Genomic DNA, 72,089 nt, shown 5'->3' with positions numbered 1-72,089 from the left:
ACTGCAGGGGGACTGGAACTAAATGATCTTTAAGGTCTCCTCCAACCCAAGCCATGTAGGAGAACGGTGGGGGAATCAGATTGTTTATTCAGCTTCTCTAGTTCTACGTACAAGATGCTCTTTTTTCCACTATATTTGATAGAAAATATGTGAATTACTAAGATACACTCATTTTCTCAGCAGAACCCAGCAGGAAGTATAAGAAACGAGGTCTTTAATCCAGTAGCCTGATCCTCTGACTGGAATCAGCACTTGGTGAAAGTGAAGACAGGGCAGACAGTCACCCCCTTCTGAATTTCAATGCAGCACTGAGTGAAAAATGGTGACAGTGAAATCACTTCTATTCAGCAATCTGAAAGTTTGCTTACAAGTTGTTGCCCTTGCATCTATAAACATGCCCATGTCCCCTCCTTGACTTGGCAAGCACCACTTGCTCCTCAGTTTCTTTTATTACTGAAAAGAGCAATTCCCCTGAACTGGGGTCAGGTGAGCAGCATGGTTTCTTGCCTTCAAGGTGGCTAACCTCCTTATTTCATGGATTTGGGCTGTAAGACTGACAAGCATTTTAAGTTTAGAAATAGAATGTAGCAGATTAGGGGAAGCTCAAATCTGTCCTGATGAAAGACAGAGGAACAGCTGAAGGCAGGCGAATGGGCAACCATCACTTAGTGCCAGCTGTGAGCTCTGCTAGCAAGATGTTTCTGTGACAACAATATCTTCAGTATTTTACTTCAGAAGGTCTTTAAACAGAGGCAACTGTTTTGTCACTGGCATAACTTAGAGAAGTTCAGAAACTTCAGAAAATTACATTTCACTCTATCAGAGAAAACAAGAGGTGTATTTTCTACAGTAACTTTATGCAGCTTGTCTTTCAAGCTTTCTTTTCTTGCATTTGGCAGTATCCAGTCCCCTTCGTGCTATTTCCTGGGCATCAAAGCATACCTAATTCTCCAGAGTAGCATGCAATTCCTCATGTGCTTCAGGGAAGGAGAAGATGTTGTAATGTCATACAAGTACACTCATCTGCTTCCAGGGTATTTTTGCTTGAGCATGCCATCTTTGAAATGTCACTAAGCTGCTTACCTTTAAAGAAATAGATATGTGCTATGACTCAAAATCAGGGGTCTCATAAATACAGCTAACTAGGTTATAGCATAATTGTGCACAGCAGAGAAAGAAGCAGGATTCTATGATCTGAAAGGGCTTTTCTAGTGTGACAGTCCATGTTTCTATTGTTCAGAGAAGTCAATATTGTTGCAAACATTTTATTCTTGATACACATCTAACGATTTACCTTCTGGAATGTTCCTCTTTGCAGTCACCTCCCTTTGACATTTCTGCATAATGCATCTAAGAAAGATTTCTGCTTACCTTCAGTTTTCTTTTGCCCTTGCTCAAGGTCACAATTGCAGAAAATATACTTCAATTCACATTTTGACATCTGTGAATCTGACAGAAGCAGTGTTGCTACCTAACCCTGCTTAAATGCAAACCGTATTTCGATAAATAGTGCTTTAAATCTCCTTTAAACAGCATCTTGCTTTTTATTGATAGAACTCATGAAGACAGTCCCCAGTCAAATGAATTCTTCAGAAATAGCAAAATGGAAATGTGTTGGGTGGAAAGTGCCCTCTGGCTTCTAAAATATATTTACTTATAAATTTGCTGTGCAAATTATATTTTTGCATGTTTTCTTAATCAGAAAACCTTGAAATTCCTATCTGATAAATAAATATAACCCCTCCTATTTGAAATGCAATTTAACAACATGTTCTTTTATCCAAGTACTTAAAAAGAGAAAATAAATAAATAAATCTCAGGACATGCCATAGAATTTCACAACTATTCAAGCTATTACATATGCACACAGAAATACAAATAGAGAACTAGGAATTAAGCATCTATAGGAACAATCCCATTTGACCTTAGGAATGTGATTTACTCCAAGCAAGCTTACAGTGTTGTATGGGAACTGTCTAGTCATGGCCTGAACCACTGACTGATCATCTGGGGAAAGGATCTAGTCAGCCCAGGGCGTAAAGGCAATTGACCTGTGTGACAGGAATCAGTGGAGCCTGGCCTCACCCCTCTTAGACGTCATTTATGGGCTGACTGTCACTAAGGAAGGACCTCTTGTTGAAGACTCCTCCTTGGTGAAGCTTTCCCCCACAAACCGAGAACTTTCTGATTTGGGAGAGCAATCTCCTTCACTTCCTTTATAGCACTTTTTTATTGTGAAGATCCTTCTGTCATTGTACTTCTGGTGTAACGCCCTTCTTGTTGTATCGATCTGTCAAATTGCTACAAATGTAAACAACAACTTCATTAGAATTTGCTCCTAGAATTCCACAGGACTGTTAGTTCAACATAATTATTTCTCATTAAAATGCTCTATTAAATACTGGATACTGTGAGAGACTGTGTCAAAGGCAAATGTATATGCTTAAAAAAAGTATATGTATATGCTTAAAAAAAAAAAAAACAGCCTATGACTAACTAACAATACTCACGTACAACTGATCTTTCAAGTAGAAAAGTGTAGATTTTTCCATGCTGAGAGTTTCTTAGAGCCAGGACCAAGGCAACAGAATGAATTCCCTCATCACTGATTAGACAGTATGAATCATATTCCCAATGCAAGACTCATTCCCATTGCCATCTTCTGCAAAATGCTGACCGCAGACACATAAATCAAAATGCCTGACAAAGGAAACCAACAAACCAAAAAGTGTTATCAAAACTAGCCACTTCACTCTACTAATTTGTGATGAAAAGAAAGTAACAATAAAATGCATGGTCAAATGCAAGACCTACTACTGAAAGACCACTAAGATATTCAGTTTTCTTAGAGAATAAGGAATGCTACAGAATACAACAAGGAATAAAATAGGAACAGGAATTACAAAAATAGAAAATGGTTGAAAGATTTCCCTAAATTCTCATGCAGCACGTATACCTTGGGGAAATGATTTTCACTGTTTACTTTTGTCTTCAAGTCATTTAGGAATAATAAAAACAATTCAGTCAGAGCTAAGTCTTTGAAAGTAATTAACATTTTATACATTCCTCCAAGTCAGAGGAATCACACAGCACAATAAATATCCAACTATCTGCTTGCTTTCACAAGCTAAAACAGATGACCTATTTTTACCCAATGTAAACAAATAACATTAATTTTTCAAATAATTCAATATACTAAACCTGTAGATTTGCCATGAAAGAAAGAAAGATCAGAGAGCCTCATTTGGTTAAAAGTAGTATAAAAACAAACCATGTTCAAGGACAATAACACTCCACAAAATAGGTAACGGCATCTTTTTTATTTCAGGCCAGGCTTGTAAAAGGAAAAAAAAAAAAAAGCAGATGGAGGTTTCCCTAAGCAGATGTAGGGAAATAAAAGAAAGTGATACAGTTGGCTTCCTGCTCATGCCCTAAGTCCTTTTATATTTCTGTCACTCAGGAATAGAACCACACAGCATGTCTTCTTCTAAAATCACCAGGTGAAATTTAGTAGGATAACTTTCCTTGGACTAGCCCATGTGGAGAGCTGATTGCTAACCCCAGCATGCACTCCCCAAAGTAGGTGACAAAATTCATTAGTGTCCACTTTTCTTAACACTACCCTTCAGCAGCAAGTTCACCGGCTTGTGACTACAACTAACCCATAAATCAATTATTCATCTGTCGCTTCTGAGCTCACACTGCATTCCATCCTTAAAGCCTCATTGTTTTCAAAGACCTCCTAGGGATTACTAAATTTGTAGTGCAACAAAAAAAGAAAAAAAAAAAAAGAGGTTGTTTTGTTTCGGTTTAGCATATAAAACACAAGGACATTTTTTAAAGACAGTTCAGCAGTTAAGCACTCACTTTTCTGGAAATAGGCTAAAAGGTTACTTGGGAGTTTTTGGTTGAAACGAATTGCCTGCCTATTGAGCAAACAGTTGCAAAGTGGATAAATCATAATTGTGCAATTGCACTCAAACATTTTCATTGGCCTACAGTAACCACTTGATACGCTTGGTATCTCCAAAAACATCACAGCGGCTAAGGAAAAGCTCTAAAATATTGTGGTTTTTGTGGGATAACTTGTAGGAAAAGGTGGCCCAGAAATAGCCTGGAGAATCAGGACAAGAGATATAGAAAACAGTAAAACAGATGTCTGGGGAAACACCATAAATTACAACTAAAATGCACATATATATAACGTGTATGGGTATATGTAGAAATCATATATGGACAGATTACATACAATTTCTATACTTAGTTTGTTCATTAACAAATAAATAGCAAAATAATACCAAAAAAAAATGTATGTTTCTGTGTGTACAGAAATCGTACATAATGTATGAAGAAAACATACAGATAAATCAGAAAGACAAATGAATAAAAAGAAGAAATGCAGAAATAAAATCTGACAGAACACCATTAGATTATGGATTAGAAGAAAAACTAAATAAATAAAAAAGCACTGCTGAAAGTTAACTACCTGGAAAACTGAAAAGGTTTCCAGAAAAGAATAATTCGCCTTTGACCGGGTTTGTTATTTCTATTATTTATCATCAATTTGATTTTATGATTTTCTTCCTTTATTTCATTCACTTCTGATGCAGCAAATAATATCATTTTCTTTCCTCTTGTATTTTTATCATACTTCTAACATACAATTGGATTTTTAAAAAATCACCAATCTTCTTGTTTTTTCACTATTCTTTGTATCTACATCTTTAGGTAGAAATGGAAAGGTCACGAGTTTTACATTTTGTGAAAAGTCTGAGGCTGAATGGATAGAAAATTTTGCTTTCATTAAGCAAACATTAGCCTTCACCAATTCAACATCACTCAGAGCACTTCTGGGTCATAGAAATCCTATACATTTCATTATCCGACCTTTCTTTGTCTTCTCTGCTTTGTAGTGTAGCTATATAAATGTTAATGGTCGAGTTCTTTTTCTTGCTCTGCATTTTATCTATGTACTCTTCCTTTCTATAATCTACCACTTCTCTGTGCAGAAACTCACCAGAAATTTCCATAATCTTGACCTCCATGAGCTGTACCTTGCTACCGCTTACCATTATTGTCCTACTTCAGTGGTGCTCACATTTGAGTAGCCTGCTGGTAATGTTCAGTCAGATAACTTTTGCTTTTAAAATCAACACACAGTACAGGAACACAATATAATACCATTCATTTTTTGCATACTTTTTTTTTTTTTTTTTTTTTTTTTTTTCATTAACAAGGAGCTACTGCTCGAAGAAGTTAGTGCCTGAAATATTCCAGTGCTTTGTAATCAAAAATACTCCTGGAATCATTTGTGCCTCAGACTCCAAGTGGAAATATTCATTCAAGTTATTAATAGAGGTTGCTGGTATTTTGTAGATAGAGCTGTTTTATCCTGACTTTGAGCTTGTTATAGAGACAAAATAATAGCATATTCAAACTTACTGGAAGCTGTGATGTTTCTTTCAATAACCCGCTGCTTGTAAGAGTCAGATAAACTCTTTCAGTCTCTCCCCAGCCTGTTCCTTCCATGGTGCATACAGCAGAAATGCTTTTGGTAACTGACTGTGAGGATCTGAAAAAAGTAGCATTGAAACAGGAAAGAGAACATCACTCCTTATGAGCTGGAGGTAGGGGGGGCAAAGGGCAACCATTTGTGGAGCAAGGGAATGGTAGAATGAAGTGGGACTACCACACCATGTAGGGACATATGCCAGGAGGCAAGAGATGTGAAAGCAAGAGGCTGATGTCCTGATACAAAGGAGAAAACTTGAAACTGTGCTATGAAAAAGGTAAAGAGGAGGCAGGTATACGCGATGGATTAGGACTACTAACATTGTTTATTCATACCAATGCTATGTGGAAAAAAAAAAAAAACAACAACAACAACAAAATAACAGAAAATAAAAATAAAAAATATAAAAAATAAAAGATTGAGTTACCTGAGTTAAAGCTTACTAAATTTCAGTTTTCCTCATTTTACTTACCATGCCAACATTTTCTCCTGGTTACAAAATATATTCCAAGGCTATTAAGCTGTACAGACTCAAGCACTTGTGAGTCTAGGGCACAAGTGATCATACTCTGGTGCATTTATGGCACACTGATCCTATTTAGAATACCAAGGAAATAAATATAACCTTTGCTCACATCAAAATGAAAAACTATCAGGTCCTAAGGAGACAAACTCGTATTTTTGGTCATAGCTACTAGCAATCAGCTTTATACATAGTTGTTCCGAGTATCTGAGCAAGATACACAGTGCTTCTTGTAAAGTCAAATCATAACTATATGACTTCAATAGGATCACAAGGAACCTGAATTTAACTTTTATTTTAAAGCATGATTAAAGTCTAAGCCTTAGTAATTACTTGCTTAAGTTGGGAAGACATGAGAAAAAGTATCACTTTTGCTTTTGTTTAGGCTATAAAATAGATAATATTTACACTCAGCCTCACAGGAATCATTCAACTCTTTTAAATGCTGAGACTAGATACCTTTTTTCTAGAATGGCACAACTTCATTGTTGGCTGTTGTTTTTTAAAGTAGAAATTCTGTACTTGCAATTGTAGTAAATTTGTCATTGATGGATTGCTCTCAGTCTCATTTAATGGTAACTATAGACACAAACTTCTGTATTTATCAATTGTGAGTGTATGTTCTACCCAAATAAATAAAGATACCATCTAAGTTATGTCTCTAATTAGATCTGCATAATTAAGAGCTAATCACGGCAATTTTAAAAGGACCACTGCATTATTGAATTTTTAATCTGGTATTGATATTCAGTTTTGTATTTAACTGCAAACTGAAAATGTGTTGCAAGCAGATAATTTTGTTGCCTCTTTTTCAATAGACACAGTAAAAGCATTGCTTACTGAGAAGATGACTCTCTGATAACAACTACATTCTGGTTGGGAAACCATTCAGTTGCAGTGTGTAAAAGTTTCATCAGGATTGAAGTCCATTCCTGCTTGAGAGAGGGAAAGGAAAATCCCAGCATAGGTGGGAGCTCCGTCCTGTATTTCTTAATATAATTTTTTAATCACAAACAGAGATAAAATTCCCTTGTTGTGCATCCAACATGTTTCTTTAGAAGAACTGGACCCAGTCTGATCCCTAGGGACACCTCTCATCATTCATCTCCACCCAGATATTGAGCAATTAACCACCACTCTCCAGATATAGAAGATCAGCTCTTAATAGGATATTACTTTTATATATTAAAAAATAAAAAATAAAAAATAAAAAATAGCATCTTATTTGAGCAACTTAAATAAAAGAAGAAGAAGAAGAAAATGTTGATGTTATCTCTCTGCTAATTACTGTGTCATGTACTGAAAATAACAATCTGTGGTATATTTCAAAGATGCAGTTCAAGGCTGCATACAACCACAAATGATCCTAGCTTGGATATGAAAGAGATTGCAGTTGTGGCAGAGGAGCATTCAATGCATCCTCCACAAACACTTTCACGTAAAGTGTTCAATATCAAAACTGATCCTGAAATTAAGCTATAATTTTAAAGCTGATCCACTTCCAAATCTGTTTAAAGTATGATGTCTTTTATATGTGTCCATTGCAATAGAATACTACATAGTAAGGGAGGAAGCTACCTTAACGGATAGAGGTGCTATTAAGTCATCTTTGAACGTTTTAGCCTCTAGTAAAAAACACTGATTTGTTTTCTCACTGTGTGATATATCATGAAAGTTGGGATAACACACACAGAGGATAAGCACAGTCATTAGCAGTACTTCTTATCCATACATGCTGTTATAGAAATAATAGAGCTTTTGATCGATTTAGATTCTTTTAGTAGCAGAACACTTTGCTGCTAAGCAATGACTGTTCATGGCACCAGTGGAGAATATGGTTGAGAGGAACACATGACTAATACCTAGTGGTTGTTGACACAGCTCCTTCTTTCAGAAAGATGTGCTTTTGCTGAGAAAAGATCCCTGTGCTATCATAAATTCACTTTGCACTCTTATTGCTATTATTACCCTTGGCTAGTTGCAATTCAACCAAACAAATGACTATGAATGATAGCTAAGGAAACAATAAACCTTGTTTTTGGTCAGGTACACTTAGTCAAAAAGAAAACATGAAATCTTTACACAAGGATGAAAAATCTCTAGCTGGAACAGAATATTAAAATTTCTTCAATAAAATAATGGCCCAAATAAGCCTGTCCAGAGGACACAACAGCACGTATTGAGCCTCAATTCACTCAACTTCTAGACCACCAATACAGTCAATATCAGCCACCACTGTATTGAACACAATTTCTGCCACACCACTAATATTTCAGTTAGCATCTTTCAATGTAAATACTTCATCACAGCTAAAAACACAAGTGTGGCAGACCAAAGAAATGCTGTTCTGAAATTAATTGGTAGCTATTGCATCACTAATATCCTTCAAATCCACATATTCTCACTATAGGCCTCAACTAAAAATGTATTGTAAATTTGGTTACTGGCTCTTTGAATAAATTGCATAAGAATGTAACAGTTCAGAGTTTCATTCATAATTTTCCATCAACTTTCATTTTCAGTTCCTTGACATTCCAGTTGACATTAAAATTAAGCAATCCTCATAGCCCAAGAGATCACATAAAATAAATAAATAAAACAGAATCAAGCAGGATGTCTCTTGCACGTGTATTTATTCTTTCCTCGTTTTTTGCCATGCCTATTTTGGAATAAATTTTCATTGACCTACTTCTCACGTGCACATGGTTCAGCTTCAGAAAAAAAAATGCAGGTAGAAGAGAGACAAAGAGATCTGATGACCTATCGTCTGCTATCCTCACACACTAAGTTAACTTTCAATTTTACATCTTTTTAATGTTGTTTACTTAAAATTATGAACACTCAAAGCATTCACGTCTTCTGTGATCAGTGCTATAGATCCCTGGGAATCTCAAACATGGAACAAGAGTAGAATATGTAATAGAAACCTGCAATGCAGATAAGAGTTACACGGTGCATATCAGAGAAGTTTGCCTTGGAGAAATAATGGAAGCCCAGTGATAACATCTATATTCATTTCTACTAGCCTCATTATTCATTCTAATAGAAGTAGTATTTTTCTCTTCTGCTAAATTAATGCAATTGCCTTATAGGTAAATCTCTATTTTTTAATATTTTCAATTTAGTGCATAATTGTATTCTAACTTTCTAAATCCATCTTTTCCATATTGCATGAAAGTCTGAGAACATCTTTCATTGAAATTAGATTGCCTATTTCTGTAACATAAATTAACTTATGAACTGGAAAAAAAAAAAAAAATCAATTTAAACATTGTGTTGCACACATAAGCAGGAGGATGGAAAGTTATGGAAAGAGAACCTTGATCTTCATTATGCTTTCACTGCTTTCAATTCTAATTTAACAAAGCTTTTGAACGTTGAAAGCTTGGGGCTATTTTAGATTTAATTTTTATTTATTTGAAAGTCCACATGATTTTTCAATCAGTCAGTCACGATATCATCCTTTTCAGCCACAAGGTCTTCATGAAATTAATATCTTTTGACCTTCTCTTCTTCACCTCATCATACTAACTCATTTAATTTCATCTTAAAATATTTATAATACTACAGACTTTTTACATATGTATTGAAATTACTGTTCTGAGTATTTACATGTGTGTGTAACCCAAATGAAAGTAATACACTGTAAAATCAGAGCCTTTGAATAAGACTTGGAGGCAGCACAAATATTTGTACACTTTGGGGGCTGGATGTGTAACAATTGCTGTATATGACACCACTGTAAAGGATATGTCAGATACTTTTAAAATCATAGTAAAGGTAATACTGAGCAACACTTCTAGCTGAGGTAATTGGAGCGGAACTTTTCCTTGGTGTCACTGATACTTTGCTGAGCTTTCCAGAAAATACAAAGCTTATGATAAAAGTAAGTATTACACCTTCACTTGAAATCCAAAATTCATTTCCAGCAATAGAATCTCATAGATACAGCATATCTCATAAAAGGTTTCAGCAATAAGCAATAAAAATATAGTAAAATAGGAAAAGCTGTAGTATAAAGAAAATTAGAAGAAAATATTTAGGATTTAAATCAATAAAAGGGGGATAAAAAAATACTGGTATAGTGGTAGATTCTGGAGCTTTCTTTTCATGTACTAAAGAATAAGGGAACTTGTAATGAAAACAACTCTTGAATATCTCCAAAGATTCCTTTCATTTCTTGAAGTTTTACAGAATGAACCTTTATCAAGATCAATTATTGAATTGTATTAAGCTTTCCCTGATGTCAGGACAGCATTTTGGTCTGAAACTGCAGGTGTAACCTGTGACTTTCAAACCTGAGAGGAAGGGTAAATAGATTAATTTTACTTATTTTTTTTTATGTTTGTGGTTGGTTGTGCGGATGCTCGTTTTTTTGGTGGGGGGAGCAGGGGATATTTCTTGAATTAGATTATACTAAAATATTTGGCTGTCTTTAGTCATAGCCAACAACCTATTACAGTGACATACAGACATGTTTACCATCAACTACAGTATTGCACAGGCCAGAATATGTCTAAGAGGGCAGACTCCCCAGTGGCCAAGCAAAGACAAATTTATGAAGCATCGGGTGAGATGCCATCTGGAAGCCATACAAGAATAGTCTAGGTGCTCTTCTGATCTATCTTCCAAAGTCTTCCATCACAGTGTCCCAGACATGATGACTGGCGCACATTCCTGACAGTTTCTTGGCAAGGTAACTGACAGCTAGTGGTGCACAAGAGGATGAACATAAACACAACAAATGCGTGTGGGCCAGCAGGCAGCATCCCAGCAGAAGACATCATAGATCAAAGAAACAGAGCTTGCTTACTAGTTCCACAATGACCAAGAGTCTCATTAAATGTGCAGCTCAAGAAGATTTCTGCTGTGGAAACAGGACTCCCAAGAAGAGAATGCCAGAAAATGCACTGTTTCCTCAGTTAATTTCTCCTCCTTGAGGAAAGATGCATTTCACTAGCAAAAGCAGTTTTGCTAACCTTGTGGGTGCTACCAGAATGCCTTTGCATGGACTATGCCTGAGGTACTACCACTTAAGTGGGAGTGAAGGGGGTTCTGGGGAATTGTATCTCAGCTGTGCCAGTATGCTCACAAAAACAACAACAGATTTTTGATGCCTTTTTAAAAAAACAAAGTTTTTGGCTTGGTTCTTATGAGACTGCTGGATGAGACATCCAAGTAGTGGGAGATTTTATAGAGTTTTTATCAGTATCTAAGTCACATATATATAATGTGTTAATAACAGAAAAGGATAATTGCAGCTATTCAGTACTGAAAGGAAATGTTTGTGCAAGCAGTAGAAACCTGTTTCGGAGACCTGATTTTCAGTGCAACATCACCTGTAGTAGATAAATTCACAAGACATGGCTGAAGCATTTTTTCGGTCCTTTGAGAAACTATTAATATTTTCTTTCTCCTTATTAACCATCATTTAATTAATCAGCAATTAATTAAATAGCATACATTTTCATGGAGAATGTACACCCTTAGAATTCTCCCAGGACTGCCTAAGCCTTACGAACGTATTGAAACAAACAGGCTGAAAAACCAAGTAAACAAGCTTAGCATTTAATATAGACAATTAAGTTTTAAACTCATTTAAATATTTGTCATTCAGAAAGTTCAAAGTTTCCTGAACAGTGCTTCTCAGTGAAGAATTAAGACTTTTCCATGCCAAGAAAACAAGAAAATTGTACAGACTTTGTATGGATGATTGCAAAAACTATCATTAACAAATTTCATCTGATTAAAATAGAAAAATAGCATTTGTACTTTACTTTGTATATGCACTGTTATTTTGTTAGTGTGAAAATTCAGGTAATTGTGTTTCCATGGTTCCACATCTGTGTTTACATTTGCATCAGTAATTTACAAAAGGTGTATTTTCCAAGTCATGTGCATTAACACAACTTCAAGTACCAGTTCTTACTGAATGCTGAAAGGGGCCTACAATAACAAATAAATTGTTAACAGCAGACAAAAAGTTCCCTTAAGTCTTTCTTAAAATCCTTTTATTAGAATGTTCAGAACAACATTCTGTTATTCCAGCTGAAAGATACCACCTATTCTTAAATAAACATAGTCCACACTTATTTTGCAATGGCTCATTTTCTGAAATGTTTGCAAATAATTCAAAAAACTATTTTTCAAAAGAATAGTTCTATGTGCTTCAAAGCAATTGTCTGTATCAGAGTAGTGAAACACATTTTCATGACTATTTTTAAATAGAGGATTCTGATCCTTCGTAAAAAAAATTTACATCTATTAACTACATTAGTAAGCTAACTGGTGACTGCTGTGTATTAAATGCATTGCCAAGGCAATTATCCCTACAGATCTGTCAGTGGTTATTTTTAAATCCAGGAAATTACACAGCATCACTGTAAGCTGGGTATTTTGCAGTCCTGTAGCATTTCAGGAACAAAGTTTTCAAGGAAACCCACAAATGTTATCACTTCTTGGGACACAACCACACATTTTGGACTGGAGTTTGTGATGGCACAAACAAATAATCTTTCTTTGCCTTCTTTCTTGGAAACAAATGAAGTAATAAGTATTTTAACTACCTGCTTTTAGATTGATAAAAGAAATTAGCAAAGTAAAAATTGATAGAAGAAAGAAAAAATAGTGAGCTATGCTATTTCCTACATCATGGAAATCAGTACTAAATGTGATTTTTTCTGGGGGGATGGAGGGAAAAAAAAGAAGAAAAAAAGGAGGAAAGAAACATCACACTGTCACATACACAAGACACTCTGCCGCACTCCTCTACATGCATGCTACTATACCACACCTTAAACTTCCGTCTCTGGACTTATTTGCTTTAGCTCTATTTTATAAGATCAATTTCATAACTAAAGCTAAAATTAGAGCCCAGCCTTCAATAGACTTCTATCAATAGAAATGACTGCATGGTAACTGGGAGATGATAAGTCTGAATATTATATCATTAAAAATAATTAAACAATAACATGAATGCTAAAGCTATTACATAGCAAAAATATCAGAATATAATAAAAAGCAAATAAACTACTGAAACATGAAGACATGAGTCATGACCTTTAATTGTACTTTATGCTTAGAAAATGTATTATCTTTAGGAAAGGTACCTACATAAAAGTGCACAACACTTGCATTTCCCTTTGATTCTATGAGTTGGCTGAAATTGAGTCTTCTAGTTTTAAAAAGTTTTGAAAGAATTACGGCACCCCACTGAGAAGCAGCATGACATTACAGTCACATATCAACTGATCTACACTGCAGAAATCTATAGAAGAAACAGGGATACAGTTGACACAGTAACTAAGAGGTGTACAGTCTCAATCGTTTTTGCCTGAAGCGAGGGTGCATTCAGCCAAAGATCCAAGAATTGATAACAAGCACTTGAGGTGGCAGTGGGAGAGTCAGACTTGAAAAAAGCTTGTTAACAAAAATATAATTTTGTTTCATGACCTTGCTTACAAAACAACAACCTGAAAATGTAACGTATATTTCTTTGCACTACATAGCATTAATTCTGCTTAGCAATTGAAGACCTCCACTGAGAAATTAAATCAGTTGAACAGAAACCATAAACTCATAGTTGTAATTATGCCAGATTACACCAAAAAAAACCCAAACAAAGAACACCCACAACATTTTAACAGACATAGTGTTTCTACTAAGAAGAAACTTCTGAGGAAAATCAACATTTCATTCCAAAATACTTCCTTAATGCTACTTCAAAATAGTCTATGTAATTTATTCAAGTTGAATAAGATTTACTACACAACTTTAGACCTATTCTATAAATATAGATGAATTTCTCCTTTCTCTAATCTTTTACATTCACAACTAGTAAAATAAATAAATAAATAAAAATCTCTGTAATTCATTTTGTAATTTCAAATATTAAGCCATGAGATACATTATACAGCTTGAGACAACTCACATGCCCTCTCTCTGCATTATTTCCATTCATTTTATCACTCATTGCAAAGCATTAGAAGAAATAAAAATTTCCAAATGATTGTGCCTGAGCAGTTTTATGTGAGCTTAAATTTATTGGCATTAGTTTCTGTCAGGTATAGAGAGAACAGATAAAATAAAGCAAACTGATTATTCTAAGAAGTATAACTGCCATAACTGCTTTGATGCAGCAAATAACAATAAAACAAACGTTGTGTCTTGTTTAAATATGTACTAAATATATACTAAATATATATATATACACACACACACGCGCGCGCACACACACATCCATTGCTAAAATGTTCATTAAAATTCAGGCATAATGAATTCATAGGGTATTAATGTTGAATACTGGTGACAGAAAAGCTAACAGACTCAAGGTGCCACTGAGAATTTAGAATGACCTCCTAAATGCCCTTCTCAATATTTTATAACAGCCAAAATCATCATAAAATCTCTTCCATTAAATCTCCCCTTTTCTGGTCTTCTACTGGCCAGAAAATCAAATGGAAGCTTTTGCAAATGAAGAGGAAGCTGGTAGTAAATTTCAGAAAAATCTTTTGATATAATTTTTATCCTATGCAATTTAATGTGAGGAGTGACTAAACATTCCGCATATTAATATCATTCTTTTCTGTAAATGGAAGTTCAGAGTTCTAGTACTTTCATTCATACTAAGATTTCTTACATTCTTTTATTGCAAATAAAAAAAGCTACCTTATAGACCCTCTTATTCATCTGTTCAACACCAGCAAATTGCTGTCAGAAAGTGACAATCTGATAATTCTGCTCTTTGTTTAGAGAAAGTGTTTATTATGCAGAAACAGAAGAATAGAGTGGAAACCAAGAAGAGTTCAATGCCAAGAACTAGCCAGGGGAGAACTACATGCTATTTTGCATTGCTCAGAAGAAGAATAAGGCATAATCAGTGGCATTCATCATAGGTAATTTGTCCATTGTGGATAGTCCATTTATGTACAAAATGTTTGCCATTAAATATGATAAAACTGTTAGTCTGTTGGTGAAGCACAGGTAATAGCAAAGAAGCCAAACTTACTTCTCCATAAGCCATCTCCTTGTACTACCAATGAAACAATGCTGTAACATCAACTTGAAGACAAAATAATACCTTAAGTCAGCAGTGACTAGATTTTCAGCATCATGTATTTACAGAAGTCCAGGATTCATTTGACTAGTGTTATTTTTGCTGTTTTGAGAAGATGTATTATTGTAATTTATTCCCTCCTATCCCTAGCGCACACACACACACACACACGCGCGCAATAAATAAATAAACGAAGTGACCTGAAAAGCATTATTAACTCATTTACATTTATAGACCTGTGTGAGCTGCTATCATCCTCCCATAAAAATACTGAATATGTATGAATATTTTTCTGTAACTGCTTTAAAATGGCACAAGAAGTTACAGGTTTCTGGATGATATGGGGAGCTGGAACACAAATTACTAGTTTGTTCAGAAGCATATTAAAGCATAAGAAAATATTAGTATTTTGCATAGTGAAATTTGCATTTATAAAAAGATTACCTTCCAAGGAACATTTAGGAAAAAGAAACAAAGGAGATGGTAATTTAATTAAAGATTATTGCTCATGTCCTCTTGGGTATTTCTGATTGGTGCCTCACAACCACAGAATTTTAGTGAGAACTAGAATTTAAACGCCCTTGAGAAATGGGACTTAAGTACTTTCTTTCTTCCCTACTTGTTATGTTTAACATCCTTATTTACCTTGCAATCGCCTACACCTTTTCCAATTTTTCACTTGTAAATAAGAACAGCAGATACTTCACCTCATCCTTTTACTTTTTTTTTTTTTTTTAGAACACTATTGCCAATAACTTTTAGTTCTCCTCCATGAAGTGCAGCAAGTATTATTTCAGCACACTCCATTTGTTTAAGTTTGAATGGTGATTAACTTCCCTCCACTTGATAATCACTGGGAGTACATCTCTGAGCAGATTTTCTACTTACTAACCCAGTCTCAAGGATCCACATGCTAGATCATACACTTTGCATACTGCTCTGAATTTAGTGCTGTGATTCTTCATGAGTAACTCCAGCTCCAAGAACAGAAGGAGAGACCCTGAGAACACTTGCTGGCCAAACCCTGCCAAGAGCAGTTCCTCCCTCTCCGGGACAGGGTGGCTGCATTGTCCCATTGCCTAGGTTGAAGTGCTTTTCTTGGTATAAACCACATGTGGCTCTGATCACATTGACTGATATTACCACTGCATAATTTGAAATGTCTAGAGAAAGATTAAAATATTTAATTAGACAAAAATTCATCCTTATATGTTATGGTCAAGTAAACCTATACGGGTGTTAGACATTCCATCTTTGGGCATTGCAGCTGTTACACAGTAGCTACTGAATATACTTTCAGTATGCCTAAAGAAGTTCTATTCCAGACACTGAGAACTGCTGCCAGCAAAATGTTAGCAAGGATCCCTAACTGCTATACTTTCTTTTATCTATTCAAGTTTGATGACTTGCCTAATTGCTTTGTTATACAAGTCTATCTTCTATTTGAAATTTACCTTTGCATTCTGGGAGCTCTGGAAGAAAACTTGCATTCTATGCTCAAAGCAAAATGAAATTGAACATATCTAAATATTTTATAGCTTTGTAAGTAAACTTATTTTCTAAATTTCCTGAAGTGTGTAACTACATATGGATGCTGCTGTTAAAATTGCACCCTAGCACAAGAAAAACAGTACAGATACTTAGCATCACCAATTTAGTATTTTTTTAATGTAATTGGTATCAAAATGACAATAAAGTAAACCAGTAAAGCATGAAGGCAATTAAAAAGAAAAGCTGTTTAAAGTAATATTTGTATGCATTGGAGATGCTGTTTGCTAACAAAATAACCGTATACAAGAATGTCTAGAGAAGTAATCACCTACTGCTGTATCCTACATAAATGTAATGAATTGTATCCTGTTGATTGGGCAATAAAGGCCTTATTTCACTTCATTTCACTTGGCCTTTCAAAATGCTATTCGTACTATAACATTATGAAAAGAAAGAAAATATAAAAAGGTTAAAAAAATTCAGTCTCATGGAGAAAACTACGCCAATAGAAGAATAAAAGTATTATTTTCCCAACCTTGTTGTGGTGGTGCAATGACTTCAAAAGGTACTGGAATTTATTATATTGAAAAATGCAATATCAAATATAAATAGCATATCAGAAACTATTAGACTTAAACCACAATATAATCAATTTTAAGAAAATATATATTATGTTAGGAATGTGTGTTTCCAAATATAACTGGTGATCAAATATACAGAGAGAGTAGATTCTAAGAAATTATTTACAAAATCTCTTTAGCAAAATTTCACTTAAAAAAAAAAAAAAAGAAAAGAAAAGAAAAAGAAAAAGAAAAATTGTCATAGGATTTGCATATATAAAATTGAGTGAAGTTGTTTTTGTTAGTTTTTGAATAGGCCAGATCTGCAACAGATGTAAAAATTGAAAGCACTTCTTCCATCTCCAAAAAGAAGGAATTTCTTAGAATCACAGAGTATTGTGAGTTGAAAGGGACCCACTAGAATCAAGTCCAACTTCTGACACAGCAACTTAACAAGTTAAAGCACGTATTTAAGAGCATCACCTAAATGCTTCTTGAACACTGACATGCCTGGAGCCTTGAACACTTCCCTGGAGAACCTGTTTCAAGTGCCCAACAGCCCTCTCAGTTAAAAAATTTTCCCTAACCCCCAGCACAGCCCTTCTCTGACACAGCCGCATGCTCTTCTCTTGGGCACAAAGTCACCAGAGAGCTAAGCTCAGCACTGTCCCTTCACTCTGTGTGAGGCCACCTTCCAGTCTGCTCTCAGCCTGCTCTGCTCTTGGCTGAGAAAACCCAGGGACCTCAGCTGCAATTCATGCCTTGTGGTCCTTTCACCATATTTACTGCCCTCCTTTAGACAGACACTAGTGGTCTTATAACTGTCTTCAATCATGGAATGCAGAATTGCACACGCTACTGCAGGTGAGACTGAACCAATACAGTGTGCACCACTACAGTGAGACACACTCCCTCCAACAGATTAGCTAGACTGTGCTTAATGTGCCCCAGAATACACATTTTTAGAGCATGGACAAATAAAAATTGGCTCTGCTGGTTTTCCATTTCTATTAGCGATGGGCCAAGTAGAAGGCTACCTTAACGTATTGCTCACTGAGAAAGGACAGCCTGGCATATCAAGAACTGCTCTGTTTACTGGATATAGCCACTGTTTCATTATTTTTTTCCCCTAGACTTTTCAACACCAGTTACTATGCAACGTGATACCGGTCTTTGAATGCATCTCTTAAGTACTAGTATTCATGGCTATTTTAGATGATGTCTGTTATTTTAACATTATTCTCAGACTGAAATATGACTATTGTACCTACAAGGTTTAGAAAAAAGCAAAGCTACAAAACATGTCTTTGGAGATCTAAGAATCCAGTATCCCTTGTATACATACCTGTAAGTGCATATCCTTGCAAATCTCCCAGTTCGTAGAATAGCAATGAAAGCCAGAAGTTAAGATAGTTGCTGATAAGTGACCTACAAAGGACACACGTAAGGACATAAACTTACTGAGTAGACATTACATATGTTAGGATCAAAGTTCTTAACCATACCCAAGGAGTGGTTTAGATAATCGGTTAATGAAAAAAAAAAAAAAAAAAAAAAAAAAAAATCAGCTATTAGAATGCTAAGTAATCTAGTGTCAAATGGAACAGAAACAAATGTGTAGATCTTCATCTTTTAAGCAGCCATACAGAGTCCATTAAAGCAAGGATATCTGAATGATTTAAAATATAAATGAATCTCATGTAAGCTTCTTACAAAGCTAGGTTAATCATTTAAAAATTAATAAAAAGGGATAATATTAAAGTGATTTAAAAAGAAGGAATTTTAAGAAGGAATTAAAAAAGATAATAAAAAGGAATAATGGCAAGTATCAGAGCTTACTACCAGTCTTGGAAAGCATTTTTATGACTGAACTTTAACACCGGCCTTGGCATGATGTACTGAAAAACACAGTTGTGCTGAGACACGTTGAGGGCAGGCACTGAATTTTTCACGGGAATTTTGTACTAGATGAGTTGGGGAAGATCAGATTTAAAAATACTCCAAAAGTTAGTGTTTCTGGAATGATTTTTTCTGTTATATTAAATAAACTGTTTATTTACTGCAATCAAGAAGTACATCTTGTTCCAAAGACACAAATTTCTGTAACATTTATCCTCATTTACTTTCAGCTTCTGCCGCTGGTAGAGGAACAGAGTCAAAATTTATTATCCTGAACACAGAGCAGCAATGAATATATTCCCGTTAGGAAAAAGGATGGCTAATGGTTATTACTAAAAACAGACACTGAAAAACAAACTAATAAAATCTGTACTTCAGCTAGTAAAGAAAAATTAAATGCCACAGTCACATAAAAGACTACGTTAAGTGAAGCTAGCGCAGTTGACACAACTTTGACTCTCAGTTGTCTCTTCAGAAAATTGAGTAACTGAGTAGAGATTGTGGACTCATGTCACTCCTAGGATAAGCGTCAGCACCCACCATAAGAGAACATCAATAGTCTCCAGTGCCTTAAGAAGGGGTTGTTACAAATCTTCTGTGTCACATAATCAATTACTCATTCCCCATAAGATGAAATTTTGTCTTCCTTTAAATTTTTAACTAGCAAGTTTTCTTATTCCTTCCTTAACATACCAATTGCATTTTCATAGATGTATTCACTCCTCAACATGGCCTCTCCCCTGGAGCTGTTCATTTCAGACTCTTCAGAAAAATTCTAGTATTACAGGTTACCATCAAAGAGACATAATTTTAAGATTAAACAATTCACCTCTCATGCCCTTTATTATTCCTTGACCAGTTCATTTCCTGTATGGAAAAATCTCATAGTTCATTACTTAAGTCTTTTGAAAATCTCCTTTGAAAAATTCTATTAAAAAAGTGGTGGTTTTCTAAGGAAGCAAAGGATTATCGATGCAAAAGCCAATTGCGAAGATATTGCTTTAAGCCTGACCTCCTGAGTCTCACTGATTTCATCACTGCCTACAATTTCATAAGCACTTCACTCGAAGTATTATAGAAAATATGTGAATAAAAATGCACTTGGCTGAATGCGTTTATCCCAGGGACACAAGACATTGTGAACTCACAGATACATTAGCTGCTTCCTCTAGCAACACAAGAAAAAAGTACAAACGGCAAGAAGACATCTTTTCTTGGAAAAAAATGTGCACGCTCTAAGCTACCCAGAACATACGATCAAATTTAGCAGTCTTGTGGGGTGAGGAATCAGCAATGAAAATAAAATTAAAAACAAAACAAGCAAATAAAAACGTGAGAATTGTTGATTCCTCACTAGATGCCAAAGCCAAGATGATGATCTGAATTCAGATGCCACCGCTTGCAATTGACAGACCAGAATTACTTAAAAATCATAAGAAGTACAGGATTCTATTTATTCAGTGCTGTGTTTCGCACAGGCTTCAGCAGACCATATGAGCTAACAGAAGGGCTTGTGATTAAAGGAAAAATGGAAACTTGTCAAATTGTAGCTAAATGAAAACATTAGAACAGCAGATTCTATTTAAGGTTAATTTTCAGACTGCCTGTACTGTTCTCAGCTTAGTTATTTCCTTATTATATCCAGGATTTGAATCTTGGCTTAGATTTTGCTAGATCTGGAATTATGTGGATTTTATATAAAGCTGTTCTTCCTCTGGTAATGAGTTTCCTATGTTTAATCATTTGCATTATACCAGAACTTATGTATGAAAACTGACTATTTATGCCTGGTCAATTTGCCCAGATCTTCCCTCAGCTGGTGTCATCCTGGTACACATTTCAATAAATACATTGAAATTTGACAAATACTGAAACAAAATTACTCAGTAATCATAAAAATCTTATTTATAAAAATATGGTATTTTAGTAATGTACGAACAATACTGCTGTCCTAAACCTGGTATATTTTCTTAATATATGAACATATGTATATATACACAACAGGCAACTAAATTGCTTCTCCAGTTTCAAATACTATGGCATTCAGATTTTATTTTTACAGAATATTCAACAAGAGCAATTTGTTTTACCTGTCTATTTAATAGGTAATCCCAGAGTCAACCTACAGGATGCTTAAATTGTTTACCAGTAGCTCAGCCTCATAATTCACCTTCTTCCTTTTTCCTACACTACTTTCTGATGTGACAAGTTCTAGTCAATATCATTCAATGAACAAAATTTAACAGTTCTCACACCTCTGGATTTTCTTGGTGTTTGCTGTAGATAATATAAAGGTTATATCCAAACTCTCTCAGGGAGAAACCTAGACAACAGACCTGCAGCAGCCCATATAGTATCATTACATCTACTAGACAAAATCTGGGAGGGTTTTTAAGTCGTAACTCTTCACTGAGGATAACCCTAGGCTTAGGGAAGGAGGGCTTGGGATCATGGTAGCCTGTCTGGTCCAAAGAAGCCATGTTGTGCACTGTCTGTCTGAGACAGACCATGCAGAAAGCTATCTCGGTTTCTTTGTTTTACTTCAGAAGGAACAAGGCTGCATGGATGGACACTCATATGGACACTCATATGGACACTCATATGGACACTCATATGGACACTCATATGGACACTCACGAGATCAGGACCCAGAAATGAAAGAGCATTAGTTCTCACGGCAGTACAGACAATTATCAGGTCGGTCACTTTTAAATTTATCTCATCTTTTTCCTAAATGACTCAGGAAGATTGTCACTGATTAATTTGTGCCCTGGGAGTCTATGAGAATGACGGCTGCCACCTAAGTTTTGCCTCTAATTTCATAATCAGAACGGCAGGTTGCTAACTGAACTCCTTCTCACCTTCCTTCTTCCTCTTTTTTTTTTTTTTTTTTCTTTTTTCCTGAGATGCAAATCTTTGCAGTGGAAAATACAGCTTCAGAGCAAAATTGCACATCTAGACTATTGGGTCTGTGTTGCAGTGGAACTCTTACTGAGAATTTTACTAAACTGTTATAGCTTGTTCATACCAACACAGTCTCAACTAAGGGAAAAAGAGACTCTCCATTTTCATATCCTCTCCTATCCTATCTCCTTTCATGGGTACTCAGGCTGTCTGATTTAATTAAACTTATTTAATTTCAATTTCAAGTGACTTTCAAGTGACAATCATCAAGAATTTCACAAGCAATATCTCATTTTAAAAAAGAGACCTAACACCCTTCTGGGTGTTCTAGAAATAGTTCAAAACATCCATGTACCACCTGACTTCATAAGTCCTTTCTCCTCATAGATGAAGCACAGATGGATCTGCTTCTTTGAATAAGAAGAGACTGAAGAAGTTCTGGCCCACTGACAGTTCTTGTCGTAAGAAGACTATAACGTGTTGCTTCTGTCTTGAGATTACCACTCACCTTATGTGCATTCAGGTGCTTTGCCTACTATTGTTTTCAAGTCCTACATGTTTGGACAGAATTACACGTACCTGCCTTTCTTGAGCAGCCAAATCTTGGAAAAAGTTGTTAAAGCTTCTGTAGTAATTACTTTCTTTCCAGGTTTCCTTTTTAGAAGACAGGTACACTAGAACAATAGCAAATATAATAATTTTTTTCTTCTGCATCACTTTTTCCCTGAGAAAGCCCATTAAATTCTACTGACAATCCCTGTTACAATTCCAGCTTCAAACTGAATAATCACTTCTTTCTGCCTCACCCATTATCCCAGCTCAGCATTACATTGTAAACTCCATTCAGGTAATGCAATCATTTATTCCAATAAAGAGAGTATTGCCCCCAAAGCTGTTTGAAAATACAAATGCTATTTTCTTGTTTTAGCTACCTCTGAGTCCACTGGGAAGGTTCAGGGCTCTTGTATTGCTACATTATTTCAATCCTGTAAAGAAAAGCTTCACTGTGACCTGAGTGGTCAAAGATTTCCACAGTTTGGTCAATTATTCTCCCACCAATTTTATCTGCAGAGCCCTCAGACCCAGCACTGTATTTATTTCTGCCCCTAAGACCCTTTAAACTGAGGTGCCCATCTCTTCAGAGTCCCTGGCTGCAACTAGCAGCCTGTTCTCATAGGAGCAGGAACCTGTTTTGAGATGTGCTGAAGTGAGGCAGAACAGTATTAAGTCAAGTTGAGAGCACACTCTCTGGATTTTTCAAAGGAATTCTGTTCTAGATAAATTGAGTAATGTTAGATTTAAAAATGTCTTCTTAAATCTAAGAATTCTGTCTCTAGAAAGACTGCTAAATTATACTAACTAAACTTTTAAATATATATATATAGATATATCTTTACTTCTTGAAATAGAAGCTAGACCTTGATGTGAAATGGCATGAATTTCTATTTCCACTTACATTCAAACCTTCTTCCAAATAACTGCTCTTCTCAGCAGTACAACTCTTGCTTCCATCACTTGCCAGAAAAGCTCTCAAAGCCAGTGCCAAATTTCTATTTCAAAATTGCAATGAAGAGATTCAGCTTGTTCCAAGGACTTCTTTTTCTTTAACAGAAGCTTTTTTGCTTCTGCTTCTGGAGGAAGAACAGGGCCAAAATTTATCCTGCACTTCCTGCAGGGCTGTAATGAAAACATTCCCCTTAGGAAAAAGGAGGGCTGATGATTATTACTGGAAATGGACACTGGAAAACAAAATAATAAAATCAACTAGTAAAGGCAAAGTAAATGCTAGAATTAGATAGAAGGCTTAAGTGAAGCTGGCACAGATGACACGACCTTAACTCCTCATTGTCTTTTCAGAGAATTTAATTGAATGACTTGGTATTGAGAATGGACTTACTCCTAGGATAAGTTTCGCTCCGGATAAGCTTCTGCACCCACCACGAGAGAGCATCAGTTTTCTCCACTGCCTTAAGAAGTGGGTTGCACAAATCTTCTGTCTCTTCTATACAGGCTATCAGCCTGTCCACATATGAATAGGAACTACGTCAGGATGTGCCAAAAATAAATAAATAAAAATCTATTTCAAATTAAAAATATGGGGATCAATTAAAATACATCAATATAAAAGTAAATTAAAAATAATTAAAAAAAAAGAGTTTTCTCTTTACATAAACTAATGTACAGCCATGTATATTTTATACTTCTCAGTGAACAAAAAGAGTATCAGATCTTCAAAGTCAGCATTCTATAGTAATAAGATTATTTTTGGTTATTATTAAAATAGAGGTAACTTGAAAAAGTGTTTTGCTTGGGCAAAAGATAATCGATGTACCTTTCTAAAAACCTTTGAATGCTATCTGTAATCTTTTTTGTGTGACACTTCTACAGAACGATGTATTGAAAATTAGTCTTTAACATTTTGACTTAAACTTTCAATGACAACATGATTTTCAGTTTCACAGACTCTGATTACATCTACAGTCACCACTACTAAAATAAGAAACTGAAAGATTACTGCTGAGTTATAACTGAACTATAGGAACCGTCCAGGTGCAAAGCATGCAGCAGGAAGGCAAGATAAAAAGATTTCTGTAACTTTTCAGTATTCAGACAAACAGAACAGAGATTTATTAAGCTAAAGAAAATGTCTTGCAAGTTTCCTGCAAGTTCCTGAACTTGTCAGGCCATCGTACTTATTATACAAGTGCACTGTCTGGAAATGCTTCTCCAGAAAGCAAAGATCATATTCCCCCCAACCTACTTCAAAAAATAAGCAATCTATAACATTATTATTCATATAAAACCTTAAGATTTAAATGGTTCAACAAGTAGGCTTACCTTATCATAGTAAGAAAGCAGTGTTAATGCTGTTTGAGTTACATTGCAAGGTAAAAAATATATATATAAAAATTCACCTCAAAGTTTATCTCACTGCTCAGTGCAGCACGGCATAAACAGATTTAACATGGATGACAAACTTCATATATGTGTGTGCCCCTACAATCACTCAGGTATCCAGCTCCTTCTCCAAACTTGTCTGAATTGTACATCATCTGTATAATTAAAAAAAAAAAAAAAAAAAAAAAAAAAAAAAAAAAAAAGCATGAGAACCTTGCTGAATAGTACTGTCTGGAATTCTGCAATTTGTCAGAATGTCAGGTGTTACTTTAGGTTGTAATTAATAAGACTTTATGCACGAAATTATACAAGATGTGATATGGATGCGCATCCACATTTAACTGCAATGATAGAAATTCATTTTCTGTCTTCACTCAAGACTTGAATAAAAAGGCATTTACAGATCTGCAAATGTCCATTACTTACAGTTCCAAGACTACCTCAGTTCTACAGGGAAAATTCTAACAAAATAGGTCACACTGCATAACAAAAGTAGAAGTATAAAGCAGACTCTAATTATCAGAGCTATCAGATGCTGCCATTTTACAGTATTTCAGTTTTCCCAGCCTGATATTTTAGCAGTAGCTTAAAAGACGAAAAAAAGAAATTATTAAGATGACAGCTCAATTGTGCGGCAAAAATAAGCCATACTGCATCAAGACATCCACTGAAGAATCTCTTTTTATCATTGAGTTTCTTCCTTTGTAATCTTAACACACAAATTTCCTTGGTGCCAAGAAACAGTCAATAAAAAGTTTTTGTTCTTGAAAAGCACCTTTGTTATTCCCAAACCTTCACAATACTTAGTTCGTGGAAGTAATTACAGCAGAAGATGAGGACAAAGAGAGTGCAGAATTCTTTACTGCCAACCTGACTCCATCTTTAGTCTCATATCTGTCACTAAACCATACTGTGTAGAAAGATGAGTCCATTGGAAGTAGTTCTGCATTAATTTATAATCATAGATTGATAATCATAATTTTAGAGACCTCTGTCAACGTTAGCTTCCAATCTGCTAAACTTTACCCCTACTGACAAAGCCACTGGAAACAGTGAAAAGCATCTCCCCTTTTCTACTGTTTATTTCAGGTCATGCTGCTTGCTCGAGTTAAACACTGTCTGATGTAAGTTTTCTGCAACTGTAAAAGATACAAATTTTTAAATTGGATTCGTTGAGCTGAGCAAGCTCCGCTAAGTAGCTAGATTAAATACAGGATATTAAATTTCCTTGCCAGATTTTGTTGAGAAATTCATGATCAGACCAGAGAGCCATAATACAATTGCCACATGCAAAGCTGAGGAAGGACTAAACATTTCTCAATTCTCATCCCATAACTAAATTAAAGGAGGTAAGAATCATAGAGTCATAGAACGGCTTGGTTTAGAAAGAAACCTAGTATCATCTAGTTCCAGCAATGGATGCGGCTGCCACCCCCCAGTTCAGGTTGCACAGTGCCCCATACAACCTGGCTTCAATTGCCTCCAGGGAGGGGGCATCCACAGCTTCACTGGGCAAGCTTCTTTCAAGCACTGGAAGGCCACAATGTCATCTCCACAGAGCCTTCTCTTCTCCAGTCTGAACAAGCCCAGCTCCCTCAGCCTTTCTTTGTAGGAGAGGCACCCCAGTCCTCTGATCATCCTTGTGGCTTCTCTCCACAGCTCCCTGTCACTCACATGCTGAGGGCCATTGGTCCAGACGCCGTACTCCATATGGGGCCTGACAAGGGCAGAGCAGAGTGGGACAATCCCCTCCCCTTCCCTGAAGGCCACCCCACTTTTTGACTTGGCCCAGTGTACTACTGACCTCCCAGGCTGCAAGTGGACACTGCTGGCTCACATCCAGCTTTTTGTTCACCAGAACCCCCAGGTCCTTTATTTTCCACAGGGCTGTTTTCCTCCCAGTTTGTGCACCTCTGGGATTGCTCCAGCCCAAGTACAACACCTTTCACTTGACCTTGATAACCTCATCAGATTCCCATGGACCCTCTTAAGCATGTCCAGGTCCCTCTGCATGGCACTTCTCCCTTCTGTTACATTAACAATATATGCTCAGGCATAAATTTGATTAAAAAAACCTCAATTATCTTTCATCATCTACATGGGAAGAGAATAGCGAGAATAGTTCAAAAATCCAAGATAAGATCACAGTTATTAATTCCCTTTTCACTGATAAACAATGAACTCATGAAGACCCCAGTCCACCAATATATAAAATACTTACAAAGCCAGTTTTATTACTTACAGAAAGGGTGTCATTGTTTGGATTCAGATGAAACGTAGAGTCCCACTTTCACCCATTCTAGATTCAAAGGGACCAACATCCTCTGAAGTTTACCAGATCTTGGGAGAGATTTTTATGCTCCTCTCTGCATGTACTTTTTGCCTCTTCACTTTTCTGCTTCCTAAACATACAGATAATTATCACTTCCACACAAACAAGACTACTGACACAATCTGCAGACAAAAAAAATATTGGTCAGACGAGAAGAAATATGTTCAAGTTAACATGATACAAATAAGTGTTGAAAGTAGTGCATTCTTCTTCATTTGACGCTTTATTAATAAAAAGCAACTTTTTTTAAAAAAAAAAAACAGCCACATTATAGCTTATGGCTAAGTGAAAATTCTTTGGAAAAAAAATGTTTTTTTGTGTGATGCTGTAAATCACAGCAGAAGATAAGGATGAGCATTCTAGGTTTTAAAACACATTAATTTAACCGTGCAGACTGCAATTAAATTAGACAGATTATTTATACTGTTCTCTACAAAAATACCCACAGCTCTATAGCTATAGATACATATTTATATTCTTTTTAAATTTAACTGTGAGGACTCCAAATGAACCGTCCCAAGAAATCATTTTTCTTGCTCCTTACAGAGAAATTATTTCTGTGTCTCTTTCTTACTGGTTGAGAGTACTAATGATTTTATTCTGTGGGTAAAATGTTAGTAATAATGGACTTGTTTTATTTTTGATAACTATGAACAATAGCCCCTCAAGTTTATCAACAATCCACTAAGCTTGTAACAATAAACTTCTTAATTAGCAGAAATACTGAGGACATATATAATACATAAAATTATATATATATATTTTTTATTTTTAATTTAAACCAGCCAGGTAATGCTAAAATAATATTGTTTTAATTTACTTAAGACCTCAAATGATGAGTTAAAGCTATACTAATTGTCTTCTACACATAATAAAAGTTAGTATTTAAATTGGTTTCTTCCTTCGATTTGGGAATTTTGCAGAATCCCTGAATCGTAGGAGTTAGACACAAAGTCCAGCCACAGAATGATCAGTGACCGAAAGCTTCAGAATTAGTTTTGGTATTTCCCATGGGGTTACTTCAAATTACGCCAAACAAGTTAAGAAAACAATTGAAAACTTTCAAGGACAAAATGCTACTTACACTGATCTCCAACGTAGTCTCCAGAGGTTTAAATTAGTTCACTATGAATTTAGCTTTAGCTTCTTTTGCAAATGTGCGAAATTATGATTCTTCATAAGACTCAACTAATTTATGTTCAGACTCCAACCCAAAAGAGGCTTAAAAAGAACAAAGGTGTCTCTGCTGAACACCATTCTGACTCTAAAAGAAAACAGCAGGAAAGACATCTCTAGGGAAGGAGTCATTCTCTCAGTTTTATTACTAAAATCCCTTTCAAGTACAGAAACACAATAACTCTGCACCATTCCTGGTTCATTGTGTCATGGTTTTATGATGCTTGGTTATCAGTATTCCACATCATAACATCATTTAGTGCACTGGAAGTTAAAGAGTTAATGCCCTAGGTCCGGGTACCTGTCCCAGAAGAGAAGAACTACTGCATCCCCTGGAGGACTGCTCGCTGTTCTGTTATCATTTCTGCTCAGGGGGAAAAGATAAAAGCCCTTCATAGGTCACCTGACAGTCCCCTTTTGAATCATCTGGCTTGTCTCTGTTGCATTTGTCATCTCATCACAGCATTAGAGTAAGGACTTTGGCTTTTCAATACTCTCTCATTTAATTTATTAGTTTCAATTCTAATTATATTGTATTTGTGTGTTATCTTATATTCCAATATCTTATTTAGTAAAATAGTTCATTTCTCCTCAGATTGTTGATGCTGTTTTGTTTTTAGGCCTATCTCTGTACTCTTTTCCTTTTTCTTTCCCTTCTCCCTTTTCAGGGCATGGATCCATGTGTCCATGTGTCCCTCCACGCCTCCAGTCACAGAATTGGGCCAAACCAGCCCATATACTATTGACACTATGCCAGTGTAGCTGCCAGTAATATGCACTGCAGAGGATTTTGGAAACACTAATAGAGACAGAAGATATTGGCCTTCTACAGCAGTCAGCTTTTATGCAGTCATCCTGCAAAATGATATTTTATCACTTCTATTTGGCTTCAAAGCTCTGGACAATATATATATATATATATATATATATATATATATATATATATATATATATATATATATATGATTGGGGTTGCAATCCATAACAAATTTAGTATACGTATAAACAAGGTTTTATTTTAGATGTGCCAGCCAGAGGAATATAAACAACCCCGCAAGTAAGGTTTTTATCACTGACAGATGGGACAGAAAGGCAACAAATCCCATAGGTTATTGTAACTAGATTCTAACACCTTACATACTACATGATTTTTCTGACAGCCTTGAAGAATTTTATTGACAAGTGTTGAAGCTATATGGTGTGCTGCACAAGAAGACAAGAAGTGAAAAGACTAAAAACCAGGGAAATCACCCAAAGCAAATCCAGCAAATGAAAAAAAACAAAAAAAAAAAAACAAAAAACAAACAAACAAACAAAACAAACAAAAAAAAAAAAAAACAAAACAAAAAAACAAACAAAAAAAAAAAACCAACCTCTGGGATGGTGGTTTTACAGATTCAGAATTAAAAGATATTAGGAAGGGATCTCTGGAGGTCATCTTATCCAACCCCCTGCTCCAAAAATTACACCTAAGAGTGAACTGAACATATACTGTATTGTCTGTAGATCAACAGCTGGCAGAAGACTGTTGAAGAAACAACACTGCAGGTAGTCAATAGGTAATGGATGAATGGAAGATGTCTGCAAATAACATCACAACTCTGTATTCTTTCTAAAGGCATAGAGTCAAATCAACTAAAACAGAATAATGAGCAATACTTGGTAGGTTTCTTCAAGTCAGTTACTACTGACCTTTCCACCTTCAATACTCAAGCTACAAATCCTGAAGTAGATATACACAATTGCAAGTCTGACAAGCTAGCGTGTTTTTTTGAAACAATATTCTTGATATTCTCCTTTGAAATACCCTACTTGTCTTATTACTGTTCCACTATAATCCTGGCACACATTTCTTTATCATCACCTGGTCATGCTCTTACACACTTCCAACTCTTTCATCAAGAAATGATGAAATAATTTATTCTTAATTCCATATGGTATCTGCTTATGGTTATGTCAGCCCACCCAGAGACTACACCAGCATGACACACTTGTCCATACGTTATTTTATAGCTCAGTTATATCTTTAACACATATACACCGTATATAACAGATTTCACTCCTTGTGGTATTGGATGTTATCTTCCACGTTTCAGTCACAGTGAGGGGCAGATAGGTCACTTCCAGAGAAGTACTAGGGAACATGTACAGAGAGCTGTTCCTCATGCCTGTGCTGCAGGATGCCCTATTTTAGCTCTAGCAGCCAATCTAATCGGTACTCACTGTGCAATCTATCACAATAAAATGAATAAAACAGAAACACAGTGCAGACACGCTTGTCTGAGGTGTCAAGGGATGGATGCATCTTCTGTATCTCCGCCTTTTTCTAACCAAGCAAATCTCCCAATCTTTTGATTCTGAGGAGAGCTGCCTTCTTACGACGAGGCGCAGTTGCTGTCTGTGAGCTTTTCTAGCAAGCTTAGATATATCAGCCCTGCAAGGTATACCATATGAATTAACTGCCAATGATGAAAAACTTTCACCTTTCTTGTTTGTACACTCTGGGCACAATATGAAATGAATAGCACCTAAATAGTATATATACACTTAGTGCATACATGCATTTCAAAATTCATCCTTTCTAGTGTTACCATTATTAGTTGTTTCACCAGAATAATCAAGGATTTAAACTCAGACAGATTGAGAAGCTACAGAGTCCCAGTGGCATTACCAAGGCCAAATTGCCATCAGAGAATGAAAAACCTGTGGGTAAATATTTTTGGAAATATTTAATATTTAACATACCTTTACCCGAAAAAAAAATGTTTAGTTTCTTACACTAAACAAAACTAAAATGATTTATTTTTTTCAGGTTCTTTATCGACTTAGTCTGAACACCCAAGGGGACAAACACAGATAGTATAAATCCAGCTGGACGTTCATATTAGCTTGTTGTCCAGTTTAAGCTCATTTCTAGTGTCAGGCTGGAGACGATACAACATTCTTCTTCACTCATGTAAAAAGCAAGACTTCATAGTATGCAGCAAAACCAAAATGAGTAGCCCATCCAGTTTCTAGTAGATAATTCTCAGGTAAATGATCTACAGTGATATATCTAAGTATCTTTTATGTCATGTTGAGGGCATTCAGCTCTGGGAGAACAGCAAAGCTTTCTGATATTTTGAAGTCCAACAGAGTGATCTTCAGTCCTGCTGCTTCTCTGTTACCAGTTCCTTGCCTCAGAACACAAAATGGAACCTCAATAAAGACAACCTGTGGAATAACTATGAAAATAACCTTTGTTACATATTTTCCCTAAGGAAAATATTTTAGCTTCTACTCATTTGCTCCAAGTGCTCTTAAATTATCTGTCATTTATCTTTTAACTGAACATATTTATATTCCTCCATGTCTCACTAGAATAGTTCAACTTCCAAATACTTAGGAAGTTGGTAGCAACAGCTCTAGTTAGTACCACTTAAAGGAAGTATCCTTGGTGAATTTAGAGCCTATGAACAAGTAGAACATGAGCAACATTATTGTCACTCCTAAAAAAGATAAAATCCAATGAATCAGCTATGTGGGAACAGAAATATCACATATCAGTAGCAGGCATTTCAGAACTACATCATAAAGCCTCTTCTGTAAATATTATGGGTCAGATCTTAGTCCTATTGAAGTGAAAGCTCATTCAAAAATCAAAGAATGGAGTAGTAGTGTACTTTTGGGAAATAATTTGATCCTCTGCCTGCCAGCAGGCTGCACCTGCCTTAAATATTTCACTCACCTCTGGGCCACCAACCTATCTCTCAGGCCGAAGCTATACTTTAAATAGCAGACAGGTTATGTCTTACAATGTAATGCTTGTCAGCTTCTTCTCAGTACCCAATTGCTGCTTCCTTACAGCCTCTAGTAACAACTGCAAAATCAGTATGCCTATTTTGTCTTTAGAGAGCTGGGGATTATTGTTTGTTTTGTTGCTGCCACCCTATCAACAGTATCTTCCTTCCACTCATGAACCAGTTGATATAGAAGAGAAACTGCCTAACAAGAAGAGAAGCCATGAAAGAAGTCTCAGATCTTACTGCTAAAGTCAGGCCTCTGTGCTGTAAAAAGCAGAATGACAGCATTCTGATTTACAAAACAAAAGCAGGTTTTAAGACAACATAATGGAGGTTTGCTGCTAAAAGCTCTTCAGAACGATTTCAACATCCAAACAAGTAGCAAGTTAATCTCTATAGAACCAGGCAAGGTCACCCAAAGCTGGCAGTTCCTGCTCACATCACTGAGCACACAGTTCAGATGCTCTTAGAACAATGCTGAGTTTGTACAAGCTACCAAACCAAAAGCATTTTTACAAACAAGCACGTGCTGGAAAATGTAATTTGAAGAACATTATAAAAATCATGGCAGCAGCACCACACGGAGCAGAGCCTAGATTTTCAATAAACGTTTACCAAAGTTACCCTGCTACTACTGCTACAACTACAACATGAGGCCATTCAAACCTGTAGAAGAAAATAACTCAGAATACCCAGAAATAGAACAGAATTGCATTCCTGCATTAACATCCTTGTGAAGCTACACTGGGCTCCCTGGGGAAAAAAGAAAAAGGGACATGGTATTATAAACAAAATTTATTCATTACCCTCAATGAGGAACTAAACTTCCAGAGGATTTGCCTTTCTTTGCTGCCTATGAAGCAGTCATTGTGGAGCATTTGTCATGATAAAGTCCAACACCTTCTGCATAGTGAAGACAATTAGAATGAAAATTGAGATACATACTTTAGAATGCAAGTACTTTGTACTGTATGGTAGGGGCACAGAAGCAGATTTATATTTGGCCTAAGTGAAATGACTAGCGGCATGGGCCACAGAGAGAATAAGGTACTTTAATGATTCTCATCCATGGATGTCTGCACCTGGCCTTTCACAAATACTTCTCTCATCCTTTCACAGCATTGACATTGTTGCCCTGTGTCCTACCTACACTTCAATGCTTATATTTTCTTATTGACCACAAAAAGATTTACTGCTTTCAGCTACTCTGCTCACAGTCATAAAATATTTTCCTGAGGAAAACAAGCATTATATTTCATTCACTTCCAAAAGATGCTATTATCTATTGCATATTTCTACAGCTAAAACCTGGCAATAAAATAAAATGAATATTCACTTCTTCCTTAAAATTATGTCAGGATACAACGATAGAGGGTGATTAGTTTCTGTGACAGAGCATTAATATAAAAATTGTTGACCTTCTTGAGAGGTTACTTCCACATACATAGCAATGACATCTATTGAGACCTACGTACATAGCATAAGAGCAATAATACTCAGGATTTAGTGCATAACCTCATAGGTGAGCTTACATAGCCATAGGAAAGGACACCAAAGTCATAGATGAGCAGCTGAAATGGGGGATGGAGAAATCTCACATCACTGAACTGGGACTGGTAAATAGGGGCGAATAAAAATTAACCCAGCAGGATTAAAAACTCAATGAAAGAAAATCTACTTGTTTTATTAGTAATTTTTTCCCTGATTCCTTTGCAGGTTAAACTACCTCCAGTTATCACAACTTTGTTTTTTAAACCTGCCCATCAGAAAGCTTCCCTAAATATCCTGCATCTGCTCTAAGTCCCATGACTTGATTAGTGAGTCACTTTACAGGTATCATCCACCACAAATACTACAGGTATTTGTGTTAGTCTTTAAAATGATTTTGCTAATAATTTCTCAAGGAAAGAACTTGTTCTCTGGAAAGTAGCTGAGGGTATTACGAACAGAAATACAAGCAGTAGATAGCTGTAAAGCATCACAGAATACTTAGATGGGGGGCAGCTCTTCTTCCACAGATGCCCAGGCGCAGCTTTATTAGTCTGCCAGCTTCTCCTTTATTTTTTTTATTGTAGCATCTGTTTGTACTAGCAAGGAGCTAAAGTCATTTTTCTTATCTTTCACTCTTCTTCTATTGACTACAGTACATTATATTATGACCTTGTTTCCCCAGATAAGGCCTCTATTTTCTTCTTTTCTTCCTTAAAATATTTCATCAACACCTTCCTGCTACACTACCATTTCTTTGTTCTTTTCTTGTATTATGTCTATAGATATCTTCCCTAGAAATATCTGTACTAGGGGACCTCAGAGCTGGTTTAGCTTCACCTGATAAAGAACTTCTCTGAGATTTCTAAACTATATTTCTCATTGCTGGAAATGACACTCTTGAAAAACTGATTAAGCAAAATATTATTCCATTGCTTCCACTTCTTTACAAGGGTGAATAATTCTAAAATATGCTTCTTATTCAATAAAATTTTTCTTTGGTCACAAAGAAAATCAGCATGTATTCTGATAATTAATTTCCGTTCTCTGTCACCAAATAGTTAAGTAACATTAGGAAAGAAAGCACTGATGCTTTTTATGGTCAGGCACTGACACACATCACGCTATGGCACTGTCATAAGATAATAAGGTAGCATGAAAAAACATTCAATGTCATAGGAAAATTCAAAATATATTGAAGTTCACTAAAAGTGATAGCTTATCAATTTCTTTTATTCCTTTAAACACCAACATCCACTTCCTGGTCTAACTCCTTCCAAGAGACTTGCTTTTGTACTTAATCACTGTATACAATAGGAACCATTTTGAAACATCTATTTTTGTTTATTCTAGCTGGTCATTTCTTCTTACCTCTTAAAATTACATAATTCCCAGTCTTTTCTGTAGGGAACAGTAGAATTTATACGTTCTATACACAGTTAGTACGTTTTCCTCTATATTGCTCCCTGTGGTTCAAGCAGGAAGCTAATATGCAAACTCGGTTCCTTTGAGGTAGAAAGCAAAATTACATATCGAGTCAGACTTATTACTTAGTATAATCCTATTTCTAAACAAGATAATAAAAATAATAATATAATATTTCTTCTACACTGAGGGATAATAACAAACCATGTTTATTTCCCAGAAGGTTGCAGAGTGAACAAAGGTCGTTTCTGTATTTAGAAATCCTCAAAGCTGTCACCCCAGAGATCCAGATGCCAAGACAACAAATCTGGTCTGTTTTCTTTCTTACCTTTACACCTGGCTCTCATTGTTCTTAGTGGATCCTGCAGCTCAAACACTACATGCATTAATGCCTACCTGTTTTACTCCTTCCTCTATGCCAGGACAGCACAAGCATTCTGTCAAGTTAAAAAACAAAAAACAAAACAAAACAAAACAAACAAAGTTCCAGAAAAAATAAATAGGCTGCTGAAGTTGTTATTGTCCCCGAGAGACTACTGACCAAACTTCATCTTTAGACCAAAAACTCATTTGAAGGCACTTTTCAAGCCTAACTTCTCCCACACAGAAGCTGCTTCAGTGGTTGGCACAGTAACCTCCCTCTCCCTTATAGACAGACAGTGCTGCTGCAAAGAGACTCCACAGAGCAGGGTACACCGGGTTCTGGAGTACTTAGGAACTATTTGCTCATGAATACAAACAAGAGGTGCCTAGGACTAAGGAGAAAAGGACCATATACATTAATATGCTATCTCTTGCCACAAGAGATATCTATTGCTCCCCAGAATGGACTAATCCTCAGTCTTGCTAAGCTGTCAATTTCCAGTTGCTTATTCTTTCCTTAACAGTTTCATATTTTCTTCATGTTTGCATTCTTCCTCTTGAATTTTCACAGTAAAATTAACATAGTGCTGCTTCACAGCACCAAACTGCTGGACCTCCAGCTGGGAGTTATGATACCTTTTACATGGAATTTCATACCCTTACGTGTTCTTCCTCCACCTAGGATGAAACGGGCTTTTGTTACAAAACCTGCCCAAGTAATCATCAACCACATCAAAGCATTCAGCTCAATTTGCTCACAGCACAAGCAGCAAGTAGCTTCTGTGAGAACCACATCATGTTATCCATCTTTCTACATTGTTGTTGCCAGTTATTTTTTCATTTCCAAGAGATAGAAATATTGGAGCTTTGCCAAGATCCAAGTGTTCCTGGCAGAGCACCCAATGTAATGTTTTTAACCAAAGAAAACATGAGTGAAGGACAGAAGGAAAACAATTTTTCAGTGAATTCAACCATAGCTTTTACATTGACTATGTCACTTTTTAAAGAGCTTCTGTATTAAAGTCAGAACCACTAGAGACTCAAATAATCTGAAGCACAGCAAGTTCTTGTATCCTAAACTATATACCCAGAAATATTTAATTGGAAAAAAATGAGAAATCAATTTAGAGAGCCAGAGAATCATAATTTCTTATTTACAAAAGACTTGAAAGACAGACAAATCTGAAACTTAGAAAACCATGAGCTTAATACAAAGGCTATTAAATCTTCATGTAGACAAATGCTAACAAGTACTGAATACTAATACAAATGCATACTGAATCTTCTTTCATATTGTTATGACTGCACAATTTTTTTCCTGCATATATAATTGCAATTTCTTCTAAGATTACTACAGATTTGTTCCCCTTTCGATGTATTCCAAGTAGAACAAATATCTAACACTTCTATTTGAGACATCCAGCTTCTTTAGTTCTTGTGCACAAGAGCCATCTATAAATTGTGTTAAATCTTTTGGATAGGACGCAAGTAGAGAGCTCACTACCTTTTATGCTTATGCCTCATAGACTATTGTTTCAGAAAGTTATTTTCATAGCAGAGGTGTGAGGAAATGAGAATTTATTTTAAAGAAAAATACAAAAAAAGAAGGCTTTGTTTCTGCTGCATACAAAGCAAAACATATTGTTAAGGGAGGCAAAACATCGTTGTAAGCGGGATAAAAATAGTTTTCTTTCCATACTGAATTTTTTAAAGTGTACTTACGTGTTAGTATCTTTTTGGCTTCTGTGTAATATGAAAATACTTGTCAAGTCATGTTTCTAATCATCAAGATTACTAGATCATTGAGAAGTATTGTAACTGCATCTGGAAGATTTCAAATTGCTTCTTGAGTTTAAAAACTTAGCCCCTTACAATCGCAAGTTCAATGGAATTTGAAATGCAATAATACATGCTAACAGACTCGAGCACAAGAAGCAAGCAATGATGGGAAAACCAAGTTGATCAGTAAAATTGAAGTTCCAGATTTTCATTTTTAAATTGTGGACAGTTTGATGGGGCTGATAAATAGAAAATACATATTTATACATGCACACACGCTCCACAATGAAATTGAAGCTTGAAACACAGGTGGATGTTAAGAAATACAAGATGTTAACAACTTCCAAGATAGCACAGTAGGCTCCACTGTGACTGAGATCTCCTTGACCTTCTCCTATTGGTAGAAGTGTTCTTCAGCTGAATCATAAAACCAGCTCCACTGAAAACGAGAGAGCTCTTATACACAGAAAAAACAACAGGAATGCATGGGGAGACCACAGCCAACTTTTCAGTACATTTTTTTCCCCGATTAACCCAAAACAACAACAACAAAAAACTTACTGAAAAGGCAAGCAGACAGCTCCCATATGAGAGCAATATTATAGGTAATTGTTATATATTCATGTACACATTTCTTCATATTGATACTAATTTACTTTTTATTATTATTATTTTACCAGAAATAAGACATTAGAGGATATATAAGATGAACTCCACCAAAAAGTTCTCCCTGATTAAGATCTGTTTCTCAAGGCTACTTAGGAAAATTAGTATCTAAACAAAGCATAAAGCATAGCCTCCATGATCTTCTGCATCGCTTCTTTTATTACATTACAATTTCCTCAGAGCCAGTCGTAAGTCTTTGTTTGCTCATTTATGTTCTCTATCCTGAGACTGAAGCAAAACATCACAAGTAAACTGGATTAGTGATTAGCCACCTTTAGGAACTGAGCCACTTTTCTAAGTTTTTCCGCTTTAAAGATCAATAAAAATGCTAGAATAGGCCTAGAAATCTGACAGATAAGAAAAGAATGTTTTCCAGCTATGACTTCTAGGTTGGAAAACAGTTTGATGTTAAGACACCTGCAGCTCTGCAGGTACACATTTAGCACTGACTTTTACAGAAGTACCATGTTCAGGGTTCAGCATCTCATCACTGCCACAAAGTTTCATTCAGATGTACTCTGGTGTCTAAAACAATTTTCTTAAGCTCCAAACTCAGGTTACAGTTCTTACTGTCAAGTCTCTTGGCACCATAAAGCATCTGTAATAGTTGTATCCTTAGGCTTACTTGGTATTAATCATATTCTATGAAAAAAAGAAGCCCACTGTTAAAGAATATCATAATGAACTCTGAACAGTAAAGCAGGCTAAAATGAATGACAAGATTAAGCATGTATTTAGAGACTGACACTTCATCCACAGGATGCTAAGAAAGAAGTTCAAATAGCTTCACAATTAAAGACTCTCAAATCTTGCTTATATCACAGAAGTTAAAGATGTATCGTGGCAATATACAGTCACTGAAGCACACCACGAAATATTATCCCCAAGATGCCTGGAAACTGAATGATGAAAACAGATAAATCAGTTTAGTCTGATTTTCAAAAAGGAATTAACTCCCTGAGAAGTCAAATCAATATTCTGTATGTCAGCAAGTCCTATATTTAAGTCTCATTTGCACCTGCATTCAATGCAAGTAATATTATTTTATTGACATTATAAAACAAATAGAAAAACATCTGATTTGTCTAGTATTTTATATTATTTTTGTGTCAATCTCTCTCAAAGCAGACTATGGGACCATAGGAAGACAAGGGATTTAAATGTGTTTCCCATTAAATTTCAAGGAAAATATAAATCTAAATCCCTTATACTTTAAGTATAAGCTGACTTAATTAACTTTTCTCGGGCCTCAGATAGCGTGCATTGAAGAAGTATCAGCAGTAAGTGAGCTTTTCTATTCTCTAGTGTTTTGCCTCACACATCTCTCATGCTCAACAGCTTTCTTAATACAACAGAATAAATGACAAGTAAATGTCAAGTAATGCACAAACCAGAACCATGAATTAGCTTAGTAGAACTAATACGGAGCTTTAAAAAAGATACTGAAGTTATTTCGTTCTCTGGAGACAACGAGTTTTCGTTGTTCCTTTGTTTTTGCTTGTTGAATCTAAAAGGGTGTTACAATCAGTGTCATGGGATGTTGTGGTGTCCAAGAGGTAACTTTACCAATCAAATTATCTGCAAAAAATAACAAAAAAGGGATTACAAAGTAAAACAGATGCACAAAGATGAGCCTTTAATAGTTTACGTGGTTTAGATTCAGCAACATGGGAAAAGAGGAATCTAGTGCCTCACCGGGAGTTCTTGCCCCAGATACAAATTGAATTTCTCTCCAGATCCACCATTTAATGTTTTCCAAACATCCATTCTGCCATTTGAATGGAATCTCGAAGCCATGCACAGTGGACAAGAGACACAGACCTAATTTGTGACAATACTAGAACAATCTTCTCACTAAAGGACATTTACTCAAGTTATCTCACCTTCCACCATATTGTACATAGCTCCAAGACAGAACTTAATACAAAATATTTTGCCTATGAAACTAAAACTTGACAAATACCATAGCTTCTTACTGTTTTCCTCCCTCTTGCTTCTCTATTAGAAGGAATGGTTGATTTACCTAAGAAACTGAAGGTTACAAGTTAATGATTTAAAAACCAGTCTCTCATGCCAAGAAACACTCATTTTTGGGGGGAGGGTGGCACACTAGCCCCCTCTTCCTGCTAAGGTCACCAAGTCTTTGTTCTTTTACCAGATTGAAGCAGTGAAACAAATAGCAAACATAATTCTCTACTTACAGGCTAAAGAGCATAATGACCTACATAACTTACCCAAGGCTGTATTTTCCTCTAGAGTAGAGGAATCATTTCCACCTCACACTGTAATATCATCACTTAATAACCTTATGCTGGAAAAGGAAATCTTTACAGGCTGAGCAATTTCAGGGCCAGAAAAGTACTAATAAAAAATTAAATACACTGTAAAGAGAAAGAACATATGATTTACATACTAGATACCCTGTAAGGGAAAATACAAACAGCCAGTGCCCAAAAAGAGAATTGCAAAAACATAAGAAATATATAAATGTTGCAAATATTTAAATGTTGTGGAGAGTCAAGCAGAAAAAAAAACACACTTGCATTCTGTTTGCTTTAATGGATGTTATAACCAAGACTAAAGATTAAATACATTGCCACATGGCAAAGTAAAGTTGAAGGTTGCCAAGCATTACAAATAAACACAAAGATGTCTGGGAAATAGAGGCATCGTGACAAACATCATGACCAAAAACTAAATACTGACCATGATTTTTTAGAAAACCGGGCATTAAAAAGTCTCTTTATACTTTGGTTGGTTGGATATAAAGGGGCATACTGTTGTACAGGACAACCCAGGAATGGGAGAATTCAACAGAAATTTGTGACATACAGCCCAGATATGCTTTTCTCTTGTAAAGTGAATATTGTAGAGAGCCTATATTTGGTCAGAAGTTCAACTACAAGATTCAGTTGAAAACACAAAATGTACTCTTTTCTTTAGTTCTATCTTGAAGGAAATATTTAATCATTTCATACTGCAAATTCACACAATCCTCACAGAATAGGCCAAAAGTTGTCAAATATACATATCAAAAGCCAAATAAAGGGCAATAAATGAATTTAGGTAATGATATTTTCATTGTCTTTCAAGGAAATCTTACTTGCATCACTTCTTCCAGAAATATACCTCAGTGGAAATTTAGTCTGAAATTAAGTAGTAGATTGTTCTCAGTATCAATAGACTCCATCTTTTTCCTTTCCTACTTTTCATGGCACCTAGTAGCCAAAGGTTTTTTGCTCAGAACACTATGCAAATCACAGCATTTGAGACTTACTACACACAAATGTAGATACTCGATAATTATCATCACTCCCTATAGTAGTTTCAGCACTTGGTAAAGCCCATTACTTTATACCGGTGTAAGATGTACTCAAATTACTCCTCAGACAGGCACAGAAGAGCCAAAGATATTCTATTTCCCAGTTCAGAGGTAGAACATTTGACAGCTCCCTGCATGACTCTACATATAGGTGTCTGAATTTGTGCTAATGGCAGGTATTAAGCACTATTACACTAGATTTTAGATATCAGAAACCACACTGAAAATGCTAATGAAGTATTTTTGTTTAGCGATTACCTGGAAAACGTGTCAGATTCACAGACAAACCAACAATAATACTCTTCCACAGTTACCAAATATTTGACAGCAAATGGGTACTACTCTCCATCACCATTCAATAATGTTAAATACACTCAAGTGACTGACGAAGAAAGAGCATTATTTGTTCTTTCCAAAACCATATATTCACCACAAATGGTAAGCTGCACTGGACATGTCTGGTGCTATGCTTACAGAACTCATTTATTTGCCATGTCATCATTGGCAGGGTCTTCATTCACTTATTATGCCAGTTAAGCTCTACGACCAGCTGTTCTGTGTGTATTCAATAATCCTTGTTACTTTCAAGGCAGACTACATACATCACTAAATTTACTAGACAAAAATAACTTACTACACCTTTAACTTGCAAAGAAATAAAAAACAGAACCTGAAAATAACTAAATATTACCTACAAAAAACAAACAAACAAACAAAAAAAAACACCTGCTTATTTATAGCTCATTTATGTGACATTATGGTTCATATTGTTATGAATACCCAGAAGGATTCTAAAGGTCTTCCCTCTGGCAAACATCCTTGTATTAGAGAATACTTGTTAAAAAATAATTCTCTTTTTTGTTTAAGCTAAAACATTTTAGGTACCGCTATTCGTTACACCATTCTTCAAATAAATCACAGTACAAAATGTTTTACCCCCTAAGGGAAAATGACAGCAACTGAGACTTTCATTAGCATTAGTTCCCAAACAACTAATAAAGAAACAATTCTTCAAATCAGCTTACATCCAGTGAAATAGCAGTCATTATCTTCCACAGCAAGTCCAACTTTTAGCACAGCATGGATGTTTTAGATATAAGTATCCGCAGGATAATGAAACAGTAAAACTGTACAGATGAAAAGCCAGCCTTCCTAAACACCAGATATTCAGGTTGGACTACTCACGCCTTTTATTATCTATGGACAAAGTCTCCAGTGAGAGGACAGAATGCCAAAAGAACAACTGCAGCTAGAACAGCTTAAGTTGAAAGGGCCATCTCAGTACCCTCTGTCTCAGATCTCCACTGCAAGGGAGGCTGCCTTGAACACTTGCCCAAAGTCAACTTGTGAAGCCCTCCTGGAACGTTGACTTTTCCACCTCTCTGAGCAACCAACAGCAGCAAGAGCTCTCCCTTTGCTCTCCACCTCCAGCAAAAACCTGACCCTTTTCCACCAGCTCTTGATCAAACTGGATTTAACAACCAGCAAAACACCAATGTTGATTTCCAAGTTAAAGAGCAATGTCATCAGCTTTATGACTCCCCTTATTTTCCCATGTTACCATAGTTACAGTCATTTATACAGTACAATAATTTACCACAAAAATACCATTAATATGAGTATATTTATAAATCTCAACCTTTTGAGTAATTGCATCCAACCTTCTCCCTAAGCCTCTGCTTTTCCTTGACACTCTGCTCTCTTGCTCTTCATTCAGTCCATGCTTTAAGCCTTCACTATAAGGCGAAACCCACAAAGAAATGTTAAATCCCACAAAGGAATAACAAAAAAATGTTACAGAAGTGACACAACTCTAATGCAGCTCTCCAGGTATTAGTCATAAACAGAGAACAACAGCCCCGGTCTGCTAAAAATCATTACTTAAAGACTTGCAGTTGACCCCTCATAGCTCAATGGCCAAAAGTCATTGAGCCACTGACTAATTCCAGCACCTACTGAAACTCTGCCCAGAACTAAAAACTTCTTTGATGCTGACAATGCTACACTCACCTTTGAGAAGGAGAAGCTACAAAACACCAAAACAAACAAACAAACAAAAAAAAAAACAACAGCATTTTATCACAAACTTCCCAACCATCTTACTGAACGAAAACAAACTACAGTGAGTTTCTAATAGGCATCAGGACTGGATGCAATCATTAGCCAGAAGGAAAACATTTCGATCCTTTCTGTCTTTATGCATCTGTAATAGAAATACTAACTGTAGTAGCATACAAGTGTTAAAGTTTTACAGCAAAAAAACCAAATTTGATTTAAAAAAAAAAAAAAAGTATTTCAACATATTTCATTATATATTTCCAACTCAGCAATAGTACCTGGCTCTCAAATAATTTTATCATGAAGAACTAAAGTGAATTCCAAGCAAAGGTCCTGCAGCATGACAGAACACCCTTTAAATTTGTTTCAACAAAAAACACACATGCAAGGAAACAGTACTGCAGATGATACCCAAGCATTAAAAACTGAGCTTACATCATAACAAAACTCTATCACACTGTGTAACTTCTCTTTATACATGCATCTATTTTTGCATGCAAAATCTTTTCATGGGGAAACAGTATAAACTTCATGTAACTGAAATCTGAACAGCTTACATTATTAGTCCAGATCAAATTACTACAGAATAAAGAAATGAACAGTATTATACATTAAGAAAATCTCAATAGAAGTAATAGTTAACATTAGCACACACACTTTCTATACAGTATAGAATTGTACTGTATATAGTACAATTAAGAGTACATAAAAAAATTCATCATATCCATCCAGTCATAACAATTTGCTTTCACAGCTAAACAAAGTAAAAATAAAACTCCAACTGAGTTAATTTCAGATAAACCAAACCTGGTATTAACTGCAACTACACTGAGAACTCAACAAAAAGCTTAATACCCGTCACTCCCAATAGCAATACTTGGGTTACAGCTCAGACAGAAATTCACCTCTTTCATCCCTTGAAAAATGTATGCATTTACATTAAATGAATATTAGACAGTCTTAGTACAAAAAATACGCAAGAACCAAACTACCAAATGCTACTGTTCTGAAACAGAATTTGATGCTGCTGTATATATAGATCTCTGCTTCTTTTTACTATAATCATATCTGAGATCCATGCAGCCTTCTCAGTTGAGCACCTATGAAATAAACCTTAGAACCAATCTCAGTATACAAAAGAAACTATGAATTAGATTTTCAGATTTAACAGCCTCTTTAGATGACAGTACCTCATCTACATGTTAAAGTTCCACTTCATTTGGAATTCAAGATAAAAAACTATACCTGCAGAGCTTAATTAGCCTTTAAATATTTATCCAAAGAACCTAATGAGGCCAATGAGTGAGATTAAAAACACTTGCTGTACAAGTCTAAACACTCTGTCTGATTATACAACTATTAATGATATTTTCAATGTGAAAAAAGCCACCTTTATGATCCTGTTACCCTCCCAACCCCCCCTCACACACACACACCCCTTTATGCAAAGCTAAGTATTTTTATTCTAGTCAATCAGTCAGAGCCACATCCTCAGACGCTAAGAAATTGCAACTGCAGAATTGCATCTTTGGCCAGGAAGAGCTTGTTCCAAACTGCTTTTGGTTGACAATTCCAACCCCTCACAGAAGCAAGCTGGAAAAAACTAATCAATCCAGTGCCACATGCCTTTTGTGTCCAAAATGAATCAATGAAATTCTGAAATTAAATATCATCTCTCTAAGATCTGATGACTTCTTAGAAAGGCTGACAAAAGTCTATATGCATCCATGGACATACCAGCACTAGGCATAAAAACAACCTACAGAAGTTACCATTGCCTTTAGTTTTCCCATTCTATGCAGTTACATCCTAATATTAATCTCAAAGTATACTAGTCAATAGGTTTCAGTGTTGTCCTTCTATACCTATTGTAGGATACCAGATCTGACCAAGTAATTTAATGCCTGGTTCGAACTATGATCTATCTACTCTCACCAATTAAAACAGACAATCCAGCTCCATTCTTTCAGTTAACATGATATTAACTAAGTGTTAGAAGTTGAAAAGCAAACATTTATAACTTGTATAAACAAAGTTAAATCTAGATTAAAAATTAGGTCTGATTTTTGTTTTCCATATAAATAACTGTAAAATTTGCCAAAATAAAAAGATAGTTTAGCACAGCAGTATAACTAAGACTATTAATAACAACTACGCCAAATACCCCCAATAACCACAAAACAGTTACTTAAAATTCAATTAATGAAGAGATTTCAACCACTACATAGCAGTCTCCAAAAAATTTTTATTTGTTAGCATCCTAAACTGATAGAAGTTATAAAAATAAACCATTATTTGATAACAATTATTTTTTTTTTAACTATACAGTTTTCTTCTTTGAAACAAAAAGAACATAGGAAAAAATATTTTGTGGACATCCCACAAAGTATTAAGCTCTGCTTTTGTTTCGTTCTTGCAGGAAAAAAACCATCTCAAAAATAAGCAAACATGATCTAGGCATTCTATTCTTCCTCCCCCTAAACTGCAACATCCTATACACGTTTATGGAAACCTAATAAGGCCTGAACTGAGGATGGCTATCTGGAGGAGGTGGAGGTGGCGGCTGTGGGGGTGGCAAAAATGGATACGAGTTGTACATGTTTGGGCCTGTCCAAATCATATTTGGGTTTGAAGGCGGAAGGTGAAATTGATGCATCTCATTAACAGAACCAAAAACGGGAGGAGGAAAGGGATACTGTTGCATCATTGGATGTTCTTTTCTATGAGGCTGTGGAAACACTGGAGACTCCTGATGTATCCTGCTGTCTGAAGAGTATAGATGTGGTGGTCTAATGGGTGGTCTAGGAAATCCCGGGGGTCCTGATGGAGAAGGAAATGGATCCCCAGAGAATCTTCTGCCATGGTATCCCCTTGAATAACTTGAAGCAGGCTGTTGCACTGGCTGATGAAGTCCTTTATGCTCACCTTAAAAAGAACACAAAAACACTTTAATATTTTTTAAAGTTTACATTTAATCCTCACAAATCTTTCAAGATTCTCAAGGGCAGGCTGTATCTTTAGCCAGTTAATTTTCAGCATTTGTCTTTCAAAGAATTTTCTTCCTATTGAAAGTTTCACATATGCATTCATTCAGAGTTCATAATAAAATGCACTGCTACTTTGTATTCCTCTTCTTTCCCCTCCTAATGAAGGCTATAACACGGAGCCAATGTCAGTATACTAAGTTTTATGAAGATGCACAAAAGAAAAACTCCAGTTCTGAGATGATGCTGCAACTTGCCAGCTGTCCGTGCAGCTGAATTCCACTGCCATCAGTAAACTGCAGATAAGTTTTAAAGCACATTATTGACATAAAAACACAGCTAATCATAATCCATACTCCCTTGACACAGAGACAGTTCCTCTTACTGTATTCTCACTCATTTAAGGTAGCTCACTAACAGCCTTAAAAAGCCCTAGGAAAATGCAGCTCTGCAACAAATTCACAGAATAGGAATGGAGAAAGCCATGCCATATTCAATACAGAGAAGCAGAAACCAGGAGAGAAAATAACCATTAGCAATGAAGGGAATAAACTGCACTCTGAAGAAAGCAATTAACAAGACAGTTGCTGACCTCCCAGCTAAAGAGGAAAGGAATTTGTAGGGGTGCACTGTCTAGCAGTTGTACAAAGGAAAAAAAGCAGCATCCTGATGGCAGGAGTCAGTCTGAGAAAAGCACACCAGAAATTAAGCAATCTGAAGCAGCGAGTCCAAATACAAGCACAGTAGCAGAAAAGGAAGAGTGGAGGTGATGTGAGTCAGTAGCATTTAAAAGGAGCAGTACAGAAAATGAGACAGAAGCAGATCACTAAGACTAAAGAAAGAGCCATTTTTCAACCAAAATGAAATTCGTAAAGAAAGATGCTTTTATCATTAGAGAGGCATGAGAAATGCAATGGAATATGTGGTTACTACAAACAGAGCACAGCAGCAATTGTAGCCAACTTGTCAATAGCTGGAGAAAGAAACAGAGAAGAGTGCAATAAAGTGTAAAAAAAAGTTTTTCATAGATAACTTGTAATAGTTTCCACTACCTAATGACCGTGTCAAGTGAAAAGAGACTCTAAGGGGACAAGATAACTTCTTTTTAAAGTAATATTACTTTAAAAAAAAAAACTTCTTCAGGTAATGGAAGAAATTCCCATTCACGTTGTACATACTCCCTGAATCTTAAAAAGGTGACCATTCCTCTATATTCTCCCTACACCCAAAGACTTCAGATGAACTTGGACCACAATGATCTCTGAAAAACAATTCCCAAGCTTCAAAAGCTGGTATCTGCCCTACACGCTCTCTGTGTTAGTTGATGTTGTCTTTAAGCCTCTGCTGGCAACCCCCCTGCTCTGTACTACTTACCTTTCTCAGTTTAATATTTAAAAAAAAAAACACTATATTAAAAAAAATTAAGGAACATAACCACAAATTCATGAATACAGCAACTTTGAAAAGAATTGAAACATTGATTAGCTGCAGGAAAGGTCAATTTAAGGCAGATATCACTGTTTTTCCAAACGGCTTAAGAGATGGAAGCATTCTTCCATAGTATTTACTCACTTGATGCATTTGTGTCTGTTTTGACTTTCTTCCTTCCTTGACTTTGCGGCTTCTTCTTCTTTTGTTTTGCCTCTCTTTCTTTTTCATCATCACTGAAGTCCAAGGCCTGGTTAAAAAAAGTAAAACAAAGGTATATAAAAAAATGCAGATAATTTCAGACATACAAATAAATAATTATTTAGAAAATACTCCATTCTGCAGTCAGCTGAGAAGAATATTGCCACTGCCCTTTCATTTTCTGCATTCAAAGAGCCATCGTATTCAGCTGTCTTCTCAACACAATCAAACTCAGCACTCTACAAATTCTCAGAAGGCAGTCACACAATTTATAGCTATACTTTGCAATTTTCTTAAAGAACAGCAACAGTCATTCACTGAACACGTGTTATGATCTTGAACTTATTGATGGAAAAACAACATTAAAATTCAAACAATTTTTTCACATACGCCTTCTACAGCTTATTGCTGAAAGTGCAGTGAAGATTTTAGTAACATGCAGGTAATTTAACTGAAGTCTTCAAAAGATTCTATTTCACTCTTCAAAAGACGTTCCAGCAAGTAACAGATCTACATAGTTCTCACCAAAACTAAGGGGAAAAGGGCAGCAGCTTAGTGAAACTGAGGAAGCTGGCTAGTAATTATCACCAAAAAAAGCTTGCAAAAGTGTGCAAGTTCACCTAAGTGTGGAGTAGGTGAATTATGGATTCTTATTTTATGACAAGCAGTTATGACTCAGTTAAATTTAACTTCATTAAAACCTATACAAAAAAGATACAGATATATTGACTAATATTGTTCCTGTTAAACTTTCAAAAGCCACATTAATCCAAAAGAATTTTAAGATGAGAAGAATATCATCATTTACAACAGATTCAATCTCAGTGCAACTTTATTCCTTTTATGTCAGAGTTTACTTCCTCTAGAAGGACAAAGTCAATCATGGCAGGAAAGAACTGTGTCAGTAACTAAAGAGCTCCTTTCTGTGACTTAAGGGTTAGGGCTTGCACCCCTTGTTCCCCCTAATTCTGAAAGGGAAGAATAAGCAGCAAAATCATGCATATTTTAGTACATTCAGAGCACACATCAAAAATTGCACTGATACAGTGGTGAAAAGGAAATTTAAAAACAACAATTCTTCACATCATACTAGAAAAAAAAGCCAACATTCTGGGATGTCCTGTGATGATCTATCATATCTTCAAACATTACAAAAGCTTGAAAGGCTTGAGCCACATCTCTCCTTCAAGCCAGAAAATCTGGCCTGAGATACTGACTACAAATGCAGCATTGGTTACAATACTGAGAAAAAAATCCCACCCAAAAAAAACTAACAGAAAAATCCTTTCCTACTTAAGAGTTAAGAAGCTCATACCAAACCATTCAAGATTTCATATATTTCAGAAAAATCAGCTAGGCAGACCTTTTCACATTGCTACTCAAGACAACTAAGAATTCTAGCTATTCTGAAAACAGCAGTCTGAAAGTAGAAACTGCAGGGTAGGATGGTACAAGCTTAGAGCTTCCCATGAAGACACAGCAGTAAGTTCCTATTAAAGAAAACAGTAGTCATGAGAAGTATAGTTTTAGTGGAGTTAAGGAGCGCTGGATAGAAAGCCTGAGCGTCACTGAAATAAACTTCAAGAGATTCCACAGTAAGTGATGCCATACAATGGTCATGAAAAACTCTCACTTGTATGGAAGAAGCTCAGACCTCATGAAGCTAGCATTTTATAGTAAGAAACAGTAAGTAATGGCTCCTCATCAAGGAGCCATTCAAGTAATGCAACAGAAGAGGTGTTAAATGAAGAAATCAACATCCAATACCGCAAAGCATTAGGAAACCTTTAACTACAGACAATTGTTTATGTTAGGGCTAAAGATAAAGCTGCCGTAAAAACAGCAAGTATGAGATGCCCCTAGCAGAAAAAAAATATTAGGCTATATAGATGCATTGCTTCATAAAGGTGGTCATTCAGACTGACAAACATACTCCTGAAGAACTGGTGGAACTGAAAATAAACATACATATATTCTCAATTGCAAAAAGCAAGTTAAAGATGACAAGATCTTTCTACAGCAATTGGGGGGCCATCTCTCATAAAAGCAGACTCACTTCACAATGAAGAAAAAAACCAAGCTGCTAATTACTCTGCACAGAAAATTGCCTGTGTATTTTCTGCAATCAAAAACAATAAACAAAAAATAATAAGTTACCTCAGGTGGTGGTTCTTGGTCATTCTTCCAAGATGCATCTGACCCTTTTTCCCTAAAAGAAAAAAAACAGCATTTTATTTGTAATGAAAGATTAACTCAAGTGTTAACTTAGAACTTCACTACATACACCACTTGAAAAACCTTCCTCTTTTGAGTGGATTGAACATATTACACAGCTAATATTAACCTTTGACTAAGGTCCTCATACCATGTTTCTTAAAATGTAAATGGCTTTGTTGAATTGGGATAGTTCACTGCAACTTTGTTATGCTAGCTAAAGTCACAAGATTTCTTGCTCTTCCCTTTTACCTCTTGTGCCTTCAGACCACATCTCCAGTTCAAAAGGACACCAAATGCGTCTAGAAGAACACAGACTTAAAGTGTATCTATAAAAGTGATTTTGGAATAAAACTCTATTCAACAATTCTATTGTGACAGCATTAAGTAGACAAGTAAATTCCATCTATTTTGTTGTAAATATGAAATTAGAAAGCTAAAGAAAAGACATTTACAGAATAAAGAATTTTCTTGCCCAACAACCACCAAAACAAATTTTGTAGTAGTAGTAGATCAATAGCAACTTTGTGAGACAAGTTTAAATTATCCTGTTCAAGTCTGTAGAATACACTCCTCCCAGACTTAATATACTTTGGTCTGAAACATTAAGACAATCCTTATTTATGCAAAGTATATAAAAATCATGAAATGGTAAACATTATTACTTGCAAAAGTAATGTTATCAGCACTCTAATTGCCAAGTGTTGTTACATACTCAACAAGGTAGAAACAATCAAGCAGCAATATCAAACTACAGGGCAGCCAGCAACATCAGGCAGCCTTGGAGATACTTTGTGCCTCAACCCCTAAAACTAAAGCTCAGTCTTTATGCATCACTAGAAAACCATGAAAACAGCACTTTGATCATTATCAGTAAATCTGGGAATGCAAACTGTTTTAAAGTTCAATTAACAGAAATTGCTACAGGAAAGGAAGGACAATAAGAGATCTTTACATGATTAATTTCTCCTAGCTTGCAAAAAAAAGCACTCTACTTAGGCAATAAACACACTGCTTCTCATTAAACATAAAACTTCTTTGTTTCTCCCTCCTATCTTGTTATTTCAGGGTAATAAATGCCTTCCAGAAATACCAGAGCATGCATAAAACTCCAAAACCTGTGATCATTAGGCACTATGCAAGATTCAGTTTTTGACGTTAGTAATCCTAGACTGTCTGATGAACGGTTACACTTATCTCTAGTCTGCCGAATCATCCTTAACTATTTCAGCAAAATAAACATTTTTCATGCTTTGAGATATTTATTTAACTCTTGCAAATAACAGTAAATTTAAGAATATCTGACGTCAGGAATCTAAAGACCTGAAAGTCTAAAAGGTGGCTCAGAAAAATCATAGGAATACATGAGCCTGTTTAGAATTGTTCCATGTTTCAGGCAATACAGGCAAAAACGCAGAAACTATTTTTAGGAACATATTACTTTGCATTCAGGAAGTCTTATGCTGAATAATGACATTTCCATCCATTTTGCTGTGAAGTGTAAGCCTTATTCATATCAATGCAACGTTGTACAATGCAAGCAAATCGCAAGGCAGATTTCAAAATTGCTTCAAACATAGGGTGTATTTCAGATCTTAAACCCAATTACTTTCTTTTTCAAGGTACTACCACAGTTTTGAGTAGCATTTTTAAAACCTTATGCTCATCTGCAGAGTCAAAAAAACTAACAAAAAAACAGAAACCCAAGTCAACAAATTTGTAGTCCACTAAGGTCCGAAAGCCCTACTGTGTGGCACTGACTCTGACTGAAGCTCAATTTTCCTATTGTCTTTGTCATCTTGGTTTCCTTAGATAGATATTATAGTAGAGATAAGAAATGAAAATTGTTCATTTTCCACCTGATATGACCAACCCTACCTGCCCTGTGAAAAGGTAGCTCCAACAAAATGTACCAATTATGTCACAGAAGACTAAGAACCTTCCCTGGGAATAACCAGAAATTAAAGAAAAACAATAATCCAAAAGATACAATACTGCAGACTACAACAAACACTACTCATTTTTAATGCAAGGCAAAAAACAACGTCTGGCACACTGTCCAGTTGCCAATAAGATGTGAAAGTGCAAAAAATCTTAGCTAGTGTTCAATTTTGTACCACACATAAGAGTAAAGTTCTACTGAAAGGCAATCAGCTCCCAAAACTACTTGCAAAGCATGCAAACTAAAACACAAGTTACCCATTGCATATGCTGAGTATGTACTTCACTAATAGATGCAGAAAGCAGATGCCTGAAGTGTGTGCAGTTACTGTACTAAGCAACAAAGTCTAGCAGCACAAATCAAAGACCAGCTGGCATCCAAATGCTGAAGAAAACGCAAAGCAGCAGCACAGTGAGAAAATTATCTTGGTATTCACTAAAAAATCAAGTTTAAACACCTGTTGCTTCCAAAAGGGAAAAAATAAACAAAAGAAAAAAAGACTCCTGCAGATACTCAAGCTGCAACTAATGCAGACAACAAGCATTACTTTTCTCTTTTTATTTAATAAAAGGTCAGATGAGGAATAATACTAACAAAGACTAAGTCATGTGTGACAGATTTTCAAAGTAGAGATGTTTCAGGCAATTAACCAATAAATAATTAGTGTTCAGCAGTCCATTACTACACCTTATTTCTTAAAGCCTATATTTCACTCTTATCATTTGAATGGCAACAAGTCCTATTCTTACACAGAGTCAGTGGATATAAGAAGAGCAACTGACAACGTCTACCTGAACTTGTGCAAAGCATTTAATACTGCCCCACATGACGCCCTGGTCACCAAATCAGAGAAAAATGGATTTGATGAATGAACTGGATAAGGAATTGGTTGGACGGTTGCACTCAGTGTTGGAAGTCAATAACTGACTGTCCAACTAAAGACTGGTGATGAGTGGCATTCCTCAGGGATTGGTGTTACTTAACACCTTTGAAGGCAACATGCACAGAGGGACTGAGCACACCCTCCACAAGTTTGCGGTGGCACTAAGCCAAGTGGTACAGTTGGCACAATAGAGGGAAGGGATGCTATCCAGAGGGATCTGGACTGGCTGGAGAGGTGGGCCCATGCCAATCTCATGAAGTTCAACAAGGCGAAGTGCAAGGTCCTGCACCTAGATAAGGGCAATCACAACCACAGATATAGGTTGGACACAGAATGGCTTGAGAGACCCCTTGACATGGCTGCAATGTGTGCTTGCTAGCTAAAGGTTAACTGTATCCTCCTGGGTTACATCAAGAGAAGTGTGACTAGCAGGTCAAGGGAAGCGATTCTGCCCCTCTGCTCCACACTTGTGAAACCACACCTGGAGTATTGCATCCAGTTCAGGAGCGCCCAAACACAAGCAGGACATGGAGATGTTAGATTGGATCTAAAGCAGGGCAACAAAGATGTAAGAGGGCTGGAACACCTCCCTTACTGGGACAGGCTGAGAGGGAGAGCTGGGGGTCTTCCGTCTAGGGAAGAGAAAGCTCTGAGGAGACATTATAGTGGCCTTCCAGTATCTGAAGAGACCTTACAAGAAAGCAGAGGAGGGACATTTTATATGGGCATATACCAAAAGGATGAGGGAAAATGGCTTTGAACTGGAAGAAAATGAATTTAGACTAAATATTAGGAAGAAATTTTTACTGCAAGGGTGGTGAGACACTGGAATGTGTTAGGCTGCCCAGCAAGTTGTGGGTGCCCCCTCCCTGGAAGTACTCAGGGCCAAGCCACAAGGGGCTATATACAACATGGTCTGGCACAAGGTGCCCCTGCCCATCACAGGGCCTGGAACTAAGCAATCTTAAAGGTCCCTTCCCAACCCAAACCACTGCATAATTCTATGTGCCTCAGACAGACAAATGCTATTGAAAAATTTCTGATCATCATCCCCCCCACAAATACCAATGAGTTGAAAGCAAGCCATTTCCATACAGAACTGTTCTTCATCTACTTAAGAATTTATTTTTTTTTTAAATAATTAAGTTTCAGTTCTGGCTTTGTAATTGAAAATAGTAAATACCAGCTTTTTCAAGATTCACACAAGGTTATAGTAAGGTATTAAGTCACATTAAGCTACTAGACTTTGTAACAAAAAAACACGTGAGTTCATCTTGCTAAATCCAGGTTTGAAACTATTTTTTGTTCTTCAAATACATTCTAATTCTGGTTATGGTGTTTATACAAGAAAATAATAAAAATTAAGTATTAAACTGAATCAAAAGCTATCAAACCTCAGTAACTGTAAAGCATTGGAAGCTTGCAGTTACTCTGTACTGTGCTGAAAAGCAGAACAGTACAACCCTGTTATTACAACGCAGTTGAGAATAACTAAAAGTGTGTCAAGCAAAGTCCTATAGTTTCTCACTCAAGCCTGAACTTTAATTTATAATTTTCAGCTATATTAAGAAATACACTACAAGCAGATCAGAAAAGAAGTCAGACTCACTGTTGTAGTTTCTCTGCAAATATGTACTGGGTGAAGTCTTCCACAGATGGAGCAAAGTACATGTTGTCTTGCACATTAATACCTCTTGCTTTAATATGTTCAGAGCTGTTGAACCTTAACACATAAAAGGGATGCTGAACAGGACCAAACACTTCAAATACCTGAAACACAAAATTTATTTAAATGACCATATTAGAAGCTCATCTCACTGTACAGAACTGCAAAGCTTTCAGACACTTTGTATTTAGGAATTCAGAGATGTTTTCAAATTGCAGCAAAGTTACCTTCATGTCATACCTTTATTACTACATTTGTTCGGCAATGTATTTCCCTAGATACTGTGAGTCATAACTTGAAAGTTTTTTTAATGTTTATTTCACCTTAGCCCACCCGAATATACTGCCTTCAATGTCAGCTTCCTTAACTCTAGTCATCTTTACCTTTATTAGTCCTCCAATTTTCTCTCTCCATTTTGCTTTCAAATCTGAACACCTGAATAATCTGATTATTTCTAAGTTTCTTTCTGCAAGATGTCATTATGTTAGTTCTCATGTCCATTCTGTCACTCCATAGAGATAATTTTGATTGATATTGCATTGAACACCTTCAATTTCATGCTAGATTTTTGTGTTCCTCTCAAAGCCAGCACAGACGTTATGGTAGTGTATTCCACACAATTGCTTTCTTTCTACAGAAAACATGCAAAATTCAAACCAATGCTGCTCTCTGCAAACATTCTTCATCACAGTTGCATAAAGCACCCATGGGCCTAAGACTACAACATCAGAGCACAGCTAAGCAAACATTTCCCATATTTCCTAAAACTCAAAAATTCTCCTGGCAATAAAAGAGCACAGCTTAATAATTAATAACATCTAGTATCCGAAAGCAACCACAAGCACATCCATCAAATGTGAGAAATTCAACACACTGTAATTCATATGGATAACAATTAATTCCATGAAATTAAAAAAAATGTAAATGATGCTAAAAATCTCAAGGAAAAATGGTGTATCAAGGAAACATTTCACTTGGATGACTTGGACAGTATTTGTTGAAACATAAAATAATACCTTTAAATTTAACACCAGAACAACAAGTTACTACACTTTACACACACACACCCACCTTTCCTGCTGCTTGTCGATCTTCTTTAAAAATTATGCTTTCCTCATTTATTGGAGGTAGGCCTCTCTGTGATTCAATTATTACTAAAATGGAAAACAAAATCAAATAAAACTAAGTTGCAACAGGAGTACGTAGTTAACTGCAGGGAAATAAACCACAGTTATTTACAAAGCAAATATATAGAATCATAGGATGGCCTGGGTTGAAAAGGATCACAACGATCACCCAGTTTCAACCCCCCTGCTATGTGCAGGGTCCAACCACTAGACCAGGCTGCCCAGAGTCACATCCAGCCTGGCCTTGAATGCCTCCAGGGATGGGGCATCCACAGCCTCCTTGGGCAACCTGTTCCAGTGTGACACCACCCTCTGTGTGAAAAACATCAGCACTTATCCTAGAAATTCTTGTCTACATGCTAAAATACAATCATTAAGTCCTTCACTTGTAATTAGTGACAAAATTTGCATCAGTTCACAGAACTACTGCTCTCTGTAGATGAAGTCAGGAGACCAGATATTTCAGACTTCCTTTTTGCACCTAGCACTTATGTGAACCATCTGTTTTCCTTAAGTTGTTTCTTAAATGAATGCACAGCAGGCTTTTTTTTTCCTTAAAGCATAGATACATGTAAGTGTTTTTCTGCCCTCTTAACATTCCAAAATAAATTATTCCAAGAAAAGTTGAATAGAGATAGCAATTTATCCTCCTAGTAACTGACAGAAAGCAGACAAGAACACAAAAGTTGCCTAGCAGACCAGTTAAAATAGCATTATTTATGTGAGCAGATACAGTTTGAAAACACTGCACTTTTGGGTCGTATAATAGATCCATACTACATTTGGGACAATTCATGATAAATGATGGTATGAGCAGCCAGAGTGTGCAAGCTGTTTCAGTACCTTGAAAAATGAAATATCTATGAGACTTAAACACTTAGAAAGAGACACAGAAGTACACTTTTCCTGTACTAGATAAAGAATTTGATACATAGGCTATGAATGTATTTCATTTTTCTATTTTCCAGACTCAAAGGGCTTATTCTTTACAGAAACTTCTAGAATCGTTTACTCTCACCTTTGTTTCCTGCTTATATCTACTGCAGCAAGCAACAGAAATATTCTGTCTTGACTTTCAGCAGGAATTAAACTTAAAGATGTCAAGAGATACAGCAGCATTAAACAAATCTGATTATGAACGTAATCTTTCCCACCCTAAAACAGAATGCTCAATTAAGCACTCTCGACGCCAATCAAAGTCATTCAAGCACTTAGTGTCAACATATAACTTCACCAAAAGCTAACAAAATTCTCTCTTCGAAGCTTACATAACAGAAGAAGTAAATGCTTCCCCAAGCTAAAACTCTTCAAGTTCTGCTGCAATTTAAACCTGCAGACATCTTGTGACATGCCGAGCAAGCCCAAAACAATGCTAGACACTTAATAGTTCACTGAATTTAGGCAGCGAGGGAAATACACAGTGAAAGAACTGAGTGCATTGCTTAATCCCCACTGGAAATATCCCTGAGCAACAGTCCAGCAACACCAACGCATAGAACAGTTTCAGAGGACCCTTTAAGATCACTAGTTCCCCCTACTTCCCCCCCACTGTGGGAAGGGACACCTCCCCCTAGACCAGGCTGTTCACAGTCCCATCCAACCTGGCCTTGAATACTCCCAAGGAGGAAACATCCTCAGCATCACTGGGCAACCTGTTCCAGTGTCTCACACCAACCCCACAGTAAAGAATTTCTTCCTAATATCTAGTTTAAGTCTTCCTCCAGTTCAAAGCCACCTCCCCTCATCCTGTTGCTATCTGTCCTTATAAGAAGTCTCTCCCTACCTTTCCTAACTATTGTTTCAGCAGAAAGCCATCTTCTTTACTATGAATAAGAAAGGACAAGTAGAAAAACAGAACAATCATTGAAGAAACCACCACCTTCAGCAAGCTTCTAGAGATTAATCCTGAACCAATGCAGCAGAAAATTGTTAAGGAATTGCTTGTATTACCCAGAGTCTTTTACGGTAAAAGGAATTTTAACAGCAAATGTCATTCAATTCATTTGTTTCCTACTCAACATAACTGCACTGTTTTTAAACTCACTTCATAAGCTTAAAAGTAATTTAAGCAGCACAAAGCACTTCAAATAAGTTTAACAAAAAATACAGTATAGAAGTTTTAACAATAACAACTTCCGCAAAACTTTTATTTCACATACCACATAAAGGCCATCAAACTAAAGGAGAATTCAACACAAGTGCTTTAGATCTGTTCCCATTCAGAAATCTGCTGCCCCTTTCCTGAATAAGGGCAGAGAATCAACAGAAAGGCTTAGCAGCACTGTGAAACAGAATGCAGCTGTACTGAAACTTTGGTGGAAGAGTTCACAAACAACTAATGTAAAGATACACAAAAAATATTAAAGAAAAAAAAACCTTTTAGTTCAACTTATCTTGCCTACCTAGCTGCTCAATGATACTGGAAACTGTCCCAAAAAGCTTCAGTTCAACATTATCAGGCAGAATTACAGTTAGATCTTCAACAGGAGGCAGTTCCTGAAAATAATAAAGTCACACATTCACCACTGAAATAGAGAAAGAGAACACATTTTAAACTATTAACCATGCTATGTACCTGAACTAGTGCAAAAAGTGTACATTTAATCACTGTTTCCCTGACAATTTAAAAATATATAAATTACTTCAGGTTGAGTCACTAGAAAAACATTTAAAAAGACACTACTTTTTACTTACATTGAGGGGCAACTCATCTTTTGTTCTAATGCACTGTGTTCTGTTATCCTTCTCATTTGGATGATCATCATCATCAGATACTACCGAAGGAGAAGATGAAGAGGATGATGTAGTTGATGAACTACCTGAATCTGTATCACTGAACAGAAAAAAAAGATGGAGTTAAAATATGGACTCCTATATTAAAATTACTAAAAACTGCTACATTACACCTTGTGCAGCACATTTTCTTTAATACATTTGTATATAAAAGAAATCTTTCCTGATCCTAACAAAGCCACTAGACAAGACCACAAAGAAGCTGAGAAGAGCGATGGTTTCAGCAGTTCAGAACAAGTGCTAAACACAGCTCAGCAAAAGTAGTTTCGAAAAATAACATACTAAGCTACCTACGTACCACAGCCAATCTTGCTATAGCTTCAAGCTGGTGTTAGCGTTCTGAGTCAAGAAAATACTAATTCCAAGGAATGCATCTTGCATTACGAAGAATTCATTTTCACAGATATAAGTAAGAATTCCATAAGCGTTACTTGTGTTGACATATTTCTTGCAGCAAAAGGCTACGTTATTCAGGAGCTTGCAGGCGAAACAAGCACTATGAAGGAATCAGTCCTGGCAACTTAAAACACCTCACAAATCTTAAACAGTGATACAAGCAAACGTTCACAAACCAGCACCGAGCCTTTATTATACTATCTGGCAGTTAACAACACAGAATTTCGAAAGAGCAATAAATAAAACACAGAAAGTGCTCTCTTCTAGATTCTTGATATCACATTGTTCCCCTCACAATCAAACTGATTGCTTTCAGCTATCTGTGGCTGTAATTCTAACAAAGAGGATAAAAAATAAGTCAACAAGTAAGTACACCACCACGAACAGATCCTCTGAAAAAGCCAACTAAGAACTTCTTCCCAGAAAAATCAAAATAGAAAGGCAAAATAACATTTGGCTATTAAAAAACAAGCTGTGGAGGGCTGAGGAAAAAGAAACAAAAACAAAGGAACTTTATGATGCTGTCAGCTATATGCGGTAGTTTAAAGATTCCAAAGAACTTTTAGAAATTACTGAAACAGATATTGGAAGCAAAACTATAGATGTCTGAGCCATGAACCAGGAAACTCTCCCTCCATCATTCATCATGTCTAACGAAAACTTGAAATGAGCCAATACAATGTTTGATTGTGGAAACTTTACAGCATTAGAGCATTACACTTTAGAGAAACTCGAGAGGAGACCTTTAAGACTTCCCAGAAACCACTGATGGTTTGAACGGGCATACACCAACCTGGCATTATCAAACCAAAACGGCACAGAAGGAAGACGCAGATCTCACTGAAGCTGGGAAGAGACGTGCAGGTTTCAGAGGCCCTTAAGTTAACTTTCATCAACTACACTGAATACCAAAACACTGATGAGCGTGTAAGGTAAGTGTTTTCGTAAGAACACACGGGTTGGGGGGGCAGAGCAAGTCCTAGCCCCGCAAAGCGCCCACCGGCCCCCCCACGCCGGCCCAAGCCCACCTCTCCGAGTCCGAAGCAGCGTGTTCGCCGGGAGCCTCCGTGGGCGGCGTGCAAGGGCGCGTTCCCTCAGCGAAGGGCGGCTGGTCCGGGCCGCCCTTTTCACTATCCGGGGGACCCGGAGAGTTCGCCGACCTCCGCTCCCCCTCCTCCACGCCCGGCGCCTCGCCGGCAGAGTTGGGCTCCACCGTGAGGGTCAGCAGCCGCTCCACCACCTCCTGCTGAGCCGCCATCACCGCGTCCCGCGTGGCTTCCGGCCGGTGACGGGCAGGGCGCATGCGCAGGAGGCGGGTGCTTCCCTCTCCTTGCAGCCTTTCAATTAAGAGCTTGTATAAAGTAATGGTACCGAGTTGTAAAGCTCTGGTTTATTCTTACGGATAGTAAACGCTGCGATTAAATTGAACACGTTAAGGTTTTGACTGCATTAGGCTTCTCCAAAAGACAAAGCTGCTGTTCCTCTGCATGGGAGCTCTCTGCAGACTTAGTGGGCTGCAAGATGCCGCGGCTCCTGCGTGACAACGTGCAGAAGGGATGTGTGTAATTAAAATTAGATAATAATAATAAGAATGAAAACTTTAAAATCTTTATAATTTGCTGTAGACTGGCTTCCAAACAGAGCTTTCACTCCCAGCAAATGAATGAATGCCGGAGTGCAAAGTAATTCTAAAGAGGAAAATCATAATTAATAATAATAATAATGATAAAAATAAAAATAAATAAGATGGTGAGAGCACAAAAAAAAGACCAAGATTAGAATGTATGGTGAGAGGCAGAGGAGGGAGCGATATGTTTTGTAATACAGAATTTCCATGTAATAAGATTCCCCTTCAGCTCCGCATAGAGCATACTCAAAACACTTGCTTCTCCTTCAGACTGTCTGGGCAGCGTTTAATAAAGAGTCAGAAGTGTGCTTCACAAATACCCCAGGCAGGCTGAAGTGAGCACGTACCAGAAGATAGATCTCTTTCTCTGATTGTTCCATTCTTAGTTCACAACATGTAAGGGCAGCTGCCATACGAGTTTATGTCACGGTTTTATGATTTTTGTTTACTGGTACTCCACATCATAACATTATGTAGTGCACTGGGAGTTAAAGTGTTAGTGCTCTAGTTCCAGTTCTCCTTTGCTCCTGCTCACTGCTGCCCATCCCAGCTGCGCACATCTCTTTGGTATTACTGTAAGGCCTACGGCTTTCAGATACTCTTCCAGTATATTTGGTTTATTAGCTTCAATTCTAATTATATTGTGTTATAATGTGTTACCTTGCTGATACCAGATTTAGTAAAATTAGTTTCATTCTCCTCAGATCGTTGCCACTGTTTTTAATTATTTTGGGGTCCCCTGTTTCCTTTTTCTGGAGGCACAGATTTTGCAAAATCCCTCTGCCCCACTGGTCACAGAACTGGACCAAACCAGCCTGCAAAACACTGACAGCTTAGTAGGATAATTAAGCATGTACACATAAGTGTATTTTTGTTTACAGCTATCTAAAAAAATATCTAAAATAATATATAGGCTAAACAGGAGAGACATATTAAGAGAAGTTTCCACAAGAAGTTTAACATCACAAGCACCTCAAGTTTTTTGTACTGTCCTAAGCAAGGAGCCTATGTAAAGAACTGTATAAACAATGGGCAGAATTAAACTCATTGCATAACTACTCAGAACACCTTGGTTAGGAATTGCAATTCTATAACTCAATGGAAAGTACTGGAATAACAGCAGGGTGGCAAAGCCCCACCTGCAACAAATAAGAACGGGCCCAAATGCAGCAACCATAAACACAGAAATGAAGGAAACAAACTGCTTACCTTTAGAAGGCCTCTAAACATCAGGGGTCTCCAGGAAAATACCCTTCCCTCCACTGCCAACCCTTAAATGAGCTTTGGGAAGGAGTGGATCCTGGCTTCACCCCTTCCAATCACTCAGGTACATTGCATGCACCTGAGCTCCCTTCCCACCAGGTGCTCTGTCACCGTTTCAGGCCATGGCTTAGCATTTCTGCTACATGAATCTTCTCTAGTGACTACATGGAGGTCCCGAACCATGTAAAGCATGTGGTCTAAGTATCACTGCCCTGCACTTCATGCTCTTTAATTAAAAGGATCTTTGCAAAGTCATACAAGGCTGGCACACAATAATTAAATATTGCACATTCATAAAATTGCTTTATATTGAATCTCTGTGGCAAATATGTTCTTATCCCTAACAAAGTGAGTAAAATTACGTATATATGGAAGTAGAGGCAGAAACCTACTAAAATCCAATGCCATGAAAATGAATCCTGTAGTACTTTAATTTTAAAATAAAGGCAGGGAAGATTGTTATTATTTTGAGGGGGTTAAAAATTTATTTTCTTCGCTTTTCAGAACTGAGACTGGAGAGTTACCCGAAATGGACTCTTATGGAAGATTTGTGAGTTTGTGTGAGGAAGTTGGTCAGTGTGGCTGGGAGTGATTTCCCAAAGCAGACAAAGCTTTATATACATCAAATAATTTCCTAGTAAAAGGTATAAAAATTGATGTCAATGTGGGGCAGATGTAGTTGAGTAATGAGGTAATGAAAATTAATTTTATTTGCTAAATATAAACTTTTTATCAAAGCAAAAGCATATTCAAGTTTCTATTTGTCCTTATATAAGTAAAATAGTTCAACTGTCACAGTTTGCCTTTCCTGCTTTTTAAAGTGCTTTAGTTAAGTGTTTTGTAGTTGTACACTGGCAACTAGATTGTGTTTTGACAGTTTCCTCCATATTCGTGCAGAACTCACAGCATTTTTCCAACAAGAAGATACTTGATTTCATCTGAACACTTCAGCTTAGCCTCTATCATATAAGATAGCGTTTATGTTAGAATGAGGATAGTGAAAAGCATGATGTATGGTAAACATCATCATCATCCTTTCAACCAGGATATTTTTAAGTAACCTGCGATGTAGCAACACAAGCTTGAAGATGTTCTGTGAAAAGAATAATTTCATAGATGAACGCTTGAATCACTGTAGCAGTAAAACTAATTCTCAAGATGTAGACAGTTAAGAAATAATACTGCTAGGGCTGGAATTCAACGTCAGCTGTCAAGACAGTGCAGACATGACTGAAGGCCTGTTTTCTGCCTGCAGTTTCTTTGATGAAGCTCTCTGGAGGTGTTGTTTTCTAAATTTGTTTGATAGATTCCTGCTGCTAAGACAGGTGTGTATAATTGTCTCCATCATACTTCTGAAGTTAAAATGACACCATTCAAATTATTATTACGTTCTACTAAATTTCCTTGGTTGCAGATGAGGAATCAGTTAAAAAACATAGCTTAACCCCAATATTTCTCCTGGACTTAAAGGTTGAAAATTGCTTGGAGATTTCAGTATACTGTTTTTTATGTCTTCAGTGGAAAACAAACAAACAAACAAACGATTAAGAAAGTGTGTTTCCTAATACATCTGAAATGTGAAATCCAATATTGTTGTGACATTTATTGTTTATGTGTTTTGTGCTTTTTTTATTCTAGTCAATTATGCACAGAGATTAAATGCAGTATATGAACACTGCACTTTAATTAAAAGAGGGAGCCCAGTAAATTTGAAAAATATGCTTTTGAAAATATTTTTTCTAATTATTAGGTCAATTCATGTAGGTTGTCTGGCAGCATTTTGTGTATAATTATATATATAATTCAGTGTTTCATCACTATAATCAGCTACTTAGATCTTCCTTGAGATTCTTGTGTCAATTAAGAATTATTCTTTTCTAACAAAATACGAAGGAAGAACACCCTAGAAATATTGTTTCAAAGCTATATCAGAACAGAACCTGAAAGTGAGTTACAACAGTCCTGATGGTTTCATCTTCCATATACTCTGCCCTTTCTTATTACCTCCCAATTTACTTCTCACGCAACCGTAGCTTTATTAACTGAAGCTGCAGTCAGTTCATAGTGACAGATTGCTCCTCACTGCTCTGAATACAGTCTCTAAGAAGCATGAGCCCTTGGAATTCTGTCTACACATTCAGAGGTGTTGTAGGAATTGATTTAACTAATTTTGTTTCCTTCTTACCTAATATCCTGGGATGGGTTTGAGGAAACCCTTCAAAAGATCATTTATTCTTCTTATCACTCATCACTGTTTTGGGTCAAGAGATGTCTGAAATTCTGTTAGCATTGATTCAGGAATAAAACTGGCACTGAAGGACAGAGTCACATCACCAAACATGCCTTTATATAGGCAAATGTTTAAAAAATACTTTGGCCTTTTCATTAAGACTGGTCAGAGCAGAATATACTGCTCCTTCACATGACATGAGTACATACAGCTTGTCAACTCTCCAGCTTAGGTCAGCACCAGTCTTTCTGCAAGTATGGGAGAAAAGAGAGACAGCGAATGTATGAACTTGATGAGTACAGAAATAATGGTACTGGAAAAAACATTTGGTACTCATAACACTGCAGTTGCAGTAGGGTTTTTTGCCACCATATAAAAATAAATCACATCCATATGCGTATTTGCTTCAGGCTGCTTCTTAGATTTTCCCCAAGTGGTCCAGAGCAAAAGGATAGCACTTCAATAAGGCCTGATAATGCTTCACTTTTAAATTGATAAAGGAAATAAAATTGTTCTTATATTCCCTGAAATTGCTTTCATTCTAACCTACAAAAATAGGTACCTACATGAGCTGAATGCCTTGTAAAATGACCAGCAATTTCAAGCACTGACATCTGAATTGTCACACTGACATCTGAGAATAATTACTCCAGGGACCTGAACAGATTGCTTTGAAACTTTCTTGGAATTCTGTTTGCAGACTCTAAAAAAAATGAATAAATAAATAAATTAAAAATTAAGAAAAATTTAAAAACCTTCTGAAAACTATTATTTTGCTGTTACAAGCAATATTCTTAAGCTGCATGTGAACTCCATCCTTTGCAGAACTGACAACAGAAAGACTAACTTACTATATCTCTTGCTAAACAAGGTCAGAAAGAAATGACAGTTGCTAGTTTCTCTTGTATTGGGCATCCTTGGTAATATAGATATATAATACATGACTGTATATCAATTTGCAGGGAAGGTTCTGTCCAAGAATTATTGTTGCTCTTATGGAAGACAGGATATTCATCACTTCTGGTAGTAATGACTATAGTGCCTGTTTGCTGTTTTATATTCATGCTGTTTCTTATACATAGTCAGTTTTTAAGGGGAAAGTGCAGCCTTAGATTTGCAACAATTTTGAAAATAGTGCTCATATCTCAGAGCAATTTTTTCACCCATGAGTTAAACTACTGCAAGTGATGCTGAGGTATTTCTGATCAGGAAGAGTGAAAGGACAAGAAATCAGATTAACAGAACTTTCTGTATCACTCTTGCTAGTTGCATTTAATTCTATCCAGGTGAATCAATACTGTAGCTTGCACAGCTGAGATAGTTTGTTCTGAAGCAAGATTAAATATTTACAGTACAGAATGATTACCTTAGAGTTTCAAATTATTGTACAGTTAACACAAACTCTTATGTAAAGCTATAACAAGATGAGAAGAAGCAAGAATTTCTAAGTATATCAGGTTTTTCCCAAAAAATGTATTTTTAAATATGGAAAAATACACAACTTCATCTTATAGTCCTATATTCTTCTTTTACTTTATTCTTCCAAACATAGCCAGTAATTTTCTGATGATTGAGCTGCCCACAGCCAATTTCATCAATAACAATTCAAATCCCTTCACACTAATGGGCTGGCTGCATCACCTCCAGTTATTCTCTAAGAGTTTGTGCAATTCATTTATCAACCCTTATTAATTGATTACATTCTTTTTCTAGTTATGATTTTAGTTCAATGTTTGAATTTATAACAATATAAGCATAATTTGGTTAGTTTCCAAACCAACTGCATGCAAGCTGCATCCATGAATGTCACTGATTCTAGCATACAGAAATAACTCAGAAATTTCAAATATCTGCATAGCTGAAATCTGCATATTAGACATGGGGGAATCATAATAATATGCTTTGTAAAATTGACTCTGGCTTCCATACAATGACCACAAGATAAAAAACTAAGAGCAAGAAAAGTTGCTTGTTTGTCTGACTATTGTATGTTCTTGTGCTTCAGGCATATCCCCCACAAACATTTGCATGAAGCTTTTGTAGCTTTAACAGCATTTTAACTGACTGTCTCTGGAACATGGAAGACCTTTTTTTTCTGTCCTAACAAATGTTCTCTACCAATCCATTACATTTTGGCTGCACAGCCAAATATTCTTTCAGCGCTTGCAATGTTTTTGGTAGACAGGCATTCATTAAAGCATCACTTTGTGACAGATATTAGGCATGAAATTTGTGAATAAATTAAAGAATGTAATTTTTAATCCACTTATGTAATAATTCAATCTTAAAAGATCATTCTGAATGCAGATGGTTTGCTGTAGATTTCTGTACGTCGCAGTTTGTGTTTCTCACATTGTAGTTTCAGAATTTTAATGCTGCATAAACTGGCACTGCTGACAAAATAAATGGCTTTGTCGTTCCCCAAGTCTGGGTTTGCTGTCTTGTTCCTTGTGCCAATGCTAATGTTCATACAGACACGAATGACTGAGGGTAGGGAAGGGATCCATTGAAATTTAACACAGGGAAATTTTTTTTGCCATGTTGGTCTCAGACCTCACATTTCACTGCAGCTCTACAAATAATAGCACCCGCATGAAGGAGCTTCAGGATATGAAAGGAGCAGGTAAGAAGGAGGCAAAAGCATGACTGACATTTGTTGCCATTGCCAATCTGCGCTGGATTTCAGGGCAGTTTAACAAGGAAGGGAATGAAAAAAGAAACAAAATGGAAAAGAAGAGAAACACCACAACAAGAATTAGATGAAACAAGTGCTGCACAACACAGTTTTTACAGGGCATCCGTTTGACCAGCCTGGGTAGGTTGTCCTGGTCTTGTCCCCTCTCAGTCCTTGTGCACCCCCAGCTCCTCACCGGCAGGGTAACGTGAAAAGTCCTTGACTTGGTGTAATCACTGCTCAGCAACAGCCAAAACATCAGTGTGTCATCAACATTATCCTCATCATAAATCCAATGCCATACTGTCTACTAGGAAAAAAAATATCTCAGCTAAAATTAGAAGAGTTATGTAGCTAATAATCTTCTATCAAGACACAAGTTATTTAAGAGTTAAGGAAAAATATCCAAGCTCCTAACACTAAAAATTGTGCCTCCTCCCAGTCATGATGAACTTGCCTGCTTATTTTTATTTTTTTCCCCAAAGACCAGTGTTAAGAAACAGAAGAACAAAAGGAATATGAAAAAAACCCTAAAACCTTCCTTTGAGACAAAGACTGTTTTGTATGGAAAACGACAAAAGATACATCTTTGAAGTATTTGAAGAAAGCAATAACAAGATAACAAAAAGGTTCAGGAAATCAGCAGGTGAGAAAGTTGCAAATTTAGATGCATTGCTGGATACTTTTGAGAAAGTACTATGTATTTATGAATTTTGTGCATACTTATTTGTCCTTTAACTTCCTTTTGGTACTCAGGGAGTTCCTCTCACAAACTACTGATTTCTCCACCTATTTGGTGAGAGTATGATTATATTTCCTTTGCATTCAGGAATAACTACTGGGAAAACTGAGAACCAGTATACTTTTGACCTTTTGCTCTATTATTAGAGCTCTATTATTATCTGTACATGCAAAAACAAACAAATAAACAAACAAACAAACCTTTCAAAAAGAAATAGTAAATATGTCAATAAACAGAAGCCCTTCTGCCTAGCGAAAGTACCTACTGAAAGCACATTGCATATAATTGCTCAAATCTCATCACTGATTCCTCATTAGCAGGTAAGGTCTACATCACACACTCTCCAATATGAGAGCAACAGGTGAATAGTCAAGCTCCCCAGTAAGGCTTGTGTCTGTAAAAAGCAACTTTTTTTGGAAACCAACCTGAAGAAATGTGGAATTGGTTCCAGAGAGAAATTATGATGCCCCTGAGCTCAATGTCTTCAGATAAAATTGAAAATCTTGTAGACAAAGTCATCTTCCCACCAGTAAAACACACTGGAAACAAAGACAGTTCAGAGCAATTACCCCATGATTTTTCAGAGATAATAGCATGGGAGAACAAGCAAGCACATCTCACATTAGATATACAGGTTGTACCCAGTGTACCACAGCAATCTAAAGAAAGCAGAAAGAAAAATTAGGCCAAGCACGTTACACAGGATATTAATTCTACCAGATGAAATAATATCCAGTATAGTTCATTTAAATTAGCTGGAGGGAAGTCTGAGTATGCATGACGATTTTGAACATTTTTGTTGCCTTGAACTAAGGTGTCATACAGTCTGTTTCCCTGTGAAATTTACAACAGTGGGTTGCATTTCTCCATTTCTTTCCAGAAACACATCTACATAATTGAGCTACTTTTATGCTGAGCTTTCGCCCTTAGTAGCGAAAGGTGCTTTGTAAAATTTCTTGGGAAACTATGAAGAATTAGATAAAATGGCAGGAAAAATTCAAAATCAAATATTGTAAAATCATAAGTATAAGAAAAAATGGTGCTAATTTTACATATTCTGTAAGAGGTTTGGGCCTGTTTAATATAAATCTGGAAAGCGGCTTTAGGATTATGATAAATTTATTAAAAAAAGAAGAAAAGAGAGGGAAAGATGGTTCTTTAGCTACAGAGCTTCTTTCCACATGCTTGGGAGACTGTCAGAAGTTTTTGTTAATTGGAAAAGTCACATCACTGCCTCAGAAATTTCCTGAGCTATGGATTACTGCAAGCTAGGAACACCTATGCTATCTTTGTTAATTATATTCATTTAGACAGTCAACATTACCCATTACTGCAGAAAGGTTGTTCAGCTAAATGAGTCTTTGGTCTAAACAAGTACAGATGGTTTTGTGTTCCTTCTCAGAGTTGTAGCTCTAGAGTGCCTGATTCCTCTGAGACTTCCTAACAACTAGTAATCCTGAAGCAATGACTACTGCATAGGAACTCTCTGATCTGCTTACATACAGATACAGAAGCGATACTCTGGTGTATTGTACACGGTCAACTTATTAATGTATTTGCAATTGTCATGTCATTGCCTAAGAGTCACACATATTATACTCATACTGCATAGGTAAATTTGTATTCTCTCTGTGCAGAATTCCCCTGAGACATATTTTGTTTTTGCTGTTCAAGACAGAATCAGAAAAACAGTTGATGTAAAAACTAAGCTAAAAAAATAAGGAGTTTAAACTGTAGCAAAGCTTAACGCATTACCTAAACAAACTCTTTTAAATACGATAAGTGTTTTGTTAATACTGCTCCTTTATTCAGGACTGGTAAGCTTCAAGAATGATGCCAGAACCCCTGCCCCCAACACCCAAAATTGTTATTGATCTTAAATAAAATAAAATAAATATATATAATATAGAAACAGTGATAAAGGAGGAACTGAGTGCAGAAAGAAGATATGAAGAAGGAGAATTTTGGCAAGCAATCTTGGCAGTGACCAATTACAATTCCTAGCCTGCTTGCAGACCATTATGAAGTTGTTTTAACAATCTGTAATGAACTGCCTGAACAAGAGCTCCAAATCCTGCTAAGTGTTTTACATTCTCTGGAAGGATTTGGTAGTCATAACAGTTGATTTATTTTCAACAGAACAGTCATACTTGCTAAACATAAATAATAGTCCTCTCCTCTCATGCAGGTGAGTACATGCTTAGACTCTACAATATCTATACAAGGTTTTGGTTGTGGTGTTTTTTTAATGTATTTCAGAACTCACCTGCTTTCTTCCTGAGTCCAGTATTCCTCTTGTCACATTCTCTCAGAAAATGGATAAAATCAAGAACATCAATTCTTATTCTAGCACTTTAGATTCTGAACTCTCAAAGAATATAAATGGCTGCTTGATCTCTTTGCCATCAGAAGTATTGATGTTATGAATCAGTCACATACCCACCTCCATACCTTTCCACAGATCTTTTGGGAAATTTGCAGTGTCATAGTAGATGGGTGTTGTGGTTTTTGTCGTTTGTTTGTTTTGTCTACAACCTTATTTTCTTGCAGTATGATTTACAGATAACATTCCCTTGATGGAAAATTTTTATTCTTTACTCTCATTATTTGTGACCTTTCTCTGAGTTTGTTCTACTTCAAATCAGCCACAACTACTCAGTAGATGGGTATAGGTATTAACAGAATGTAGTGATATAAAATGAGACATAATAATGTCTTCACTGCCCAAAATACCTGCAAGATTTTCTCTGTTTACTTCAAGTAGCACAAAGCTCTTTCAGTAGTTGACATAGACTCTGTAGGATGGTTTTCTGTGCGATTCTGTGTTTTGGAAGTCTATTTAGTCTGAAGTATTGCCTCTATATTGGTACTTGAAGGTGCAAGTATAGGGAGCAGGCCGATGAGTTTGGGATAGAGCTCCAGGGCATGTGCCTAAGGGTAAGGGTGACTCTTCCATGACTTTGGAAGATGCTGGCTGAGAGGATGAGAAGGTCTTAAGCAGAACAATAGGTGTGCTGAAGTGTGCCAGAATAGCAGAGACCCCAAGCAGGTAGAACAGTTCTGAAGCAGTGGATATGGTTGATTTGCATCTGAGAGAGGGTGAAACGTTTTCTCTGGTCATCTTTACTCTGTGATGGCCCTATCCTGCCGCTCTCACCCTTTCCTTCTTCTTTCAGCTGCCAGAGCAAGCCTCAGGGAAGAAAAAAAAAACAGGGAAGGAAAATCACTCTAGGCATGGGGACCTGTCACAAGAGAGGCTCAGATCATGCATGAGCCTCACTGGCATTTTCCTATAGTGGAAGAGAGAGTAGAACTATATGAATTCTGAGATAATCATTCACAAATGTTTGCTCAAATTTGACATATATTCTACCATTCCTGACATTCCTGGAAACAGCAGAACATGCTGGTTTGTGTGCACTTGCTGCAATGTGATTTTAAGCCTTGCACTTTGCTTCTTACTGTGAAATTTCAAACATTCAAGGTTGTAAATGAGCCTTGCTGATGGAACTGTGTCCTGAGATAATCACATTGTTCAAGATTAAAAGTCTTTTAACGTTTTAACATTACAGTGTGCACAGAAAGCCTTGAAAGAGTCATTACTTCTGGTCAACTCAATGAAAGGATGAAATGAGTGACGCTTTAGATATCAAAAACATTATTCATGAATAAAAGGACTTGCTAAAAGCCCTTGAGAGAAGAAGAGATTATAGGCCCCTTGAAAGGGAATATCAGCTTCCATTAAATAAGGCCTTGAAAACGAATTTATGTAATTGAAATTCTAAGAACTGATGACACAGATATTTCATGTCAGTAACATTGAATGTATGGGTTTCTAATTTGCACATGCATAGATATGGAGTCAAACATCGCTTTTAGGTAAAGCTTTGAATTTATGGAAAGCCTTATATCCAGTGGCATAGTCTGATTGTAATATAACTGCTCTATAAAACAGTGGGATATGGACTTGCATCTTAAACCATAAGCCAAATCCAATCCTAAAGATAACAACAGCATGAAAAGTTGGTTCAGCATCCAGCCTGAGAATGCTTTAGTTAGGTAAGCTAGTTCAGATTTTTAGTTTTCTTGCAAAATGAGGCTGAGCTGAATAACTAAACACACTGCAGTAGACCTACCTCTTTTTATTGATAACTGACTGGACAATGTGCTGATTTGTCAAAATGAGGAATGCTGCTGGCTATTCCAGCAGTGTGTTGGAAAAGAGCACAAGGACTTTTTCTGTTCTGATACTCTGACTGCTTTTTCTTTGTTGCAGAGTTTATTTTCCCTACAAAATCATGGTATACTTACTGCCTCGCTTCTCTTTCTTGCACCAGCAAGGAGAAAAAAGTAGTAGGCAAGGAAAAATTACATCTGCAATGAAAGCAAGGCCCAGCGCTCTTCAACTACATACCCCTGGAGTCAAGTTATTGCCTCCACTGGTGTTAGATGATTCATATTATCCAGCTGTTCCTATCCCTGGTTTAATAAAGAAAATTGAGATAAGCAAGCTATTTATAGAAGCATATGTGAGATACTGGGAAAAGGCAAGTAACTGTAGATTACCATAGATTTCAAGACTCATAATTTTGGGATGAAGCTTTTATGTACCAGGAGAAACACTGCATATGCCTTAGCTAGGGTAAAACTGTATTTTAGGTAAAAATTCAGTTATGTTTTAGCAAT

The 72,089-nt window shown here is 36.3% G+C and overlaps 1 protein-coding gene across 2 annotated transcripts; it reads right to left on the bottom strand.

Annotated features, from left to right (window-relative positions):
- Positions 1-44,672: 44,672 nt before the first annotated feature.
- On the bottom strand, positions 44,673-61,809 carry NAF1 (nuclear assembly factor 1 ribonucleoprotein). 2 transcript variants are annotated; one of them, XM_072335328.1, is made up of 9 exons: positions 61,704-61,809; positions 59,896-60,400; positions 58,373-58,511; positions 58,081-58,174; positions 55,623-55,705; positions 54,495-54,655; positions 50,004-50,055; positions 47,790-47,895; positions 44,673-46,158 (listed from the first exon to the last, which is right to left on the bottom strand). In XM_072335328.1, exons 2-9 carry the CDS (start codon positions 60,168-60,170, stop codon positions 45,746-45,748), a joined length of 1,323 nt encoding a protein of 440 aa, XP_072191429.1. In that variant the 5' UTR covers positions 60,171-60,400; positions 61,704-61,809; the 3' UTR covers positions 44,673-45,745. The 2 variants fall into 2 exon arrangements, with proteins under 2 accessions (XP_072191429.1, XP_072191428.1); XM_072335327.1 differs by having other exon boundaries at positions 59,896-60,218; positions 61,704-61,743.
- Positions 61,810-72,089: the final 10,280 nt, after the last annotated feature.

This window comes from Excalfactoria chinensis, chromosome 4, assembly GCF_039878825.1.
Source record: "Excalfactoria chinensis isolate bCotChi1 chromosome 4, bCotChi1.hap2, whole genome shotgun sequence".
In the NCBI taxonomy this organism is placed as follows: domain Eukaryota; kingdom Metazoa; phylum Chordata; class Aves; order Galliformes; family Phasianidae; genus Excalfactoria; species Excalfactoria chinensis.
The sequence above is the reverse complement of the archived record's forward strand: the minus strand, read 5'-3'. Positions and strand labels throughout refer to the sequence as shown.

Bases quoted from the DNA above. Each gene is read 5' to 3' on its own strand.
- NAF1 (XM_072335327.1), bottom strand. From the start codon at position 61,724: ATGTTTAGAGGCCTTCTAAAG. The intron at 60,219-61,703 runs GTAAGCAGTTTG...ACTTTATACAAG, and splicing joins TGTTTAGAGGCCTTCTAAAG to CTCTTAATTGAAAGGCTGCA. The intron at 54,656-55,622 runs GTGGGTGTGTGT...TTTGTGTTTCAG, and splicing joins ATCGACAAGCAGCAGGAAAG to GTATTTGAAGTGTTTGGTCC.